The sequence below is a fragment of the Lipotes vexillifer genome, unplaced genomic scaffold (genome assembly GCF_000442215.2).
Source record: "Lipotes vexillifer unplaced genomic scaffold, Lipotes_vexillifer_v1.1 scaffold525, whole genome shotgun sequence".
NCBI classification, from domain to species: domain Eukaryota; kingdom Metazoa; phylum Chordata; class Mammalia; order Artiodactyla; family Lipotidae; genus Lipotes; species Lipotes vexillifer.
In genome coordinates this window covers 1407218-1479306 of record NW_006786891.1, presented here as the reverse complement: position 1 = coordinate 1479306, position 72089 = coordinate 1407218, and positions in this window count along the sequence as shown.

Sequence of the window (72089 nt, the reverse complement as noted above, 5' to 3'; positions counted from 1 at the left end):
GGAAGGGAGCATGGCCAGTGCTTTCCCTGCCCACTTGGGCACTGGGGAGCCTGTTGGGCTCCTGGGCCTAATCTTCAGCCTGCGGAGGCTACCTCCAGCAGCGCAGAGCCTAAGACCCGCTTCTACATGCCCACTCAGGCCCCTACCTCTACACGCGGCACTCTGAGACCCCCTCTGAGACTCCTTCAACTGCGCTGGGCCTAAATCCTGCCCACACACCCTCACCCAGAGCCTTGCCTCCAAACTCCGGAACTCCACGCTCCAAGGCTCCCCTCAGGCTGTGCTGCCTCCCCCACCCACCCCTGCCACGCAGGTACTAAACCTAGGCCCCACCCCACCCTAAATCCCACCCCTGCCTACATTCTACCCCCCACTAAGGCTCCTCCCCCACAGCCAAGGCCTTTTCTAGCTTTTTTTTCCTTTTTTCCTCTTTGTTTTTTTTTCTTCTTCTTTTAGGGTGTGGTTCTGTTTTACCTTGTTACTGCTGATTCATTTATATTTTTTTTTCTAATTAATCCTTTATTTATCTGATTTTATTTTATTCTTTATACCTTGTTATTGTTCTGCTCCTTTTGGCTTGTTCCCTTTCTCTTTTTTTTCTTTCTTTCTCTGTTGTGGTTCTGTTTTACCTTGTAGTTGTTTTAATTATATTTTTTATTTTTCCCAACATTTTTTAATCTTTCTAATTTTATTTTATTTTTTGTACTTTGTTATTGTACTGCTCTTGTTTTTTCTTTTCTTTTGCCATGCTGCGTGGCTTGCAGGATCTTGGTTCCCAGGCCGGGGTTCAGGCCTGAGCTCCTGTGGTGGGAGTGCCAAGTCCAAACGGTGGGACTAACAGAGAAACTCAGACTGCAGGGAATATTAATCAGAGTGAGTCTTACGGGGGTCCTCATCTCTGCACCAAGACCCAGCTCTACCCACTGCCTTCAAACTCCAGTGCTGGATGCCTCAGGCCAAAAAACCAGTAAGAGAGGAATACAGCCCCACCCATAAAAAAATGAGATGACAAAAAAATATGTTACAGACAAAGGAGCAAGGTAAAAACCTACAAGACCAAATAAATGAAGAGGAAATAGGCAACCTACCTGAAAGAGAATTCACAGTAATGATAGTAAAGATGATGCAAAATCTCAGAAACAGAATGGAGAAAATACAAAAGACATTTAACAAGGACCCAGAAGAACTAAAGAGCAAACAAACAGTGATATTCAACAAAATAATTGAAATTAAAAATGCTCTAGAAGGAATCAATAGCAGAATAACTGAGGCAGAAGAATGAATAAGTGAGCTGGAAGATAAAATGGTGGAAATAAATGCTGGAGAGCAGAATAAAGAAAAAAGAATGAAAAGAACTGAGGACAGTCTCAGAGACCTCTGGGACAACATTAAATGCACCAACATTCGAATTATAGTGGTCCCAGAAGAAGAAGAGAAAAAGAGAGGGACTGAGAAAATATTTGAAGAGATTATAGTTGAAAACTTCCCTAATATGGGAAAGGAAAGAGCCACCCAAGTCCAGGAAGCACAGAGTCCCGTACAGGATGAACCCTAGGAGAAACACACCAAGACACATATAAATAAAACTAACAAAAATTAAATTCAAAGAAAAAAATATTAAAAGCAGCAAGAGAAAAGCAACAAATAACATACAAGGGGATCCCCATAAGGTTATCAGCTGATTTTTCAGCAGAAACTCTGCAGGCCAGAAGGGAGTGTGAGGATATATTTAAAGTGATGAAAGGGAAGAGCCTACAACCAAGATTACTCTACCCAACAAGGATCTCATTCAGATTTGATGGAGAAATCAAAAGCTTTACAGACAAGCAAAAGCTAAGAGAATTCAGCACCACTAAACTAGCTTTACAACAAATGCTAAAGGAACTTCTCTAGGCAGGAAACACAAGAAGAGAAAAAGACCCACAAAAACAAACCCAAAACAATTAATAAAATGGTAATAGGAGCATGCATATCAATAATGACCTTGAATGTAAATGGATTAAATGTTCCAACCAAAAGATACAAACTGGCTGAATGGATACAAAAACAGGACCCATCTATATGCTGCCTATAAGAGACCCACTTCAGACCTAGGGATACATACAGACTGAAAGTGAGGGGATGGAAAAAGATATTCCATGTAAATAGAAATCACAAGAAAGCTGGAGTAGCAATAATCATATCAGATAAAATAGACTTTAAAATAAAGACTGTTACAAAAGATAAGGAAGGATACTACATAATGATCAAGGGATCAATCCAAGAAGAAAACAACAATTATAAATATTTATGCACCCAACATAGGAGCACCTCAATACATAAGGCGAATGCTAACCACCATAAAAGGGAAATCGACAGTAACACAATAATAGTGGGGGACTTTAACACCCCATTTACACTAAAAGACAGGTCACCCAGACAGAAAATAAATAAGGAAACACAAGCTTTAAATGACACAGTAGACCAGACAGACTTAATTGATATTTATAGGACATCCTACCTGAAAGCAGAAGAATACACTTTCTTCTCAAGTGCACATGGAACGTACTCTATTTTGGGTCACAAATCAAGCCTTGGAAAATTTAAGAATATTGAAATCATATCAGCCACCTTTTCCAACCATAATGCTATGAAATTAGAAATCAATTACAGGAAAAAAAACCTGTAAAAAACACAAACACATGGAGGCTAAACAGTGCTTTGCTAAATACTCAAGAGATCACAGAATATATCAAAGAAGAAATGAAAAGATACCTAGAAACAAATGACAACAAAAACATGATGAACCAAAAACCTATGGAATGCAGCAAAAGCAGTTCTAAGAGTGAAGTTTATAGCAATTCAAGCTCACCACAAGAAACAAGGAAAATCTCAAATAAAGCATCTAACCTTACACCTAAAGAAATGAGAAAAAGAAGAACAAAGAAAACCCAAAGTTAATAGAAGGAAAGAAATCATAAAGATCAGAGCAGAAATAAATGAAATTGAAACAAAGAAAACAATAGCAAAGGTCAATAAAACTAAAAGCTGGTTCTCTGAGAAAATAAACAAAATTGATAAACCTTTAGCCAGACTCATCAAGAAAAAGAGGGAGAGGATGCATATCAGTAAAATTAGAAATGAAAAAGTATATTACAACTGACACTGCAGAAAAACAAAAGATTGTAAGAGACTACTACAAGCAACTACATGCCAATAAAATGGACAACCTGGAAGAAATGAACAAATTCTTGGAAAGATACAACTTTCCAAGACTGAACCAGAAAGAATTAGAAAATATAAATAGACCAATCACAAGCAGTGAAATTGAAACTGTAATTAAAAATCTTCCAACAAACAAAAGCCCAGGACCAGATGGCTTCACAGGCAAATTCTATCAAATATTTAGAGAACAGCTAACACAAATCTTTCTTAAACTCTTCCAAAAATTGCACAGGGAGGAACACTCCTAAACTCGTTCTATGAGGCCAGCATCACCCTGATACCAAAACCAGACAGAGATATCACAAGAAAAGAAAATTACAGCCCAATATCACTGATGAACATAGATGCAAAAATCCTCAACAAAATACCAGCAAACAGAATCCAACAACACATTAAAAGGATTATACCCCATGATCAAGTGGGATTTATCCCAGTGATATAAGGATTCTTCAATATATGCAAAACAATCAATTTGATACACCATATTAACAAATTAAAGAATAAAAACCATATGACCATCTCAATAGATGCAGAAAAAGCTTTTGACAAAATTCAACACTCATTTATGATAAAAACTCTCCAGAAAATGGGCATAGAGGGAACTTACCTCAACACAATAAAGGCCCTATATGACAAACCCACAGCAAACATCATTCTCAATAGTGAAAAACCGAAAGCATTTCCTCTAAGATCAGGAACAAGACAAGGATATCCACTCTCACCACTATTACTCAGCACAGTATAGGAAGTCTTAATCATGGCAATCAGAGAAGAAAAAGAAATAAAATGGCTACAAATTGGAAAGGAAGAAGTAAAACTGTCACTGTTTACAGGTGACATAACACTATATATAGAAAATCCTAAAGATCCCACCAGAAAACTACTAGAACTAATCAATGAATTTGGTAAGGTTGTAGGATACAAAATTAATGCTCAGAATTCTCTTGCATTCCTATACACTAACAATGAAAGATCAAAAAGAGAATTTAAAGAACAATCCCATTTACCATCACAACAAAAAGAATCAAATAGCTAGGTATAAACCTACCTAAGGAGGCAAAAGACCTGTACACAGAAGAATGATAAAACACTGATGAAAGAAATCAAAGACGACACAGACAGATGAAGAGATATACCATGCTCCTGGATTGGAAGAATGAATATTGTGAAAATGACTATACTACCCAAAGCAATCTACAGGTTCAATGCAATCTCTATCAACTTACCAATGGCATTTTTCACAGAACAAGAACAAAAAAATTATACAATTCGTATGGAAACACAAAAGACCCCAAATAGTCAAAACCATCTTGAGAAAGAAAAACGGAGCTGGAGGAATCTGGCTCCCCTGATTTCAGACTATTCTTCAAAGCTACCGTAATCAAGGAAGTGTGGTACTGGCACAAAAACAGAAATATAGATCAATGGTACAGGATAGAAAGCCCAGAGATAAACCCACACACCTATGGTCACCTAATCTATGACAAAGGAGGCAAGAATATACAATGGAGAAGACAGCTCTTCAAAAAATGGTGCTGGGAAAACTGGACAACTACATGTAAAAGAATGAAATTAGAACACTACCTAATAGCATACACACAAATAAACTCAAAATGGATTAAAGACCTAAATGTAAGACCAACCAGACTGTATAAAACTCTTAGAGGAAACATAGGAAAAACACTCTTTGGCATACATCACAGAAAGATCTTTTATGACCCACCTCCTAGAGTAATGAAAATAAATGAATGGGACCTAATTAAACTTGAAAGCTCTTGCACAGCAAAGGAAACCATAAATAAGACAAAAAGATAACCCACAGAATGGGAGAAAATATTTGCTAATGAAGCAGCAGACATAGGATTAATCTCCAAAATATACAAACAGCCCATACAGCTCAATATCAAAAAAACCTGAACCCAATCAAAAAATGGGTGGAAGTCCTAAATAGACATTTCTCCAAAGAAGTCATACTGATGGCCAACAAACACATGAAAAGATGCTCAACATCACTAATTATTAGAGAAATGCAAATCAAAACTACAATGAGGTATCACCTCACACTGGTCAGAATGACCATCATCAGAAAATCTACAAGCAATAAATGCTGGAGAGGGTGTGGAGAAAAGGGAACCCTCTTGCACTGCTGGTGGGAATGTAAACTGATACAGCCACTATGGAGAACAGTATGGAGGTTCCTTAAAAAACTAAAAATAGAACTACCATATGACCCAGCAATGCCATTACTGGGTATATACCCTGAGAAAACCATAATTCAAAAGGACACATGTACCCCCATGTTCACTGCAGCACTATTTACAATAGCCAGGATATGGAAACCACCTAAATGTCCATCGACTAATGAATGGATAAAGAAGATGTGGTACATATATATAATGGAATATTACTCAGCCATGAAAAGAAATGATATGGGTCATTTGTAGAGACATGGATGGACCTAGAGTCTGTAATACAGAGTGAAGTGGGTCAGAAAGAGAAAAACAAATATTGTATATTAATGCATATATGTGGAATCTAGAAAGATGGTACAGATTAACCTATTTTCAAGGTAGGAATAGAAAGGCAGATGTAGAGAATGGACGTGTGGACACAGGTGGGAAGGGAAGGGTGGAATGAATTGAGAGATTAGGTTTGACATAAATACACTACCATGTGTAAAACAGATAACTAGTGGGAACCTGCTGTGTAGCACTGGGAGTACAGCCTGGTGTTCTGTGATGGTCTAGTTGCGTGGGATGGAGGCAGAGGGAGTTCCAAGAGGGAAGGGATGTTTGTATGCATATGGCTGATTCACTTCACTGTGCAGCAGAAACTAACACAAGATTGTAAAGCAATTATACTGCAATAAAAAAATAAATAAAAGCAATGGAAAAATTTTTTTTAAAAAATAAAGAGAAAACCTAAAAAAAAGCTAAAATAAATAAATAAATTCTGAGGCTGAAAAGCACAATAACTAAAATGAAGCATTCATTAGAGAGATTCAAAGGCAGATTTGATTGAGCAAGCAGAAAGAAAAAAAAAATCAGTGAACTTGAAGATAGGACAATAGAAATTACTGAGTTTGAGGAACAGAAAGAAAGAAAACTGAAGAACAGTAAACAGAGCCTAGTAAACAGAGCCTAAAACTGAAGAACAGTAAACAGACCTGTGAGACATCAACAAGCAAACCAACACACCCATCATGAGAGTTCCAAAAGGAGAAGAGGGGTAGAAAATGGCAGAGAGAATATTTGAAGAAATAATGGCTGAAATCCAAATTTGAGGAAAGACATGAATATAAACAGTCAAGAAGCTCAATAAACCCCAGTAAGATGAACTCAAAGAGACCACATCAAGACACATCATAATCAAACTTTCAAAAGATAGAGTGAATCTTCAAAGCAGCAAATCATAAGCAAATTATCACATACAAGGAAGACTCAATAAGATAACAAGAATATTTCTCATCAGAAACTTTGGAGACCAGAGGCAGTGAGCCAGTATATTCAAAGCACTAAAAGAAAAAAAAAAAGCCAATGAAGAACCCTACAGCTGTCAAAACTGTCCTTTAGGGCTTCCCTGGTGGCACAGTGGTTGAGAGTCTGCCTGCTGATGCAGGGGACACGGGTTCGTGCCCCGGTCTGGGAAGATCCCACATGCTGCGGAGTGGCTGGGCCCGTGAGCCATGGCCGCTGAGCCTGTGCGTCTGGAGCCTGTGCTCCGTAATGGGAGAGGCCACAACAGTGAGAGGCCCATGTACCGCAAAAAAACAAAAAAACAAAACCAAAACAAACAAACAAAAAAAACCCTGTCCTTTAAAAGTGAAGTAGAGGGACTTCCTTGGCAGTCCAGCGGTTAGGACTCCACACTTCCAATGCAGGGGGCATGGGTTCAATCCCTCGTTGGGGAACTAAGATCCCACATTCTGTGTGGCATGGCCAGGAAATTTAAAAAAAAAAAAGAATAAAATAAAAAAGAAAAGTGAAGTAGAAATCAAGACATTTCCAGATTAACCAAAGCTGAGCTAGTTCAGGATCACTAGACTTGCCAGCAAGAAATGCTCAGGGAATCCTGCAAGATGCAATGAAAGGACACTAGACAGTACCTTGAAGCTGTGAGGAGAAATAAAGATATCAATAAAAACAAATACATGGGCAATTCAAGCTAGTAATATTGTAACAATGGTCTGTAACTGCACTTTTTGTTTTCTACATAGTTTAAGAAACAAATACCTTGAAAGATAAAAAAACAATTAGTGTAAAAGCTACAATTAGTGTAAAAACACTAAAAAAAAGAACAATTAGTGTAAAAACAATTAGTGTAAAAGCTATAACTTTGGTTTGTATCTCTACATTTTGCTATCTACATAACTTAGGAGACTAATGCATTTAAAAGAATTATTAGTTTATGTTTTGGGGCACACAATGTATAAAAATGGAATTTTGTGACATTAACAACCAAAAGGAGTGGGAATGAAGATGTAAGAAAGCAGAGTTTTTGTATGTTACTGAAGTTAAGCTGCTATAAATTCAAATTAGAAGTTTATAACATTAGGATGTTAAATGTGATCTCCACAGTATCAACAAAGAAAATAGCTATAGAATATATCCAAAAGAAAATTAAGAAGTAATTTTACCATTTCACTACAAAAATCAACTAAACACTAAAAAGACAGGAATGCAGAAAATGTGGGAGATAAAAACTATAGGGCATATAGAAAACAAATAGCCCAGAGACAGAAGTAAATCCCTCCTTATTAGTAATTACTTTAAATGTAAATGGATTAAACTCTCCAATCAAAAGACAAAGAATGGTAGAATGGATTAAAAATACATGACACAACTATATGCTGTTTAAAAGAGACTCCAGATCCAAAGACACAAACAGGTTGAAAGTGAAAGTAGGGAAGAATATATTCCATGCAAATATTAACTAAAAGAGAGCAGGAGTGGCTATACTAATAACAGACAAAATCGACTTCAAATCAAAAAAGTTTATGAGACAAAAAGGAAATTATGTATTAATAAAAGGTTCAAAACAGCAAGAAAATATAACAAGTATAGACATTTATGCACCTAATGACAGGCCATCAAAATATATGAGGCAAAAACTGACAGAACTGAAGGGAGAAATATACATGTGTACAATGATAGTTGGAGACTTCAATACCTCTCTCACAATAATGGGTAGAACAACCAGACAGAATATAAATAAGGAAACAGAGGAGATAACCAACACAATAACTCAACTAGATCTAACAGATGTATATAGAACAGTTCATACATCAACAACAACATATTCAATCTTCTCAAGTGTACACAGAACATTTTTCCAGCATTGACTATATGTTAAAGCCACAAAATGAGTCTCAATAGATTTTAAAAGATAGACATCATACAAAGCATCTTCTCTGTCCAACAGCATGAAATAAAAATCAATAATATAATGAAAACTAAAAATTCACAAAATGTGGAAATCAAACAACACACTTTTAAACAACCAATGGATCAAAGAAGAAATCACAAAGGAATATGAAAATACTTAGAGACAAATGAAAACAAAACCACAACATACCAAAACATGGGATGCAGAGAAAGCAGTGCTAAGCAGGAAATTTATAGTTATAAATACTTACATTAAAAAGCAAGAAAGATCTTAAATCAACAACCTAACTTTAAAGCTTAAGGAACTAGATAAGGAACAAAAAACCCAAAAGCTAGCTGAAGGAAGGAAATAATAAAGATGAGAGCAGAGATAAACAAAATAGAGAATATAAAAACAATAGAGAAATCAACGAAACCAAAGGTTAATTCTTCAAAAAGATCAACAAAATTGACAAACCTTTAGGTAGATGAACTAAGAAAAAAGAAGACTCAAATTGCTAAAATCAGAAATAGAAGTGGGACATTATTACAGATTCTGCAGAAATAAAAATATTACAAGAGAGTACTATAAAAAATCATATGGCAAAAATTTGGATAACCTAGATTAAGTGGATGAATTTCTAGAAACACAAAACCTACCAGACTAAAACACAAAGAAACAGAAAATCTGAACAGATCTATAACTAGTAAGGAGATTGAAACCATAATCAAAAATCTCCCAACAAAGAAAAGCCCTGGACCTGATGGCTCCACTGGTGAATTCCACCAAACATTTAAAGGAGAACTAATACCAATCTTTTTGCACATCAAACCTTTTTGTACATCAAAAGACACTATCCAGGGAGTAAAAAACAACCCACAAAATGGGAGAAAATATTTGCAAATCATCTATCTGATAAACCAGCTGTCCCCAACTTTTTGGCACCAGGGACCAGTTTCATGGAAGAGAATTTTTCCATGGACCGGTGGGAGTGGGGGGGCAGTAGGGATGGTTCAGGTGGTAATGCGAGTGAGCGATGGGGAGCAATGGGGAGCAGCAGATGAAGCTTTACTCGCTCACCCGCCACTCACCTCCTGCTGTGTGGCCTGGTTCCTAACAGGGGGTTGGGGACCCCTGTGATAAAGGATTTATATCCAGATTAGAGAACTCCTTAAACTCAACAACAGAAAAACAAACAATCCAGTTCAAAAATGGGCAAAAGACTTGAATATCAACATTTCTGCAAAGAAGATATATGAATGACCAAAATGTATATGAAAAGATCTCAACATCACTGACCATTAGGGAAATGCAAATCAAAACTACACTGAGATACTACCTCACATCAGTAGGATGGCTAATTTAAAACAAAAAAACAAACAAAAAACCACCAGAAAACAAGTGCTGGCGAGGATGTGGAGAAATTGGTACCCTTGTGCACTGTTGCTGGGAATACAAAATGGCTCAGCCACTGTGGAAAACGGTATGAAGGGTCCTCAAAAAGTTAAAAATAGAATTACCATATGATTCAGCAATTCCCCTTCTGGGTATATATCCAAAGGAAATGAAAGAAGGATCTCAAAGAGATATTTGTACACCAATGTTCATGGTATCATTCTCAGTAGCTAAGATCCAGAAACAACCTAAATGTCTATCAACATATGACTGGATAAAGAAATGTGGTATATACATACAATGGAATATTTTTCAACCTTAAAAAGGAAGGAAATCCTACCATATATTACAACAAGGTTAAACCTTGGAGACATTATGCCAAATGAAATAAGCCAGTCACACACAAAAAATACTATATGATTCCACTTATATGAGGTACTTAGTCAAAATCATAAAGAAAGAAGGTGTAATAGTGGTTGGCAGGGCCTAAGGGGAGAGAATGGGAAGTTATTGTTTAATAGGTATAAAGTGTCAGTTTTACAAGATGAAAAGAGTTATGGGGATGGATGATGGTGATAGCTGCACAACAATGTTAATGTATTTAATACTACTGAACTGCACACTTAAAAACCGGTAAGATGGTAAATTTTATGTCATGTGTATTTTACAATGACAACAAAATGAGGCAAATCAGGTTACTCATCAGTTCAATATCCTTTAACAGTTTTGTCTCAGAATAAAAGTCAAAGTCCTCATTATGACCCACAAGGCCCTTCATGATCTGAACACCCTCTCTTTATCACTCCAACCTCATCTTACTACCTACCTCTCCCATACTCTGTTCCTGCCACACTGGGCTCAGGGTCACTGCACTTGATAGTCCACCTCTTGGAATGCACTTCCCATAGATATCAGCTTGACTCTTTCTCTTATCTCCTTCAGGTAAGGTCCTCCTTGGCCACCCTACCTAAAAATGAAACAAACCCTACCACATACATCCTATCTCCATTCATTACTTCACTTTTCTATTTAACACTGAACATCTAACAGGCAACATACTTTCCTGATTTACATTTATCTTGTTTATTGCCTGCATCTCCAACCAGAATGTAAACTCCATGAAGATAGGGATTTTTGTCTGATTGATCCTATGTCTCACATGAAGGAAGAGATCAATGAAATTTATTGGATTAATGAATTAAAGAACGTGAAAAAATATGAATGAAAGAAGCAGTAAAGGGCTTCCCTGGTGGCGCAGTGGTTGAGAGTCCGCCTGCCGATGCAGGGGACACAGGTTCGTGTCCCAGTCTGGGAAGATCCCACATGCCGCGGAGCAGCTAGGCCCGTGAGCCATGGCCGCTGAGCCTGCGCGTCAGGAGCCTGTGCTCCGCAACGGGAGAGGCCACAACAGTGAGAGGCCCGCGTACCGCAAAAAAAAAAAAAAGAAGCAGTAAAGAAGTAAATCTATATTTTATATATATTAAAAATGGTTCATTTATTTTCACCAGTATATATAATGTTTTTCTAACTGTTTACAGGTACTAAATGCCAGTCTGGGCTTATTAGCTATAACTTAGAACACTGCCTATTTCACTAGATGTTCTCTTCTTTTCCTCCATGCCATAAATGGGGCTAAATGAACTTGGAAGCAAAGGCCAAAAATATATAGAAGTACACAGGCATAGGCTTTGGAATCAGACAGACCTGGATTTATATCCCAGATACTCCACTTGGTAGGGTAGGGGTTTTAACCTCTATGTGCCTCCATTGCTGTAAAGACAGTGTGAAATAGTGGAAAGAGTACATTGGCTTAGGAATCTGAGAGTCTTGGATTCTCATGTATTTGTAACTTTGGGCAAGTTATTTACTATATTGCCCAGTCTCAATTTCCACATCTACAAAGTGGGGATAATATCTCTTTCATAGGGTCCTTGTAAAAATGTAAAGCACCTGACACAGAAGGTAACCAGTAAATGTTCATTTCTATTACTAATATAGGATAGTCATTAATTTTCTGCCCAAGATAACTTTGTTCATTGGTAAGAAGGCATCCACCCTAGAAGTAAGTTTTTTTTTTTCATGACTACTACTCTTGTAATGAGCTATGCTGATTGTTTTTCAATATTACTAATAACCCCTATGGCTAGACACTAAAGCCAGAAGCATATTCCAATTAGCAATACTTTACCCACAAACATACATTCCTAAGGGAATGGAGGGCAAGAGCAAGCTCTGCCAGCTTACATTTCTTTTGCATCCACTTTCTGTTTTCTATTACAGGTGGGATCTCATTTTAATGAATACCATTTTAAACATCTGTTTCTACATGGTGAGACTGTTTTTGTGTTCTAGGATAAAGGCCACAGGAACTGTGCTTTGTTGACTTGGCTAAAACAAATTCTACAAAAATAAAGAGAAAGAAAATTCTTTCTTTACAAGGACTGTCTATGCAGAAATAAGTATTTTAATAAGAGGTAAGTATCATTTGTAAGTGAAATACCTGGCTTGGCTACTTCCAAGAAAACAGAACATGAGCTGGTGGGTAGAAGGCAAAGTGCACTGGAAAGCAAAAGAAAATGGAGCAAAGCCCTCAAGTGAGATCTGTTAGAAAGTTCAAACCTTAAGCCAGAACTCCACTTGGAAACAACCCCTCCTCTTCCAGGGCATACTTCACAAGTTACTTCCTCTACAAAGCTTTTTCCAATTCCCTCTAGACACATAATTCAATTCTGTTTCCTGTATTCCCACTTGTTCTGAATCTGTGAGTAGCATTTACCAGTATTCATCTTATACCTTTAAAGATAATTGTTTTGTGCTCTGTCCCTTTCCCTCACCTAGACTGTAAGCTCAGATCTCTAAGACAAAGATTGATTCAACTTCCTAAGACCAGAACCTAGCACAGAGCTTAATACATAATACCTATTTAATAAATTCTCATTGAATTTGATACATATGAAGAAGTATTAATATGCTGAATCCAGTATTTTTACCTATCTTGGATGCTCCTAGATAGCAAAAAACATGCTTCATTTCCACAGGATTTGACAGACTGATGTTCAGTGCCAGGTGCTGGTTGAAAAAAATTACTGAAATTAATATGCCAAAGTTGGCAAAAACCAAAATCAACCTTTTGACCTTTAATTTCTTTCAGGACTTGGATGCACAAAAATCTACTACATGCTCCTGAATTAAACACTAACAGTAAGTGACTAAAATATACTGAGTGCTCTGGGAAGACCCAGCTTAAGGCTCTTCACCCTCGCTATGGGAGGGGGTGAGTGTGTTGTGGGGTGGGGTCGGTAATAGGTAGGTGTGGGGTGGCGGGGAAAGGCGAAGCTCCCAGGATAGGGACTCGGAAGGGCTGGACAGACCATTGGCACTTGGCAGGCGGCAGGGGCGAGTTACCTCAAAGGAACCAAAGGCCAGAACGTGGACTGCGAAAATGGACTCGAAGGAGCCGTCTGCGAGCACATTAGAAGGCTTGATCCCGTTCCCTCGGATAACAACAGCCCAGGTGCTGGTGCCAACTCGAGCCAACCATTCTGAATGAGCCAACCACTCCAGCTTCCAAACTCCCAGCCCCATGTTCCCCGCCATCACGGTTTGTCTTGGCCCTGCCTGCTGGGCCCAGGCTTCCGGCTGGTCGGGCTCCTATTTCCGGCTGCGAGGTTCCGGCTTCCCGCCGGCCGTGGAGACACCGCCCATTCCCCAAAAGCGGTGGCGGTTGCGGTTGTGTGTCTTACTGCTCCTCTCTTGTCCTAGAGGATCTCCTCTTTTTCTCCCTTTCTGCCGTCCCAGCAAGCTGCAAACCCTTTGAAAAAAATGCCTCTGCACCTCTAGCTCTTGCGAAGATTGGCGTCTTCAGTGGAGTCTCCTATTGCTGGTGTGAGTTAACTACCTGGCACCCATTTTCGCCCGTATTTTCTTTTGCTCCCGTTGTTTGGCAGCCACTGGGCTTTAGAATTTTGGAGTTGACTCCCCTCTCTGACCTAGAGTTCCTGAAAGAGCCTGTGCTTTAGTTGACTCCTCTGGTTTGTGATGAGGAGCCCCTTGCCATGTTTGTAAGGGAAAGGTGAGAATGTTCTTAAAATGATAAGCAAAGTGCTAACTCTGAATTTAAAGAGTTGCCCTATTCTGGCCGTTCCAGAATGGTCTTTGGAATAGTGAGATAACCCTCTTTTCCTCTTCCTTACACCTGAACACTCTCTGGAAAGAAGCTAATTTCCTACCACGTGCTAATTAAAGTGGTGGTGGAGAACCTCTCCTTCATGTGTGACCTTACTTTTGCAGGGGCTGTAATGGAAATGAAGTGTAAACTTTCAGGGTATAAAGTAATATCTATGACTGACTTACTCCGAAATTAAAGTTTGCTGACCCTTAGGACATGATACAAGGTATACCTCTGAGATATTGCAGGTTCAGTTTCAGACCAGTGCAATAAGTGAATATGGCAATAAAGTGAGTAACATGAATTTTTGGTTTCCCAGTGCATATAAAAGCTGTGTTTACACTATTCTGTATTCTGTTAAGTGTGCAATAGCATTATGTCTAAGAAAACAATGTACATAACCTAATTAAAAAATACTTTATTGCTAAAAACGCTGGACTTCCCTGGTGGTTCAGTGGTTAAGAATCCGTGCTTCCATGGCAGGGGGCACAGGTCTGATTCCTGGTTGGGGGGCTAGGATCCCAGGTGCTGTGCGGTGTGGCCAAAATAAAATAAGATAAAATAAAAATAAAACAGCTTTAAAAATGCTGACCATCACCTGACAATGCAGGGTTGCCACAAACCTTCAATTTGTAAAAAAAGTGCAGTATCTGTGAAGCACAATAAAATGGGGTATGCCTGTATAGCATAGAAAATGAAAAAAGCAACCAATTCTACTTGAATATATTATAATCCATCAAATATGTTTTTCAAAATGTAGTTCATTTTATTCACTGTCAAGAATGTGTTTTCAAGACTAGTATTCTACTCTTGAATTTTTATAGCCCCACTTTTCTCTGAGTTTATGCCACATATAAATTTAATTGTGGGCCTGACTAGCAGGAAAAAGAAAGTGCAAAACAAGTTAGGAGGTGATATAAATATTGTAGAGTGTGGGTTATATAGAGTCAGATGGACTTACACTCACTATTTATTAGCTATGTATGAATTTAACCAACTTTTTAATCTTAAATTGGGTTCTCCTACAACTAAGACCCTGAGATAAGGATCAGGGTACTAATTCCCTTCTCTCAGTGGTTGAGTGTTACTCTTGGGATTGTTAATTGTCTGGTACTTCCCTAGGCAGACTTCTTTTGAGTAGCATGTGCCTGCCTTTAGAGAAAACCGTCAGGCAGAAAGACAAATAGTAGAGATAGGAAGCCATTGGCATAGCCTTAATGGAAATTGACATATAAAGCTACAGGTAGCCTCCAGGGTGGCAAAGGGGGATATGAGCTGGGCACTGACGCTGTCTGAAACATTCATTAAGCCTTAATTTCTTTCTCTGTAATCTAGAGATAATAATTAGAGATTATAAGTAGAGTGATATTAAGACTCTAGATCATAAAAAGTACCTTAAATTTTTGAATATGTTATTATAATAATGTTGTATCATAATAATTAGGCACCTCTTTTTAAGATGTTATTATTTATTTATTTATTTATTTTATACAGCAGGTTCTTATTAATCATCCATTTTGTACACATCAGTGTATACATGTCAATTCCAATCACCCTATTCATCATACCATCACCCCCACCCCCCTGTGGCTTTCTCCCCTTGGTGTCCATATGTTTGTTCTCTACATCTGTGTCTCAATTTTGCCCTGCAAACTGGTTCATCTGTCCAATTTTTCTAGGTTGCACATATATGCGTTAATATACGATATTTGTTTTTCTCTTTCTGACTTACTTCACTCTGTATGACAGTCTAGATCCATCCACATCTCAACCAATGACCCAATTTCGTTCCTTTGAATGGCTGAGTAATATTCCATTGTATATATGTACCACATCTTCTTTATCCATTAAGCTGATGATGGACACTTGGGTTGCTTCCATGACCTGGCTATTTATAAACAGTACCGCAATGAACATTGGGGTGCCTGTGTCTTTTTGAATTTTCGTTTTCTCTGGGTATATGCCTAGTAGTGGGATTGCTGGATCATATGGTAATTCTATTTTTAGTTTTTTAAGGAACCTCCATACTGTTCTCCATAATGGCTGTATCAATTTACATTCCCACCAAGAGTGCAAGATGGTCCCCTTTTCTCCACACCCTCTCCAGCATTTGTTCTTGTAGATTTTCTGATGTTGCCCATTCTAACTGGTGTGAGGTGATACCTCATTGTAGTTTTGATTTTCATTTCTCTAATAATTAGTGATGTTGAGCAGCTTTTCATGTGCTTCTTGGCCATCTGTATGTCTTCTTTGGAGAAGTGTCTATTTAGGTCTTCTGCCCATTTTTGGATTGGGTTTTTGTTTTTTTAATATTGAGCTGCATGAGCTGTTTGTATATTTTGGAGATTAATCCTTTGTCCATTGATTCATTTGAAAATATTTTCTCCCATTTGAGGGTTGTCTTTTTGTTTTGTTTATGGTTTCATTTGCTGTGCAAAAGCTTTTAAGTTTCATTAGGTCCCATTTGATTATTTTTGTTTTTATTTCCATTACTCTAGGAGGTGGATCAAAAAAGATCTTGCTGTGATTTATGTAAAAGAGTGTTCTTCCTATGTTTTCCTCTAAGAGTTTTATAGTGTCTGGTCTTGCATTTAGGTCTCTAATCCATTTTGAGTTTATTTCTGTGTATGGTGTTAGGGAGTGTTCTAATTTCATTCTTTTACATGTAGCTGTCCAGTTTTCCCAGCACCACTTATTGAAGAGACTGTCTTTTCTCCATTGTATATCCTTGCCTCCTTTGTCATAGATTAGTTGACCATAGGTACGTGGGTATACCTCTGGGCTTTCTATCTTGTTCCAATGATCTATATTTCTGTTTTTGTGCCAGTACCATACTGTCTTGATGACTATAGCTTTGTAGTATAATCTGAAGTCTGGGAGCCTGATTCCTCCAGCTCCATGTTTCTTTCTCAAGATTGCTTTGGCTATTCTGGGTCTTTTGTGTTTCTATACAAATTGTGAAATTTTTTGTTCTGGTTCTGTGAACAACGCCATTGGTAATTTGATAAGGATTGCATTGAATCTGTAGATTGCTTTGGGTAGTAGACTCATTTTCACAATATTGATTCTTCCAATCCAAGAACATGGTATATCTCTCCAACTGTTGGTATCATCTTTAATTTCTTACAGCAGTTTGTTACAGTTTTTTGCATACAGGTCTTTTGTCTCCCTAGGTAGGTTTATTCCTAGATATTTTATTCTTTTTGTTGCAATGGTAAATGGGAGTGTTTCCTTAATTTCTCTTTCAGATTTTTCATCATTAGTGTATAGGAATGCAAGAAATTTCTGTGCATTAATTTTGTATCCTGCAACATTACCAAATTCATTGATTAGCTCTAATAGTTTTCTGGTGTCATCGTTAGGATTCTCTATGTGTAGTATCATGTCATCTGCAAACAGTGACAGTTTTACTTCTTCGTTTCCAATTTGTATTCCTTTTATTTATTTTTCTTCTCTGATTGCTGTGGCTAGGACTTCCAAAACTATGTTGAATAATAGTGGTGAGAGTGGACATCCTTGTCCTGTTCCTGATCTTTGAAGAAATACTTTCATTTTTTTGCCATTGAGAATGATGTTTGCTGTGGGTTTGTTGTATATGGCCTTTATTATGTTGAGGTAGGTTCCCTCTATGCCCACTTTCTGGAGAGTTTTTATCATAAATGGGTGTTGAATTTTGTCAAAAGCTTTTTCTGCATCTATTGAGATGATCATATGGTTTCTCTTCTTCAGTTTGTTAATATGGTGTATCACATTGATTAATTCGCTTATATTGAAGAATCCTTGCATCCCTGGGATAAATTCCACTTGATATGGTGTATGATCCTTTTATTGTCTTGTTGGATTCTGTTTGCTAGTATTTTGTTGAGGATTTTTGCATATATATTCATCAGTGATATTGGCCTGTAATTTTCTTTTTTTATAGTAACTTTGTCTGGTTTTGGTATCAGGGTGTTGGTGGCCTCATAGAATGAGTTTGGGAGTGTTCCTTCCTCTGCAGTTTTTTGTAAGAGTTTGAGAAGGATGGATGTTAGCTCTTCTCTAAATGTTTGATAGAACTCACCTGTGAAGCCATCTGGTCCTGGATTTTTGTTGGAAGATTTTTTTTTTTTTTTGTGGTATGCGGGCTTCTCACTGTTGTGGCCTCTCCCATTGCGGAGCACAGGCTCTGGACGCGCAGGCTCAGTGGCTATGGTTCACAGGCCCAGCTGCTCCGCAGCATGTGGGATCTTCCTGGACCGGGGCATGAACCCGTGTCCCCTGCATCGGCAGGCAGACTCTCAACCACTGAGCCACCCGGGAAGCTCTGTTGGGATATTTTTAATCACAGTTTCAATTTCATTACTTGTGATTGGTCTGTTCATATTTTCTGTTTCTTCCTGGTTCAGTCTTGGAAGGTTATACCTTTCTAAGAATTTGTCCATTTCTTCCAGGTTGTCCATATTATTGGCATAGAGTTGCTTGTAGTAGTCTCTTAGGATGCTTTGTATTTCTCCGGTGTCTGTTGTAACTTCTCCTTTTTCATTTCTAGTTTTATTGATTTGAGTCCTTTCCCTCTTTTTCTTGATGAGTCTGGCTAACGGTTTATTGATTTTGTTTATTTTCTCAAAGAACCAGCTTTTAGTTTTATTGATCTCTGCTATTTTCTTTGTTTCTATTTCATTTATTTCTGCTCTGATCTGTATGATTTCTTTCCTTCTGCTAACTTTGGGTTTTGTTTGTTCTTCTTTCTCAAGTTCCTTTAGGTGTAAGGTTAGATTGTTTATTTGAGATTTTTCTTGTTTCTTGTGGTAGGCTTGTATAGCTATAAACTTCCCTCTTAGAACTGCTTTTGCTGCATCCCATAGGTGTTGGCTAGTTGTGTTTTCATGGTCATTTTTCTCTAGGTATTTTTTGATTTCCTCTTTGACTTCTTCAGTGATCTCTTGGTTATTTAATAACGTATTGTTTAGCCTACATGCGTTTGTGTTTTTTACATTTTTCCCCCTGTAATTCATTTCTAATCTCATAGTGTTGTGCTCAGAAAAGATGCTTGATACGATTTCAATTTTCTTAAATTTACTGAGGCTTGATTTGTGACCCAAGATGTGATCTATCCTGGAAAATGTTCCATGCGCACTTGAGAAGAAATTGTAATCTGCTGTTTTTGGATGGAATGTCCTATAAATATCAATTAAATCTATCTGGTCTATTGTGTCATTTAAAGCTTCTGTTTCCTTATTTATTATCATTTTGGATGATACGTCCATTGGTGTAAGTGAGGTGTTAAAAGTCCCCCACTATTATTGTGTTACTTTCAATTTCCTCTATTATAGCTGTTAGCAGTTGCTTTATGTATTGAGGTGCTCTTATGTTAGGCACGTATATATATATATATATATATTTTTTAACATCTTTGTTGGAGTATAATTGCTTTACACTGGTGTGTTAGTTTCTGCTTTATAACAAAGTGAATCAGTTATACATATACATATGTTCCCATATCTCTTCCCTCTTGCATCTACCTCCCTCCCACCCTCCCTATCCCACTCCTCTAGGTGGTCACAAAGCACCGAGCTGATCTCCCTGTGCTATGTGGCTGCTTCCCACTAGCTATCTATTTTACCTTTGGTAGTGTATATATGTCCATGCCACTCTCTCACTTTGTCACAGCTTACCCTTCCCCCTCCCCATATCCTCAAGTCCATTCTCTAGTAGGTCTGTGTCTTTATTCCCATCTTACCCCTAGGTTCTTTATGACCTTTTTTTTCCCCCTTAGATTCCATATATATGTGTTAGCATATGGTATTTGTCTTTCTCTTTCTGACTTACTTCACTCTGTATGACAGACTCTAGGTCCATCCACCTCACTACAAGTAACTCAATTTCGTTTCTTTTTATGGCTGAGTAATATTCCATTGTATATATGTGCCACATCTTCTTTATCTATATACCCTGAGAAAACCATAATTCAAAAAGAATCATGTACTAAAATGTTCATTGCAGCTCTATTTACAATAGGCAGGAGATGGAAGCAACCTAAGTGTCCATCATCAGATGAATGGATAAAGGTGCATATATTTTTATAATTGTTATATCTTCTTGGATTGATCCCTTGATCATTATGTAGTGCCCTTCCTTGTCTCTTGTAACATTCTTTATTTTAAAGTCTATTTTATCTTATATGAGTATTGCTACTCCAGCTTTCTTTTGATTTCCATTTGCATGGAATGTCTTTTTGCATTCTCACTTTCAGTTTGTGTGTGTCCCTAGGTCTGAAGTGGGTCTCATGTAGACAGCATATATATGGGTCTTGTTTTTGTATCCATTCATCAAGCCTGTGTCTTTTGGTTGGAGCATTTAATCCATTCACATTTAAGGTAGTTATCGATATGTATGTTCCTATGACCATTTTCTTAATTGTTTTGGGTTTGTTTTTGTAGGTCCTTTTCTTCTCTTGTGTTTCCCACTTAGAGAAGTTCCTTTAACATTTTTTGTAGAGCTGGTTTGGTGGTGCTGAATTCTCTTAGCTTTTGCTTGTCTGTAAAGCTTTTGATTTCTCCATCAAATCTGAGTGAGATCCTTGCCAGGTAGAGTAATCTTGGCTGTAGGTTCTTCCCTTTCATCACTTGAAGTATATCATGACAATCCCTTCTGGCTTGTAGAGTTTCTGCTGAGAAATTAGCTGTTAACCTTATGTGAGTTCCCTTGTATGTTATTTGTCATTTTTCCCTTGCTGCTTTCAATAATTTTTCTTTGTCTTTAATTTTTGCCAATTTGTTTACTGTGTCTTGGCATGTTTCTCCTTGGGTTTATCCTGTATGGGACTCACTGCGCTTCCTGGACTTGGGTGGCTATTTCCTTTCCCATGTTAGGGAAGTTTTTGACTATAATCTCTTCACATATTTTCTCAGGTCCTTTCTCTCTCTCTTCTCCTTCTGGGACCCCTATAATGCGAATGGTGTTGCATTTAATGTTGTCCCAGAAGTCTCTTAGGGTGTCTTCATTTCTTTTCATTCTTTTTTCTTTATTCTGTTCTGCAGCAGTGAATTCCACCATTCTGTCTTCGAGGTCACTTATCCATTCTTCTGCCTCAGTTATTCTGCTATTGATTCCTTCTAGTGTAGTTTTCATTTCAGTTACTGTATTGTTCATCTCTGTTTGTTTTTTCTTTAATTCTTCTAGGTCCTTGTTTAACATTTCTTGCATGTTCTCAATGTTTGCCTCCATTTTTTCCCCGAGCTCCTGTATCATCTTCACTATCATTATTCTGAATTCTTTTTCTGTAAGGTTGCCTATCTCCACTTCATTTAGTTGTTTTTCTAGGGTTTTATCTTGTTCCTTCATCTGGTACATAGCCCTCTGCCTTTTCATCTTGTCTGTCTTTCTGTGAATGTGGTTTTTGTTCCACCGGCTGCAGGATTGTAGTTCTTGCTTCTGCTGTCTGCCCTCTGGTGTCCGTTTCAGATTTTAAGCACACATTAATATTTGTGGTGTCACTCTATTTGTGGAACACATTCCCATTTCTTCTAGTCTACTTCTATTCACACTTAAAAGAGTCACACATTACCTGGAAGATCTTCCTGAACCTGATTCCTTAATACCCTACTCCCCCGCTGCAGAATGATTTGTCTCCCCACTAGACCATAGTGAGAACAAAGACTGTGTAATTTATACTTCAACAAAAATGTATGAAGCATTGTGACAAACTGGAGAACATAAAGACCAAAAAGAAAGCCCTACTCTCAGGATTTTACAGTTCAGGCTGGGTATAAACAAAAACGTAAACAACTAAAGTACATCATAATACTCAGATAAAGGCAAATGCATGGTTTTAAAGAAGCAAATAGGAGGAGTTAATTCACTTTGTCTTTGAAAGTCAGAGCTTCAGAAAGAAATTACTTCAGCTTACAGTTAATGAATAAATAGAATTTAGTCTGGAAGCATACAAACCAGACTGTTAGTAACAGTTACCTGTTGAGTGGCAAGTGTGTGTGTGTGTGTGTGTGTGTGTGTGTGTGTAATTTGGAGGAGACAGGGCAAGATAAAGAAATACTTAACTTTTTAATCTGTATATTTTTGTGTTGTTTGAATCCTTTATACGGAATGTGTACTCATCATTCTCTTGTGTAATTAAAGAAGAAAACATTAGCTTGATTGAAGGGATACCAGAGAAGTGGTATACAGTGAAGGCAGAGACTTTAGCTCAGGAGACTGCATCATATTCAGGGAGGTACATGTAGCATAGTATGGCTGTTGCATAATGAGCCTAAAGGAAAGTGTCAGGAAATCAAATTAGAGAGTTAGATTTGGGCCAAACCAGATTTGTAGGCTATTGTAGCAGTCAAATGGAAAAGCATGAGAGCATAAACTAACAAAAGTGAGAGAAGGAGTGGAGGATACCAGAGATAGAGGTAAAAGCTACATAATTTGTTGCATAGATAATAGAAGGTAAATGAGCACCTATCTCAACTGAGTTCTATGAGAGAATTAAGCCCTTGTGTCCTAAGGTATCTATTTTATGCAATGAATTAATTTCCTATGCATCTGGAATAGTATTAATTATGTACTGATCCTTGGAAAAATTGAGAAAATAGTCACTTAAATAATTTTCTGTGCTCAGATAAAGAACATGGATTGAAAAAGACCTTGGTAATTGTGTGGAAGATGGCTGCTTTTTATTGGCTAAAATGTGTCCTATATGTGAAGAAGTAAATTTGAGTTCAGTTTTCAATACATTGAATTTGAGGTGTTTATGGGACATTTAGGAGGAGAGATGTGATAGTTGAGTAAAAAATTCTGGAGCTTATACTAGATATCTAAACTGGAAAGAAAGTGTAATAAGTCCTCAGCATATAAGTATTATAGTTAAAGCCATAGATTTAGTTGGATCACCCAACTAATATGAGAAAAAACACAAAGATTTAAAATAGAATCTTAGGGAACTATGACATTTGGGAGGTAGACATTAGAAGATGAGCCTGACAAGAAGACTAAAGCAAGAACTGGAAACCTGAAGAAAATTATGGCATAGAAGTCAAGGAAGAGAAGGATTACAAGAATGATGGAACAGTCAACAGTGTCATTACTGCAGAAATGTGTCCATTGGTCATGGTAATATGGAGATCAATGTTCACCTTAGTGAGAGCAGCTTTGGAAGAACTGTATGGGCAAAAGTAATATTAGAGTGAGTTGGGAAGTGAGAAAGCCAAATAGTGAGAGTGAACATCTCTTCCAAGATGCTTGGTTATGAAGAATGATAAAGGGTTTATTGGTCTTGAAGATGGAAGGGACTTGTATAGTATAGTTATATGTTAAGGGAAAAGATCAATAGAGGGGTAGCAAAGGAATAGTACAGAAGAAGAGAGAAGTGATGATTAATGATTTCTGAGCTCAGGTGGAACCTTAAGTCATAGATAGAATGGGGAGTCTCCACTGAGCCTGGAAAGAATGAGATAAAGATGAGTACTGATGCAGATTAATTTATAAGTGGTATGGAAGAAATGAAGGGAGTTTCAGCCTAATGGCTCCAATTTTCTCTATGAAATAGGAAATTAGATCATCTGCTGGGGTAGTGCGAGGAAACAATTAAATGAGAATTTGAATAAAGAGCTGAAATTTTGGAAGAGTTACTGAAAAGAATGAGGAAAAGGAACTAAGATTTATCAAAAGTCTAATATGATAGCCTGTATGGTAAATGCTTTATATACATTATTGCATTTAATTCTAACAATCATCATTATATATATCATGTCAAGAGAGACTCATTTCAACAGTGTATGTGAAAGTGCTTTGTACATTGTAAAGTCCTAGATAAATGTAAGGTATAATTGTAATAATAATAATGAATCCAAGGCACTTTTATTATAACCTTGTCAATAGTTATGGCATTTTTATCCCAAATATAGGTATATCATGCTCTGTGTAATAAAAGATTTTCTGAAAAATTTTTTAAAAAGAAAGAGGCTCATCTTTTACAGATAGTAAATAACAGTCAGAATTTGAACCCAAAGTTTTTCTGGCTTCAGATCCTGTGACAGATACACTTCTAGGGTTTAACAAAACCAAAGGGAGTGCAGTTAGACTTGTGGACTATGGGGTCTTATATTGGACAGGGAAAGAAGTAGGACTGGAAGTAAAACCAAGGAGTGGTAATAAATTTGGGGAAAATGATAAGATCAACGGTTTGGAAATATCAATGAAGTAAAATTAAAATTACGGTGGTATTAAGCAAGTAAAGGCTGAGATAGTGATCGGAGAAAAGCGTATTATGGCCAAAGAGTAGGATATAGGAGTTAAAATTTCAGAGGTGAAGCAGTTTGGGATTGAGCTGGGATGGAGGTGGAGGAGGGCATGGAGAATGATTATAGCTAGCATTTATTAAACTTTTAGAATGCTAGATACTGTACTAAGCACTTTATATGCATTATCTTATTCTCACAATCCTTAATGAGGTAAATACTATCATTATTTCCATTTGATAGATGAGGTGATTTTGATTGTTACTTTCCTAAATTAAGCTCATAGAATCAGATTTTATAAGGCAGCTTCATTTAAAAATTTTTTTATTTTATATTGGAGTATAGTTGATATACAAAGTTGTGTTAGTTTCAGGTGTACAGCAAAGTGATTCAATTATACATATGCATATATCTATTTTTAAGATTCTTTTCCCATATAGATTATTATAGAATATTAAGTAGAGTTCCCTGTGCTATACAGTAGGTCCTTGTTGATTATCTATTTTATATATAGTAGTATGTATATATTAATCCTAAACCTCTGATTTACCCTCCCCCCACACCTTTCCCCTTTGGTAACCATAAGTTTGTTTTCTATATCTGTAAGTCTGTTCATGTTTTATAAATAAGTTCATTTGTATCATTTTTTAAGATTCCACATATAAGTGATAACGTGATATTTGTCTTTCTCTATCTGACTCACTTCAGTCAGTATGATAATCTCTAGGTCTATCCATGGTGCTGCAAATGGCATACCTTTTGTGTTTACATTTTTTATGGCTGAGTAATATTCCATTGTATATATGTACCACATCTTCTTCTTCTCTTTTCATTTTAATAGGAGTATAGTTGCTTTACAATGTTGTGTTAGTTTCTGTTAGTTTCTGCTGTACATCAAAGTGAATCAGCTATACATATACATATATACTGTCTTTTTTGGATTTCCTTCCCATTTAGGTCAGAGCATTGAGTTCCCTGTGCTCTACAGTAGGTTCTCATTACTTATCTATTTGATACATAGTAGTGTATATATGTCAGTCCCAATCTCCCAATTCATCCTACCCTCCCTTCCCCACCTTGGGATCCATATGTTTGTTCTCTACATCTGTGTCTCTATTTCTGCTTTGCAAATAAGTTCAACTGTATCATTTTTCTAGATTCTGCATATAAGCGACTTATACGATATTTGTTTTTCTCTTTCTGACTGACTTCACTCTGTATGACAGTCTCTAGTCCATCCATGTTTCTGCAAATGACACAGTTTTGTTCCATTTTATGGCTGAGTAATATTCCATTGTATATATGTACCACATCTTCTTTATCCATGTTGATGGGCATTTAGGTTGTGTCCATGTCCTGGCTATTGTAGACAGTGCTGCAATGAACACTGGGTTGCATGTATCTTTTTGAATTATGGTTTTCTCTGGGTATATGCCCAGTAGTGGTATTGGTGTGTCATATGGTAGTTCTATTTTTAGTCTTTTAAGGAAACTCCATACTGTTCTACATAGTGGCTGTATCAATTTACATTCCCACCAACAGTGTAAGAGGGTTCCCTTTTCTCCACACCCTCTCCAGCATTTACTGTTTGTAGATTTTTTGATGACAGCCATTCTGATCAGTGTGAGGTGATACCTCATTGTAGTTTTGATTTGCATGTCTCTAATAATTAGTGATGTTGAGCATCTTTTCATGTGTTTGTTGGCCATCTATATGTCTTCTTTGGAAAAATTTCTATTTAGGTCTTCCACCCATTTTTTGATTGGGTTGTTTGTTTGGTTGTTTTATTTTTTTTTGATATTGAGCTGTATGGGCTGTTTGTATATTTTGGAGATTAATTATTGTTGGTTGCATCATTTGCAAATATTTTCTCCCATTCTGTGGGTTGACTTTCATTTTGTTTATGGTTTCCTTTGCTGTGCAAAAGCTTTTAAGTTTAACTAGGTCCCATTTGTTTATTTTTATTTTTGTTACTCTAAGAGATGGATCCAAAAAGATATGGCTGCGATTTATGTCAGAGAGTGTTCTGCCTATGTTTTCCTCTAAGAGTTTTATAGTATCCAGTCTTACATTTAAGACTTTAATCCATTTTGAGTTTATTTTTGTGTACGGTTTTAGAGAATGTTCTAATTTCATTCTTTTACATGTAGCTGTCCTATTTTCCAAGCACCACTGATTGAAGAGACCATCTTTTCCCCATTGTATGTTCTTGCTTCCTTTGTTATAGATTAATTGACCATAGGTGCGTGTGTTTACTTCTGGGCTTTCTATCCTGTTCCATTGATCTATAAGTCTGTCTTTGTGCCAGTACCATACTGTTTTGATTACTGTAGCTTTATATTATAGTTTGAAGTCAGGAAGCCTGATTCCTCCAGCTCTGTTTTTTTGTTCTCAAGATTGCTTTGGCTATTCAAGGTTTTTTGTGTTTCCACACAAAATTTAAGATTTTTTGTTCTAGATCTGCAAAAAATGCCATTGGTAATTTGATAGGGATTTCATTGAATCTGTAGATTGTCTTGGGTAGTATAGTTATTTCATATTACTGAGGTAGCTTCATTTTATGATTAATTTTCTTACTACATTCTTCAGCAGATTCTTTCTAATGGGATTTTTTACTAATTCTTAGAATTTTTCAAAGTAATTTTAATCATCATAATAACTGATTTAATATTGAATAACAAAGTGATTTAAAACATCTGCTTAATTATGGTTGTATTTTACTATGATTTTCAGGTCAAATAAAAGGGAATCAATATTAGTGCTGAACTAAACTACTTATATTGGACAGCTACCATCTTCAAATTCAGAGCAGGCCACACTTAAATAAATAAAGAATTTAATTTATTAAAGGGCTGGGAAGAAAAATTATTTTATGGATGTTAGAAAAGCAGAGTTTCAACAGAAAATATGAAACAAAGGCAAGAATTGGCAACAAAAACTTTTAATTGAAAATATTTTAAGAATAATTTAATATGGTAAACAAAAAGAATATCAGTGAAATTAAAATATCTATTTAAAAAAGCCAAAAAGAAAATAAGAAAGTTCTGCTTTAACAGCAAAAAAAGGTATTGTTTAGAATTATAAGAAGTTTGAAGAAATACATATAAGATATATCAGATTACATATTATGAAGGAATTTTAAATTACTTAAGTAGGCAGTTGAAAAGAATACCAATTCAACTAACTTTGATAAATATTAACTATGTGCTCTGACATATGGTTGGTAAATGCATTAAGAAAATCTTGTGGGAATAAAGCATCTCAGTATTAAATTTAACCAACTCTTTTCAGGACAATGAAAATCATTTCAAACTAAAAATGAAAAAGATATTATGTTTTTACGGAATTGCTAACATTTCTTAACTCAAAGATAATTCATCAGAAGTTTCAGATCATAGGAACCATATGATCCGTTTAAATCACTGCACTTAAAAAATGTTTTATGTGTTAAACAGGAAAATAAAGGTGAAAACCCCACAGTGTTTTATTTAAAGCATGTCATGGAGGATTATGGTTTTAAAGTAGTTTAATAAATGGTTGAAACTCTTGGCAAGTATTCTCAGAATTTACCAAATTTACCCTAAAGGGAAAGTAAAGATTCTTCATCCTTACTAACCTCTGTTAAACAAAAATCAACCTAAGTGGAAAAGAGTCACCAAGTTATAGAAAATGTAGGTTTGATTGTAATCGAACAAGCATACACAAGGTAGTTCAAGAACCTTTGTAATAAAGTGGGTAACAGATTTTCAAACACTCAGTCTATTTTAAAATGCAAAAGTAGAGCAGCAGCTTGAGAATTTGTTCAAGAAATAATTCCTATGTTCATTTAAATTGGCAAAGATTATGAGATTTAAATATAGTCATACGATAGAATCTTCAGAACATTTTGAAAGAATTTCACCCAGATCTACAAAATAATGTTTTTAAGGCCAAATGGAAAATGTCACAAAAGAATCAGAAGTTTTATATGATATATTTAAATTGATAAGTGGCAGGAATGAATCACAAAAGAGACAGGTATCTAAGGTAAAAAATATTCTTGTAAAGAAGCAACATGTAAATCTAGAAATGTGATCTAACATCAACATCACATTTCTTACTAGATCACATTCAAATAATGCAAACATATCAAACAGAGTAACCAGTACATTTATGGGAGAATTAATGACAGTCTTCTAAAAGTTGAATATATTACTTAAGGCTAGAAAATTGTAGTCTTCTCATAAATATATTATTTTCTTTTAAACTACAAAATTGCAGCTTCAGTGGGAAACACAAATTTCTTATTACACAGTTATGGTAAGTCAGAACTCTGGGCCTAGGTTAGCTAGATTCTCTGCTTAGGGTCCCACAAGTCTGAAATCAGTCTTGGATGGGGCTGTTGCCTCATTCAAGCCTTGGGGTCCTCTTCCACGTTTATTGGTTCTTGGCAGAATTCAGTCCCTTACAGTTGTAGGATTTAAATCCCTATTTTCATGCTGTCTGTCAACAAGGGCCATTCTCAACTCCAAGTGGTTGACTACTATTCCATGCTACATGGCCCTCTCTACAATATGGCAAATTGCTCCTTCAAGGCTAACAGGAGACTCTAACTTATTCCAACTGTGACCTCTAAATCCTCTTTAGAGTTCACCTGATTAGGTCGGGATCACTCAAGATAATCTCCCTTTTGATTAACTTAAAGTCAACTAATAATAAATCTTAATTATATCTGCAAAGTCTCGACCTGTACCATATAATATAAACTAAACAACCACAGAATTAGTATCCCTTCATATTTACAGGTCCCACCTGCATCCGAGGAGAGAGGATTATACAGGGCATGTACACCAGAGGAAAGGAATCTTAGGGAACGTCTCAGAATTCTAACAGAGTTAGGATGAAGATATATGAATGTTAACTTGAAGATATATGAATGTTAACTTGCAGCAGATTAATAGAATATTGAAAAGGAGTGTTCTGGGTTTTTTTTTTTTTTTCTGTTTTTTTCTGTTGATCACCAAGAAAAAAAACATTGGATTATAAATTCCTGAGTTCAAAGGATAAAACAAAAGATACAAACAAATGGGAGGGACTTCCCTAACGTTCCAGTGGGTGGGACTCCACACTCCCAGTGTGGGGGGCCCGGGTTCCATCCCTGGTCAGGGAACTACATCCTGCATGCATGACACAGCTAAGAGTTCGCATGCTGCAATTAAGAAGTCTGCGTGTGCCACAACTAAGACCCAGGGCAGCCAAAATAAATAAATATTTTTAAAAAACAAAAACAAATGGGAGCAAAAGGAGAATATAAGAACTGGCTTGTCTTAAAGCTGCTGGAGAATTTTAAAGTGGAGTGAAGAGAAAAGAAAGTTTGGAAGAAGATAAAGAGTGATACAGAGTTCCCTTTTCACCCTGCTTCAAGGAATAGTGTAAATTGTGTGCACACGTGCGTGCACACGTGTGTGTGTGAATTGAGGAATCACAAAGGAGTGCAGCTACATACTCTTGTTTTGGCTAGATTTCTAATAGGTAGTGGACTAAGAGCAGCATCCGGTATTATTTAGAAAATGACAGAATGAGGAACCAGAAAAATGGTGGAGTGGCACCTCTCAGTGGGAAAGAGGAGGGGACAGTTTGAGTCCCTGGCTTGATGAGGAGGAAATGTAAAACTCCCATATGCTAAAGAGAGGAAGGGAAATGAGAATTGAAGGAGAAAGATGGTAATGACCAAGCGATCTTAATCATGAGAGAGAGGCAAAGTGACCCTGTAGTATAGGACTTTAGGGTGGACTACTAGGTGGAGAGTAAGACTGAACCTTCAACATCAGACACTGCCTATACAGAAAGAAGATACTATAAGGACATCAGTTATTGTACCAACAGCCTAGGTGAAACCAAGATGGACCACATCCATAGTAGTGAGGACTTGGATGGCATGAGTGAATTAGACTACAACTGAGTAAATAATGCTGAATTTATTTTTAAAACATCATAGAATTGAAATAAAGTTACTAGGAAGCATCTAGGTTAAGGTTTTTTTGCCACCAGTAGTCAAACTATTAAAATAACTAAGACTTCGATTTTTGCCCCTCTGAATTTTGTGGATTATTGCATGCCTATTAAATATTATACTGTTTACATAGAAACTCATGTAACAGAGTTCTACTATAAAGAACTCTTACTGTGTAAGATAACTCATCTTTGGACAAGTGTATTATTAGTCATCACTTTCCTGAATTCTGAAGGGAAAGTAAAGCACTAGATTTCAGTAGTAAAGTTACATCCATGTTGCTTAATTCTGACCATCAAAGATTCACTTGTGCTTTGTAAATGAAGATTTAAGTGATCTGTTTATTATTAGCTTTTTAATCCTACTGGTATTAGATCCATCTTCATAGTCATTAGGCCAATTATAGCAAAGAAATCCATCATATATCAATATCTTCTTTCTTCACACTCTGTAAGAGAAAATTCTTGAGAGATTTTAATCTATAGATGGGGATCAAGTCTTTTAGGACCTTCAAGGTGGCAGAGGACTAAGACATGGAGATAACCTTCCTCCCCACAAATACATCAAAAATACATTTACATGCGGCACACCTCCTACAGAATGCTGGCAGAAGACCTCAGACTTCCCAAAAGGCAAGAAAATCCCCAAGTACCTGGGTAGGGCAAAAGAAAAAACAGAGATAAAAGAATAGGGATGGGACCTGCACCTCTGGGAGGGAGCTGTGAAGGTGGAAAAGTTTCCACACACTAGGAAGCCCCTTCACTAGCAGAGAGGGGGGGTGGGTGGGGTGGGGTAGCTTCAGAGCCACGGAAGAGAGCTCAGCAACAGGGGTGCAGAGGGCAAAATGGAGACATTCCCACACAGAGGATTGGTGCCAACCAGTACTCACCAGCCTGAGAGGCTTGTGTGCTCACCTGCCTGGGCGGTTGGGGGCTGGGAGCTGAGGCTCGGGCTTTGGAGGTCAGATCCCAGGGAGAGGACTGGGGTTGGCTGTGTGAACACAACCTGAAGGGGGCTAGTGTGCCACAGCTGGCCAGGAGGGAGTCCAGGACAAATCTGGAACTGCCTAAGAGTCAAGAGACTGTTGTTTCAGGGTGCACGAGGAGAGAGGAGTCCTTCCCTGTCTGCCCACAGAAGGCAGAGCACTGACTAAACAAGCTCCAGAGATGGGCGCGAGCCACGGCAATCAGCTCAGACACTAGAGACGGGCATGAAATGCTAACACTGCTGCTTCAGCCACCAAGAACCCTGTGTGCAAGCACAGGTCACTATCCACACACCCCTGGGAGCCTGTGCAGCATGCAGGGGCCTGTGATCCAGGGACAATTTCCCTGCGAGAACACACAGTGTGCCTCAGGCTGTTGCAACATCATGCCAGCCTCTGCCGCTGCAGGCTCACCCCACATTCCAATTATAACTACCTTACCGCTCCCTCCCCCCAGCATGAGTGAGCAAGAGCCCCCTAATGAGCTGGTGCTTTAACCACCTCCTGTCGGGGTGGGGAATAAATGCCTGAGGGTGACCTACGTGCAGAGGTGGGGCCAAAACCAAAGCTGAACCCCATGAGCTGTGCAAACAAAGAAGATAAAGAGAAATTTCTCCATGCAGCCTCAGGAGCAGTGGATTAAAAACCCCACAATCAACTTGATGTACCCTGCATCTGTGGAATACCTGAATAGACAACAAATCATCGCAAAATTGAGGTGGTGCACTTTGGGAGCAACTGTAGACTTGGGGTTTGCTGTCTGTGACTGACTTGATTCTGATTTTTGTGTTTATCTTAGTATAGTTTTTAGTGCTTGTTATCATTGGTGGATTTCTTTTTTGTTTGGTTGCTCTCTTTTTTCTTTTTTTATTATAATTTTTTATTTTCATAATTTTGAAATTTTAATTATTTTATTTTTTCTTTGTTTTTTTTCTCACTTTTCTTCTGAGCCATGTGGCTGAGAGGGTCTTTTTGCTCCAGTCTGGTGTCAGGCCTGAGCCTCTGAGGTGGGAGAACCGAGTACAGGACATTTGACCACCAGAGACCTCCCGGCCCTATGTAATATCAATTGGCGAGACCTCTCCCAGAGATCTCCATCTCAATGCTAAAACCCAGCTCCACCCAACAGCCAGCAAGCTCCAGTGCTGGACGCCCCATGCCAAACAAATAGCAAAACAGTAACACAACCCCGCCCATTAGCAGAGCAGCTGCCTAAAAATAATAAGTTCACAGACACCCCAAAACATACCACTGGACGTGGTCCTGCCCACCAGAAAGACAAGACCCACCTCATCCAGCAAACAGTCACCAGTCGCCTCCACCAGGAAGACTACACAACCCACTGAACAAAACTTACACACTGGGGACAGACGAAAAACAACAGGAAATACGAACCTGCATCCTGTGAAAAGGAGACCCCAAACACATTAAGTTAAGCAAAATGAGAAGACAGAGAAATACGCAACAGATGAAAAGCAAGGTAAAAGCCCAGCAGACCAAACAAATGAAGAGGAAATAGGCAGTCTACCTAAAAAAGAAGTCAGAGTAATGATAGTAAAGATGATTCAAAATCTTGGAAATAGAATGAAGAAAATGCAAGAAATGTTTAACAAGGAACTAGAAGAACTAAAGAGCAAACAAACAATGAGGAACAACAAAATAAATGAAATTAAAAATTCTCTAGAAGGAATCAATAGCAGAATAACTAAGGCAGAAGAACGGATAAGTGACTTGGAAGATAAAATAGTGGAAATAACTACTGTGGAGCAGAATGAAGAAAAAGGAATGAAAAGAACTGAGGGCAGTCTCAGAGACCACTGGGACAACATTAAATGCACCAATATTTGAATTAAAGGGATCCCAGAAGAAGAAGAGAAAATGATAGGGTCTGAGAAAACATTTGAAGAGATTATAGTTGAAAACTTCCCTAACATGGGAAAGGAAATAGTCAAGTCCAGGAAGCGCAGAGAGTCCCATACAGGATAAATCCAAGGTGAAACATGCAAAGACACATATTAATCAAACTATCAAAACATAAATACAAAGAAAAAATATTAAAAGTAGCAAGGGAAAAGCAAAAAATAACATACACGGGAATCCCCATAAGGTGAACAGGTGATCTTTCAGCAGAAACTCTGCAAAGCAGAAGGGAGTGGCAGGACATATTTAAAGTCCTGAAAGGGAAAATCCTAAAAGCAAGATTACTCTACCCAGCAAGGATCTCATTCAGATTTGATGGAGAAATTAAAACCTTTACAGACAAGCAAAAGTTAAGAGAATTCAGCACCACCAAGCCAGCTTTACAACAAATGCTAAAGGAACTTCTCTAAATGGGAAACACAAGAGAAGGAAAAGACTTACAAAAACAATGCAAAACAATTGAGAAAATGGTAATAGGAACATACATATTGATAATTACCTTAAATGTAAATTAATTAAATTCTCCAACCAAAAGACATAGACTGACTGAATGAATACAAAAACAAGACCCGTATATATGCTGTCTACAACAGACACACTTCAGACCCAGGGACACATACAGACTGAAAGTGAGGGGATTGAAAAAGATATTCCATGCAAATGGAAATCAAAAGAAAGCTGTAGTAGCAATACTCATATCAGATAAAATAGACTTTAAAATAAGGCTATTACAAGAGACAAAAAAGGACACTACATAATGATCAAGGGATCAATCCAAGATGATATAACAATTGTAAATATTTAGGCAGCCAACATAGGAGCACCTCAATACATAAGGCAAATGCTAACAGACATAAAAGGGGAAATCAACAGTAACACAATAGTAAGGGACTTTAACACCCCACTTTCATCAATAGACAGATCATCCAAAATGAAAATAAATAAGAAAACACAAGCTTTAAATGATACATTAATCAAGATGGACTTAACTGATATTTATAGGATATTCCATCCAAAAACAATAGAATACACTTTCTTCTCCAGTACTCATGGAACATTCTGCAGGATAGATCATATCTTGGGACAAAAATCAAGCCTTGGTAAATTTAAGAAAATTGAAATCATATCATGCATCTTTTCGACCACAACACTATGAGACTGGATATCAATTACAGGAAAAAAAACTGTTAAAAGCACAAACACGTGGAAGCTAAACAATATGCTACTAAATAACCAAGAGATCACTGAAGAAATCAGAAAGGAAACTAAAAAAAAACTAAAAAATTGACAATGAAAACATGACGACCCCAAACTTATGGGGTGGAGCAAAAGCAGTTCTAAGAGGGAAGTTTATAGCGATACAAGCCTACATCAAGAAACAAGAAAAATCTCAAATAACCTAACCTTACACCTAAAGCAATTAAAGAAAGAAGAGCAAACAAACAAAACCAAAGTTAGCAGAAGGAAAGAAATCATAAAGATCAGATCAGAAATAAATGAAACAGAAATGTAGGAAACAATAGCAAAGATCAATAAACTAAAAGCTGGTTCTTTGAGGAGATAAACAAAACTAATAACCCATTAGCCAGACTCATCAAGAAAGAAAGGGAGAAGACTAAAACAATAGAATTAGAAACGAAAAAGAAGTAACAACTGACACTGCAGAAATACAAAGTATCATGATAGGTTACTAGAAGCCATTATATGCCCATTGGAAGAAATGGACAAATTCTTAGAAAAGCACAACCTTCCAAGACTGAACCCAGCAAGAAATAGAATATATAAACAGACCAATCAAAAACACTGAAATTGAAACTGTGATTAAAAATCTTCCAACAAACAAAAGCTCAGGACAAGATGGCTTCACAGGCGAATTCTATCAAACATTTAGAGATGAGTTAGCACCTATCCTTCTCAAACTCTTCCAAAATACAGCAGCGGGAGGAATACTCCCAGTCATTCTACAAGGCCACCATCACCCTGATACCAAAACCAGACAATGATGTCACAAAAAAAGAAAACTAGTGGCCAATATCACTGATGAACATAGATGCAAAAATCCTCAACAAAATACTAGCAAACAGAATCCAACAGCACATGAAAAGGATCATACACCATGATCAAGTGGGGTTTATCCCAGGAATGCAAGGATTCTTCAATACACGCAAATCAATCAATGTGATACACCATATTAACATATTGAAGGATAAAATCCATATGATAATCACAATAGATGCAGAAAAAGCTTTTGACAAAATTCAACACCCATTTATGATAAAAACTCTCCAGAAAGTAGGCATAGAGGGAACGTACCTCAACATAAAAAGCCCATATGTGACAAAGCCACATCCAACATCGTTCTCAATGGTAAAAAACAGATAATTTCCTCTAAGATCAGGAATAAGACAACGTTTCCCACTCTCACCACTATTATTCAACATAGTGTTCAAAGTTTTAGCCACAGCAATCAGAAGAAATACAAGGAATCCAAATCGGAAAAGAAGAAGTAAAGCTGTCACTGTTTGCAGATGACATGATACTATACATAGAGAATCCTAAAGATGCCACTAGAAAACTACTATAACCAATCAATGAATTTGGTAAAGTAGCAGGATACAAAATTAATGCATAGAAATCTCTTGCATTTCTATACACGAATGATGAAAAATCTGAAAGAGAAATGAAGGAAACACTGCCGTTTACCATTGCAACAAAAAGAATAAAATACCTAGGAATAAACCTGCCTAAGGAGACAAAAGACTTGTATGCAGAAAACTATAAAGCACTGATGAAAAAAATTAAAGATACAAAGAGAGGGAGAGATATATCATGTTCTTGGGTTGGAAAAATCAACATTGTGAAACTGACTATACCATACAAAGCAATCTACAGAATCAATGCAATCTGTATCAAACTACCAATGGCATTTTTCACAGAGTTAGAACAAAAAATTTCACAATTTGTATGGAAACACAAAAGACCCTGCATAGCCTAAGCAATCTTGTGAAAGAAAAATGGAGCTGGAGGAATCAGTCTCCCTGACTTCAGACTATACTACAAAGCTACAGTAATCAAGACAGTTTGGTACTGGCACAAAAACAGAAATAGATGAATGGATCAGTATAGAAAGCCCAGAGATAAGCCCACGCACATATGGTCACTTTGTCTATGATAAAGGAGACAAGAATATACAATGGAGAAAAAAACAGCCTCTTCAATAAGTGGTGCTGGGAAAACTGGAGAGCTACACATAAAAGAATGAAATCAGAACAATCCCTAACACCATACACAAAAATAAACTCAAAATGGATTAAAGACCTAAATGTAAAGCCAGACACTATAAAACTCTTAGAGCAAAACAGAGGAAGAACAGTCTTTGACATATATCACAGCAAGATCCTTTTGACCCACCTCCTAGGAAATGTAAATAAAAACAAAAATAAACAAATGGGGCCTAATGAAACTTAAAAGCTTTTGCACAGCAAAGGAAACCATAAACAAGACCAAAAGACAACCCTCAAAATTGGAAAAGATATTTGCAACAAAGCAGCTGACAAAGTATTAATCTCCAAAATATACAAGCAACTCATGCAGCTCAATATCAATAAAACTAACAACCCAATCATAAAATGGGCAGAAGACCTAAATAGACATTTCTCCAAAGAAGACATACAGATGGCCAAGAGGCACATGAAAGGATGCTCAACGTCACTAATTATTAGAGAAATACAAATCAAAACTACAGTGAGGTACCATGTCACACTGGTCAGAGTGGCTATCATCAGAACATCTACAAACAATAAATGCTGGAGAGGGTGTGGAGAAAAGGGAACCCTCTTGCACTGTTGGTGGGAATGTAAATTGATACAGCCACTTTGGAGAACAGTATGGAGGTTCCTTATAACACGAAAAATAGAACTACCACTTGACCCAGCAGTACCACTACTGGACATATACTCTGAGAAAACCATAATTCAAAGAGAGACATGTACCACAATGTTCATTGCAGCACTATTTACAGTAGCGAGGACATGGAAGCAACCTAAGTGTCCATCAAGAGATGAATGGGTAAAGAAGCTGTGATGCATATATACAATGGAATATTACTAAGCCATAAAAAGAAATGAAATTGAATTATTTTTAGTGAGGTGGATGGACCTAGAGTCTGTCATACAGAGTGAAGTAAGTCAGAAAGAGAAAAACAAATACCTTATGCTAACACATATTTAGGGACCTAGATGAACAGGACAGGAATAAGGAAGCAGCTGTAGAGAATGGAGTTGAGGATACGTGGAGGGGAAGGGTAAGCTGGGACAAAGTGAAAGAAGTAGAATTGACATATATACACTACCAAATGTAAAATAGATGGCGAGTGGGAAGCAGCTGCATAGGCACAGGGAGATCAACTCAGTGCTTTGTGATCACCTAGAGGGGTGGGATAGGGAGGGTTGGAGGGAGATGCCAGAAGGAGGGGATATGGGGATATATGTATACATATAGATGATTTACTTTGTTATACAGCAGAAAGTAACACAACATTGTAAAGCAATACCCCAATAAAGATGTTAAATTTTTAAAAATGTCTTTTATATTTGGTTTATTGAGATACATTTGACATATAATATGTAAACTTAAGGTATACAAACATGATGACTGATACATGTATGTATTGTGAAATGACTACCACAGTACAGTTAGTCAACACTTCTGTCACCTCACATAATATACTTTTTGGTGTGTGGTCAGAATATTTACAATCTATTTTGTTAGCAACCTTCAAATATTTAACACTATTGTTAACTCTGATCACCGTGTTGTATGTTAGATCCCCGGACTTATTCATCTTATAACTGAAAATTTGTACCCTTGACCAGCATATCCCCATCTCCTCCAGCCACCAGCCCCTGTCAACCACTATTCTACTCTGTTTCTATGAGACTAGCATTTCTAGATTCCACATATAAGTGAAATCATACAGTATTTTCTTTCCCTGACTGACTTACTTCCCATAGCATAATGCCTTCAAGATCTATCTATTTTGTCGCAAATGTCAAGATTTCCTTTTTTTTATAGCTGAATAATACTCCATTGTGTATATATAAAACATTTCCTTTATCCATTATTCCATTGATGAGTGCTTCAGTTATTTCCACTTCGTGGATATTGTAAATAATGCTGCGATGAACATGGGGGATGCAGATATTTCTTCAGGATAGTGATTTCATTTCCTTCAGTTAAATACCAAGAAGTGGGATTGCTGGATCATATGATAGATCTCTTTTTAATTTTTTAAGGAACTTCTATACTGTTTTCCAGTGGATGTACCAATTTACATTCCCACTAAGAATGCACAAGGGTCAGCTTTTCTCTACATCCTCACCAACACTTGTTATTTCTTGTCTTTTTGGTAATACCCATTCTGCAGGTGTATTGTGGTTTTAATTTTCCTTTCCCTTATGATTAGTGATTTTGAGCATCTTTTCATGTACTTGTTGACCATTTGTATACCTTCTCTGGCAAAATGTCTATTCAGATCCTCTGCCCACTTTAAAAATCAGATTATTTGTTTTATGCTATTGAGTTCTGTGGGTTCCTTTTATATTTTGGATATTAATCTCATATCATGTAAGTGGTAAGAAAATATTTTCTCTCATTGTAGGTTGTCTTTTCATTTTGTTCACTGTTTCTCTTGCTATGCAGAAGGTTTTTTAGTATGATGTGGTCCCACTTGTTTATTTTTGCTTTTGATAATGATCAAGGTCAATTTCAGGGAGGTTTTTCCCTGTTTTCTTCTAGTAATTTTATGGCTTCAGGTCTTACATTTAAGTTTTTAATCCATTTCAAGTTAATTTTTGTAAGAGGTATAAGATAGGGATCCAATTTCTTTCCTTTCCATGTGAATATCCAGCTTTCCAACACTATTTATTGAAGAGACTGTCTTTTCCTCTTTGAGTATTTTTGGCTCACTTGTCAAATATTTGTTCACCATATATGCATGGATTTATTTCTGGGCTCTCAATTCCATTCCATTGGTCTATGTGTCTGTTTTTATGCCAGTACTATGCTGTTTTTTTAATTTGAAGTATAGTTGACTTACAATATTATATTAGTTTCAGATGTACAACAGTAATTCAATATTTTTGTAGATTATACTCCATTTAAAGTTATTACAAAATAAGGGCTATATTTCCCTGTGCTGTACAATATATCCTTGTTGCTTATCTATTTTATACATAATAGTTTGTACCTCTTAATCTCATACCCCTATCTTTCCCCTCCCCTCTTCCCTGTCCCTACTGGTAACTTGTAGTTTGTCTCTGTATCTGTGAGTCTGTTTCTGTTTTGTTATATACTTTTATTTGTTTTATTATTTGGATTCCATATATAACTGATAACATAAAGTATTTGTCTCATCTGACTTATTTCACTAAGCATAATACTCTCTAGGTCCATCCCCATTGTTTCAAATGGATGGATTTCATTCTTTCTTATGGCTGAATATTATTCCATTGTATGACTATATCACATCTTCTTTTTGCATTCCCCTGTTGATGGACACTTATGTTGCATCCATACCTCAGTTATTGTAAATAATACGGAATATAAGGGTGCATATATTTTTTTGAATTGTTGTTTTTGTTTTCTTTGGATATATACTCAGGGTTGGAATTTCTGGATCATATGGTAGTTCTAGTTTTAGTTTTTTTGAGGAACCTGCGTAATGTCTTCCATAGTAGCTGCACCAATTTACATTTTACCAACAGTGTATAAGGGTTGCCTTTTCTCAAAATCCTCACCAGCATTTGTTATTTGTTGTCTTTAATGATAGCCATTTGGATAGGTGTGAGATGATATCTCACTCTGGTTTTGGTTTGCATTTCACTATCAATTAGCAATGTTGAGCAACTGTTCATGTGCTTATTGGCCATTTGTATGTCTTCATTGGAAAAAATCTCTATTCAGGTCTTCTGCCCATTTTTTAATTGGGTTTTTTTTATATTGAGTTGTCTGAGCTGTTTATATATTTTGGATATTAATCTCTTATCAGTCATATCATTTGCAAATATTTTCTCCATTCTGTAGGTTGTTGTTTCATTCATTGATGGTTTCCTTTGCTGTGCAAAAGCTTTGGAGTTTAATTAGGTCCCATTTGTTTTTTTGCTTTTATTTCTTTTGCCTTAGGAGACAGGTCCTAAAAAATACTGTTACAATTTATATTAAAGAGTGTTCTGTGTTCTCTTCTAGGAGTTTTATGGTTTCAGGTCTTATGTTTAGGTCTTAATCCATTTTGAGTTTATTTTTCTATATGGTATGAGAAAATGTCTAATCTCATTCTTTAACATGTAGCTGTCCAATTTTCCCAGCACCACTTATTGAAGAGGCTGTCTTTTGTCCATTGTATATCCTTGCCTCCTTTGTCATAGATTAATTGACCATAGGTGTGTGTGTTTATTTCTGGGCTCTCTATTCTGTTCCATTCATCTATATGTCTGTTATTGTGCCAGTATCATGCTGGCACAATAGCATGATATTTTGATGACTGTAGCTTTGCAGTGCCTGAAGTATGAAGTCTGGGAGCATGATACCTACATCTTTGTTCTTTCCTCTCAAGATTGTTTTGGTAATTTGAGTCTTTTGTGGTTCAATATAAATTTTAGGATTATTTGTTCTAGTTCTGTGAAAAATGTCATGGGTATTTTGATAGGGATTGCCTTAAACCTGCAGATTGCTTTGGGCAATATGGCCATTTTAACAATATTAATTCTTCCAGTCCATGAACACGGGATATCTTTACATTTCTTTGTATCATCTTCAGTTTCCTTCATCAGTGTTTTATAGTTTTTAAAGTATAGGTTTTTCACATTTTTGGCTAAGTTTATTCCTAGATATTTTATTCTTTTGTTGAGATTTTTAAAAGGTTTTTTTCTTGCTTTCTCTTTCTGATAGTTCATTATTAGTGCATAGAAAAGCAAAAGATTTATGATATTAATCTTGTATCCTGCCACTTTACTGAATTCGTTTACTAGTTCAAGTAGATTCTGTGTGGAGACTTTAGGGTTGTGTATATATAGCATCTTGTCATCTGCAAATAGTGACAGTTTTACTTCTTCCCTTATAACTTGAATGCCTTTTATTTCTTTTTCTTGTCTTATTGCTGTGGCTAGAACTTCTAATACTATGTTAAATAGAAGTGGTGAGAGTGGGCATCCTTGTCTTCTTCTGGATTTTGAAGGAAAGACTCAGCTTTTCACCACTGAATATGATGTTAGCTGTGGCTTTGTCATAAATGGCCTTTATTACGTTGACATATATTTCCTCTGTACCAACTTCAATGAGAATTTTTATCATGAATGGATGTTGAATTTTGTCAGATGCTTTGTCTGTGTCTATTGAGATGATCATGTGATTTTTATTTTTTCTTTCATTGGTGTGGTGTATCTCGATTGATTTGCAAATATAGAACCATCCTTGCATCTCTGGAATAAATCCCACTTCATCATGGTGTATGATCCTTTTTATATATTGTTGAATTCAGTTTGTTAATATTTTGTTGAGGATTTTTGCATCTATATTCATCAGAGATATTGGCTTATAATTTTCTTTTTTCTTTTTTTTTCTAATGTCTTTGTCTGACTTCGGTATCAGGGTGATAGTGGTCTCATAGAATGAACTTGGGAGCATTCCCTCTACTTCAATATTGTGGAATAGCTTGAGAAGGATAGGTATTAGTTTTTCTTTATATGTTTGGTAGAACCCCACTGTGAAGCTGTCTGGTTCTGGATTTTTATTTGCTGGGAGTCTTGTTTTTTTTAAAATACATATTCAATTTCACTACTAGTGATTGATCTCTTCAGATCATCTATTTCTTCTTTTTCTTTTTTTTTTTTACATCTTTATTGGAGTATAATTACTTTACAAAGGTGTGTTAGTTTCTGCTTTATAACAAAGTGAATCAGTTATACATATACCTATGTTCCCATATCTCCTCCCTCTTGCGTCTCCCTCCCTCCCACCATCCCTATCCGACCCATCCAGGTAGTCACAAAGCATCGAGCTGATCTCCCTGTGCTATGTGGCTGCTTCCCACTAGCTATCTATTTTACGTTTGGTAGTAGTGTATATATGTCCATGGCACTCTATCACATTGTCAAAGCTTACCTTTCCCCCTCCCCATATCCTCAAGTCCATTCTCTAGTAGGTCTGTGTCTTTATTCCCGTCTTACCCCTAGGTTCTTCATGACATATTTTTTCTTAGATTCCATATATATGTGTTAGCATATGGTATTTGTCTTTCTCTTTCTGACTTACTTCACTCTGTATGACAGACTCTAGGTCCATCCACCTCATTACAAATAGCTCAATTTCATTTATTTTTATGGCTGAGTAATATTCCATTGTATATATGTGCCACATCTTCTTTATCCACTCATCTGTCGATGGAACTTAGGTTGTTTCCATCTCCTGGCTATTGTAAATAGAGCTGCAATGAACATTTTGGTACATGACTCTTTTTGAATTATGATTTTCTCAGGGTATATGCCCAGTAATGGGATTGCTGGGTCATATGGTAGTTCTATTTGTAGTTTTTTAAGGAACCTCCATACTGTTCTCCATAGTGGCTGTACCAATTCACATTCCCACCAGCAATGCAAGAGTGTTCCCTTTTCTCCACACCCTCTCCAGCATTTATTGTTTCTAGATTTTTTAGTGATGGCCATTCTGACCAATGTGAGATGATATCTCATTGTAGTTTTGATTTGCACTTCTCTAATGATTAATGATGTTGAGCATTCTTTCATGTGTTTGTTGGCAATCTGTATATCTTCTTTGGAGAAATGTCTATTTAAGTCTTCTGCCCATTTTTGGATTGGGTTGTTTGTTTTTTTGTTATTGAGCTGCACGAGCTGCTTGTAAATTTTGGAGATTAATCCTTTGTCAGTTGCTTCGTTTGCAAATATTTTCTCCCATTCTGAGGGTTGTCTTTTGGTCCTGTTTATGGTTTCCTTTGCTGTGCAAAAGCTTTGAAGTTTCATTAGGTCCCATTTGTTTATTTTTGTTTTTATCTCCATTACTCTAGGAGATGGGTCAAGAAGGATCTTGCTGTGATTTATGTCATAGAGTGTTCTGCCTATGTTTTCCTCTAAGAGTTTGATAGTTTCTGGCCTTACATTTAGGTCTTTAATCCATTTTGAGCTTACTTTTGTGTATGGTGTTAAGGATTTTTCTAATCTCATACTCTTACAGGTACCTGTCCAGTTTTCCCAACACCACTTATTGAAGAGGCTGTCCTTTCTCCACTGTACATTCCTGCCTCCTTTATCAAAGATAAGATGACCATATGTGCGTGGGTTTATCTCTGTGCTTTCTATCCTGTTGCATTGATCTATAGTTCTGTTTTTGTGCCAGTACCATACTGTCTTGATTATTGTAGCTTTGTAGTATAGTCTGAAGTCAGGGAGCCTGATTCCTCCAGCTCCGTTTTTCATTCTCAAGATTGCTTTGGCTATGTGGGGTCTTTTGTGTTTCCATACAAATTGTGAAATTTTTTTTCTAGTTCTGTGAAAAATGCCAGTGGTAGTTTGATAGGGATTGCATTGAATCTGTAGATTGCTTTGGGTAGTAGAGTCATTTTCACAATGTTGATTCTTCCAATCCAAGAACATGGTATGTCTCTCCATCTATTTATATCATCTTTAATTTCTTTCATCAGTGTCTTATAATTTTCTGCATACAGGTCTTTTGTCTCCTTAGGTAGGTTTATTCCTAGATATGTTATTCTTTTTGTTGCAATGGTAAATGGGAGTGTTTTCTTAATTTCACTTGCAGATTTTTCATCATTAGTGTATAGGAATGCTAGAGATTTCTGTGCATTAATTTTGAATCGTGCTACTTTACCAAATTCATTGATTAGTGCTAGTCGTTTTCTGGTAGCATCTTTAGGACTCTCTATGTATAGTATCATGTTATCTGCAAACAGTGACAGTTTTACTTCTTCTTTTCTGATTTGGATTCCTTGTATTTCTTTTTCTTCCCTGATTGCTGTGGTTAAAACTTTGAAAACTATGTTGAATAATAGTGGTGAGAGTGGGCAACCTTGTCTTCTTCCTGATCTTAGTGGAAATGTTTTCAGTATTTCACCATTGAGAATGATATTGGCTGTGGGTTTGTCATATATGGCTTTTATGATGTTGAGGAAAGTTCCCTCTATGCCTACTTTCTGCAGGGCTTTTATCATAAATGGGTGTTGAATTTTGTGGAAAGCTTTCTCTGCATTGATTGAGATGATCATATGGTTTTTCTCCTTTACTTTGTTAATATGGTGTATCACATTGATTGATTTGCATATATTGAAGAATCCTTGCATTCCTGGGATAAAACCCACTTGATAATGGTGCATGATCCTTTAAATGTGCTGTTGGATTCTGTTTGCTAGTATTTTGTTGAGGATTTTTGCATCTATGTTCATCAGTGATGTTGGCCTCTAGTTTTCTTTCTTTGTGACATCTTTGTCTGGTTTTGGCATCAGGGTTGTGGTGGCCTCATAGAATGAGTTTGGGAGTGTTCCTCTGCCTTTTTTTGGAAACGTTTGAGAAGGATAGGTGTTAGCTCTTCTCTAAATGTTTGATAGAATTCGCCCGTGAAACCATCTGGTCCTGGGCTTTTCTTTGTTGGAAGATTTTTATTCACAGTTTCAATTTCAGTGCTTGTGATTGGTCTGTTCATATTTTCTATTTCTTCCTGGTTCAGTCTCAGAAGGTTGTGCATTTGTAAGAATTTGTCCATTTCTTCCAGGTTGTCCATTTTATTGGCATAGAGTTGCTTGTAGTAATCTCTCATGACCCTTTGTATTTCTGCAGTGTCAGTTGTTACTTTTCCTTTTTCATTTCTAATTCTCTTGATTTGAGTCTTCCCCTTTTTTTCTTGATGAGTCTGGTAATGCTTTATCAATTTTTTTATCTTCTCAAAGAACCAGCTTTTAGTTTTATTGATCTTTGCTATGGTTTCCTTCATTTCTTTTTCATTTATTTCTGATCTGATCTTTATGATTTCTTTCATTCTGCTAACTATGGGGTTTTTTTTGTTCTTTCTCTAATTGATTTAGGTGTAAGGTTAGGTTGTTTATTCGAGATGCTTCTTGTTTCTTAAGGTAGGATTGTATTGCTATAAACATCCCTCTTAGAACTGCTTTTGCTGCATCTCATAGGTTTTGGGTCGTTGTGTTTTCATTGTCATTTGTTTGTCGGTACTTTTTGTTTTCCTCTTTGATTTCTTCAGTGATCTCATGGTTATTAAGTAGTGTATTGTTTAGCCTCCATGTGCTTGTATTTTTTACAGATTTTTTCCTGTAATTGATATCTAGTCTCATAGCATTGCGGTCGGAAAAGATACTTGATACAATTTCAATTTTCTTAAATTTACCAAGGCTCGTTTTGTGACCCAAGATATAATCTATCCTGCAGAATGTTCCGTGAGCACTTGAGAAGAATGTGTATTCTGTTGTTTTTGGATGGAATGTCCTATAAATACCAATTAAGTCCGTCTTGTTTAATGTATTATTTAAAGCTTGTGTTTCCTTATTTATTTTCATTTTGGAAGTTCTGTCCATTGGTGAAAGTGGGGTGTTACAGGCCCCTACTATGTTTGTGTTACTGTCGATTTCCCCTTTTATGGCTGTTAGTATTTGCCTTATGTATTGAGGTGCTCCATTGTTGGGTGCATAAATATTTACAATTGTTATATCTTCTTCTTGGATCAATCCCTTGATCATTATGTAGTGTCCTTTATTTTAAAGTCTATTTTGTCTGATATGAGAATTGCTACTACAGCTTTCTTTTGGTTTCCATTTGCATGGAGTATCTTTTTCCATCCCCTCACTTTCAGTCTGTACGTGTCCCTAGGTCTGAAGTGGGTCTCTTGTAGACAGCATATATACAGGTCTTGTTTTTGTATCCATTCAGCCAGACTATGTCTTTTGGTTGGACCATTTAATCCATTTACATTTAAGGTAATTATCAATATGTATGTTCCTATTCCCATTTTCTTAATTCTTTTGGGTTTGTTATTGTAGGTGTTTTCCTCCTCTTGTGTTTCCTGCCTAGAGAAGTCCCTTTAGCATTTGTTGTAAAGCTGGTTTGGTGGTGCTGAATTCTGTTAGCTTTTGCTTGTCTGTCAAGGTTCTAATTTCTCCATCAAATCTGAATGAGATCCTTGCTGCATAGAGTAATCTTGGTTGTAGGCTTTTCTCCTTCATCACTTTAAACATGTCCTGCCACTCCCTTCTGCGTTGCAGAGTTTCTGCTGAAAGGTCACCTGTTAACCTTATGGGGATTCCCTTGTGTGTTATTTGTTGTTTTTTCCCTTGCTGCTTTCAATATTTTTATTTTGTATTTAATTTTTTGTAGTTTAATTAATATGTGTCTTGGCATGTTTCTGCTTGGATTTATGGGACTCTGTGCTTCCTGGACTTGATTAACTATTTCCTTTCCCATATTAGGGAAATTTTCAACTCTAATGTCTTCCAATATTTTCTCAGTCCCTTTCTTTTTCTCTTCTTCTTCTGGGACCCCTATAATTCGAATGTTAATGCGTTTAATGTTCTCCCAGAGTCTCTGAGACTGTCCTCAGTTCTTTTCATTCTAATTTCTTTATTTTGCTCTGCAGTAGTTATTTCCACTATTTTATCTTCCAGGTCACTTATCCGTTCTCCTGCCTCAGTTATTATGCTATTGATCCCTTCTAGAGAATTTTTAATTTCGTTTATTGTGTTGTTCATCATTGTTTGTTTGCTCTTTAGTTCGTTTAGGTCCTTGTTAAGCGTTTTTGTATTTTCTCTATTCTATTTCCAAGATTTTGGATCATCTTTACTATCATTATTCTGAATTCTTTTTCAGGTAGACTGCCTATTTCCTCTTCATCTTTTAAGTCTGGTGGGTTTTTACCTTGCTTCTTCATCTGCTGTGTTTTTCTGTCATCTCATTTTGCTTAAGTTACTGTGTTTGGGGTCTCCTTTTCACAGGCTGCAGGTGCGTTGTTCCCGTTGTTTTTGCTGTCTGTCCCCAGTGTGTAAGTTTTGTTCGGTGGGTTGTGTAGTCTTCCTGGTGGAGGGGACTAGTGCCTGTGTTCTGGTGGATGAGGCTGAATCTTGTCCTTCTGGTGGGCAGGTCCACTTATGGTGGTGTGTTTTGGGGGTCTGTGGCCTTATTATGATTTTAGGCAGCCTCTCTGCTAATGGGTAGGGTTGTTTTCCTGTCTTGCTAGTTGTTTGGCATAGGGTGTCCAGCACTGTAGCTTGCTGGTCGTTGAGTGAAGCTGGGTCTTGGTATTGAGATGGAGATGTCTGGGAGATTTTCGCCATTTGATATTATGTGGAGCTGGGAGGTCTCTTGTGGACCAGTGTCCTAAAGTTTGCTCTCCCACATCAGAGGCACAGCCCTGACGCCTGGCTGGAGCACCAAGAGCCTTTCATCCACATGGCCAGACCAAGTTCAACCAAAGTTGTTGTACTTATTTCCCTTGTAAGCGTCCACATGATATTACGAGGCACCATGGGAAGAGTATAGTAGTAGCTACCATGTCTTGGGTCCTGTGGATTACATTGCTAAGTGAAAGAATCCAGTCTTAAGTGCTACACACTGTATGACCTCATTTATATGACATTCTTTTCCATCAGCCATACCACCTCCCAGCAGATCCTGAGGAGACAGGGCTCCCGTCAGCATGAACTGGACTCCACAACATCCCAAAGCTGAAGCCTCAGCAACTCCTGAGGAGACTTGGCTCCCATTAGCATGGACTTGACCCTGTGTTGTCCTAAAGCCCCTATGCTGTCAGCATGGTCTCAGCCCCATGTGTTCCAGAAGCCAAAGCCCCAGTGGGTCCTGAGGAGACCAGCTTCGCGTCAGCTGCCTGGGGAAGCCAGGTCTGCGGGCACATCCTGCCATACTGTTTTTATTACTATAGTTTTGTAGTATAGTTTGACATCAGGATGTGTGATGCTTCCAGGTTTGTCCTCTTTTTCAGGATAACTTAGATTATTCAGGGTCCTTTTGGTTCCACACAAATTTTAGGATTTTTTTTCTATTTCTGTAAAAAATTCCTCTGTAATCTTGATAGGTATTACATTAATTTTGTGGAGTATGAACAGTTTAACACTAATTTTTCTAATTTACACAGACTATCTTTCCGTTTATTTATGTCTTATCCAGTTTCTTTCATCAGTGTTTTGCATTTTTCAGTGTACAGATCTTTCACCTCCTTGGTTAAATTTATTCATAAGTATTTTATTGTTTTTGATGCTATTGTAAATGGGGTTATTATCTTTATTTCTTTTTTCAGGAAGTTTGTTGTTAGTGTATCAAATTCAAATGTTTTGTATCCTGAAACTTTACTGAATTTTTGTGTTATTTCTAATGGGGTTTTTTTGTGTTTTTTTTTTTTGGCATGGAATCTTCAGCACTTTCTAACAAATAAGATAATATTTTCACACAGAGACTACTTTACTTTTTCCTTTCAGATTTGGATGTGTTTTATTTCTTTTTCTTCCGTAATTACTCTTGCTACAACTTCCAGTACTATGTTAAATAGGGGTGAAGAGAGTGGGCACCCTTGTCTTGTTTCTTGTCTTAGAGGAAGAGCTTTCAACCTTACACCACTGAGTAAGATGTTAGCTGTGGGCTAGTCATATATAATCTTTATTATGTTGAGGTTCATTTCTTCTATAACCAGTCTGTTGAGAGTTATTATCATGAAAAGACACTGAGTTTGTCAAATGCTTTTTCTGCATCTATGGAGATGATCATATTTTTTTTTAGGTGAAATTAATTCTGTTACTTAAATAAACAGGTAATATGTTTTATTTAAACCAATGTATCCAAAGTATGTAATCAATCTAAAAATTAATAAGAAATTCTACTTTTTTGACAGTATTCTTTTCTTTATTGAAGTATAGTTGATTTACAATATTATATTAGTTTCAGGTGTATAGCTTAGTGCTTTAATATTTTTATACATTATACTCCATTTAATGTTACTACAAAATAATGGCTGTAATTCCCTGTGCTGTATAATATATCCTTGTTGTTTATCTATTTTATACATAGTAGTCGGTTTCTCTTAATCTCCTACTCCTATCTTGCCCCTTCCCTCTTTTTTTCTCTCCACTGGTAACCACTAGTTTGTTCTCTATATCTGTAAGTCTGTTTCTGTTTTGTTATGTTCATTCATTTATTTTTTAGATTCTGTATATAAGTTAGAGAATAGAGTATTTGTCATTCTCTGTTTCATTAAGCATAATACCCTCTAAGTCCATCCATGCTGTTGTAAATGGCAGGAGAGAAATTCTGCTTTTTTTAACCTTTGGACCTCCTTCACCCAGCATATGATTTTTATCTTTCATTCTATTAATGTGGTGTATCACATTTATTGACTTGTGTATTTTGAGCCACCTTGCACCCCAGGGGTAAATCTCACTTGATTATGGTTTATGATCCTTTTAACATGCTGAATTCATTTTTCTGAATTCAGTATTTCATTGAAAATTTTAAAATCATTCATCTGATATATTGGCCTGTAATTTTCTTTTCTTGTAGTGTCCTTATCTGGATTTGGTATCAGGGTAATAATGCTGGTCTCATAAAGAGAGTTTGGGAGTGTTTCCTTCTCTTTTGGGTGTTTTTTTGAGTTTGAGAAGGACTGGCATTAATTCTTCAGTAAATCTTTGTTGGAACTCACTAGGGAAATTATCTGGTCCTTGGGCTTTTCTTTGTTGGGAGAGTTTTGATTACTGATTCAACTCCTTACTCATTCTTGGTCTGTTCAGATTTTCTGTTTCTTCATGTTTCAGTCTTGGTAGGTTGTATGTGTCTAGGAACTTATCCATTTCTTCTTGTCTATCTAATTTCTTGATGTATAATTGTTCATAGTAGTCTCTTATGATCCTTAGTATTTCTGTGTCTTGTTTTTCATTTCTGATTTTATTTGAGTACTCTCTCTCTTTTTTTTCCTTAGTCTACCTAAAAGTTTGTTAATTTTATTTATCCTAAAATAATCCAGTTCTTAGTTTTTTGGGTCTTTTCCATTGTGTTTCTCATCTTTATTTCATTTATTTCTGCTCTGATCTTTGTTATCTCCTCCCTTCTGCTAACTTTGGCTCTAGTTTTTCCTTCTTTTTCTTGTTCCATTAATTATAAACTTAGGCTGTTTATTTGAGGTCTTTCTTTTTTTTCTTAATGTAGTCATTTATCACTATAAACTTCCCTCTTAGAATTGCTTTTGCTGCATTCCATAAGTTTTGATATGTTATGTTTCCATTTCATTTGTTTCAAGATATTTTTTATTTCCCCTTTTTATTTCTTCTTTGACCCATTTGTTGTTCAGGTTTGTGCTATTTAATTTCCATGTATTTGTGAATTTTCCAGTTTTCTTCCTCTTACTGATTTCTAGTTTCATGCTCTTATAGTTGGATAAGATACTTGGTATGATTTTAATATTAAATTCATTAAGATCTGTTTGTGACCTAATATATATATATATTTTTTTCTTGCGTTATGCGGGCCTCTCACTGTCGTGGCCTCTCCCATTTGCGGAGCACAGGCTCCGGACGCGCAGGCTCAGTGGCCATGGCTCACGGGCCCAGCCGCTCCGTGGCATGTGGGATACTCCCGAAACAGGGCACGAACCCGCGTCTCCTGCATCGGCAGGCGGACTCTCAAGCACTGCGCCACCAGGGAAGCCTGTGTGACCTAATATATTTTTTATCCTGGAGAATGTTCCATGTGCTATTTGGGAAAAATATGTCTTTTGCTGTAGTTGGATGAAATGTTATTTCTATGTCTGTCAGGTTTATTTGGTCTAATGTACAGTTCACGTTCCACGTTTTTGAAATTGTTTTTTAGTTTGGATGATCTATCCATTGTTGGAAATGGGGTTTTGATGTCCCTTAACTATTATTGTATTGTTGTCTATTTCTCCCTTAGTATTTGCTTAATATATTTAGGTGTTGCCATGTTGAGTGCATGCATGTATACAGTTGTTATATCCTCTTGATGAATTGATCATTTTATCATTATATAATGACTTATTTTGTCTCTTGTTACAGTTTTTAACTTAGTCTATTTTGTCTGATGTAAGTATAGCTTGCAAAAGAGAGCAAGGGTTATCTCTTTTGGTTTCCATTTGCTTGGAATATATTTTTCTATCCCTTCACTTTGATGAATGTCCTTGAAGTTGAAGTGTTTCTTTTTCCTTATTATTATTTTTTTTGGCTGCACCATGTGGCATGCAGGATTCTAGTTCCCTGACCGGGGATCAAACCTGTGCCCCCTGCACTGGAAGTGCGGAGTCCCAACCACTGGACCGCCAGGGAAGTCCTGAAGTGTTTCTTTTAGGTAGCATATAATTGGGTCTTTTTTTTTTTTTTTTAATCCATTGAGTCATGCTTTGCCTTTGGAATGGGGAAATTAATCCATTTACTTTAAAGTAATTACTGATTTGTATGGATTTACAAATGTCATCTTATTGTTTTCTGGCTATTTTTTAGTTCCCTTCTTCCTTTCTTCTTCTCTTGCTACTACTGTAGGTTTTTCCTTTGTGGTTACCATGCGACTTACATAAAACATGTTAAAGATATAACAATTTATTTTAAGTTGATATGAACTTAACTTCAGTTGTGTACAACAACTCTACACTTTTTCTCCCCCTCCCACATTTTATGTTCTTGTTGTCTTTTTATGTTGTGTATTCATTAAGCATTATTAATTATTTTTAGTACTCTTGTTTTAATCTTTATGCTAGAGTTGAATGATTAACACACCACTATATTACAGTATTGGAATATTCTGATTGTGACTATATACTTACATTTACCATTGTGTTTTATATATTCATATGTTTTCATGTTATTCTATAGTGTCCTTTCATTTCAGCTTGAACTCCTTTCAGCATTACTTGTAAGTCAGGTCTAGTGGTGATGAATTCCCTCAGCTTTTGTTTGTCTGAGAAAGTTTTTATTTGTTCTTTATTTCTGAAAGACAATTTTGTCAAGTAAATTATTCTTGGTAGGTAGTTTTTTTCTTTCAGTACTTTGAATATATCATCCCACTCTCTCCTAGCCTGCAAAGTTTCTGCTGGGAAATTCACTGATAGCTTTATGAGCCCTTGTAGGTGAGAAATTTTTTCTCTTGCTGCTTCTGAAATTCTCTCACATATTTTTGATTGCAGACAGTTTAATTATAATGTGACTTGGAGAAAATATTTTTGAGTTGAGTTGATTTCAGTTTGGGACCTATAAGCTTCATGAACTTGGATATCTGAGTCTCTCCCCAGATATGGGAAGTTCTCATCCATTATTTCTTTAAATAAGCTTCCTACCCCTTTCTCCCTATCTTCTCTTTCTGAGAATCCAGTAATTCATAGATTGTTTCTCTTAATGGTATCTCAAGTTCATGTAGGCTATCTTCACTCCTTTTCATTTTTTTTCTTTGTTCTTTTCTGACTGGATAATTTCAAATGACCTGTCTTCTACTTCATATATTCTTTCTTCTGCTTGATCAAGTATGCCCTTAATGTTCTCTAGTGCATTTTGCATTTCACTCATTGTGTTCTTCAACTCCAGAGTTCTTGGTTTTGTTTTATGATTTCTATCTCTCTGTTAAACTTCCCATTTTGTTTATGTATTGTTTTCCGGATTTCATTGAATTGTCTTTCTGTGTTTTTTGTAACTCATTGAACTTCCTTAAAACAACATTTTGAATTCTTTATAATGCAAATCACATAGCTCCATTTCTTTGGGGGTGGTTACTAGAAATTATTGTGTTCTTTTGATGGTGTCATGTTTTCTTTATTCTTTCATGTTCCTTGAAGTTTTGTGTTGCTGTTTTTGCATTTTAAGAAACAATTGCCTCTTCTAGTTTTTTTATTATTATTATTGAAGTATAATTGCTTTACAATATTCTGTTAGTTTCTGCTGTACAATGAAGTGAATCAGCTATATGTATACCAGTATCCCCGCCTCTTGGATCTCCCTCCCATGACCCCCATCCCACCTGTCTAGGTTGTCACAGAGCATGGAGCTGAGCTTCCTGTGCTTTATAGCATGTTCCCACTAGCTATCTATTTTATGCATGGTAGTGTATATATTTCCACCCTAATCTTCCAATTCATTCCATCCTCCCCTTCCCCCCTGGTGTCAACATGTCCATTCTCTATGTCTGCATCTGTATTTCTGCCTTGCAAATAGGTTCATTTGTACCATTTCTCTAGATTCCACATATATGTGTTATAATACAATATTTGTTTTTCTCCTTCTGGCTTACTTCACTCTGTATGACAGACTCTAGGTCCATCCACATCTCTACAAATGACCCAATTTTGTTCCTTTTTATGGCTGAGTAATATTCCACTGTATATATGTACCACATCTTTTTTATTACATCTTTTTTAGAGTATAATTGCTTTACAATGTTGTGTTAGTTTATGCTGTACAACAAACTGAATCAGCTATATGTATACATATATCCCCATATCCCCTCCCTTTGAGCCTCCCTCCCATCCTTCCTATCCCACCCTTCTAGGTCATCACAAAGCATTGAGCTGATGCCCCTGTGCTATGCAGCATCTTCCTACTAGCTATCTATTTTACATTTGTTAGTGCATATATGTCAACGCTAATCTCTCACTTGGTTCTAGCTTCCCCCTTCCCCACACACAGACTGTGTATCCTCAAGTCTGTTCTTTACATCTGCATCTTTATTCCTGCCCTGCCACTAGGTTCATCAGTACCGTTTTTTTTTTTTTTTTTAGATTCCATATATATGCATTAGCATACAGTATTCGTTTTTCTTTTTCTGACTTACTTCACACTGTATGACAGTCCATCCACCTCACTACAAATAACTCAATTTCATTCATTTTTATGGCTGAGTGATATTCCGTTGTATATATGTGCCACATCTTCTTTATCCATTCATCTGTCAATGGACATTTAGGCTGCTTCCATGTCCTGCTATTGTAAATAGTGCTGCAGTGAATATTGGGGTACATGTAAATTTTTGAATTATGGTTTTCTCAGGATATATGCCCAGTAGTGGGATTGCTAGGTCATGTGGTAGTTCTATTTTTAGTTTTTTAAGAAACCTCCATACTGTTCTCCATAGTGGCTGTATCAGTTTACTTTTCCACCAGCAGTGCAAGAGGGGTCCCTTTTCTCCACACCCTCTCCCGCATTTATTGTTTGTAGATTTTTTGATGGTGGCCATTCTGACTGGTGTGAGGTGATACCTCATTGTAGTTTTGATTTGCATTTCTCTAATAATTAGTGATGTTGAGCATCTTTCTATTTGCCTCTTGGCTATCTGTATGTCTTCTCTGGAGAAATGTCTGTTTAGGTCTTCTGCCCATTTTTTGATTGGGTTGTTTGTTTTTTTGATATTGAGCTACATGAGCTGTTTGTATATTTTGGAGATTAATCCTTTGTCCATTGCTTTGTTTGCAAATATTTTCTCCCATTCTGTGGGTTGTCTTTTCATTTTGTTTACAGTTTTCTTTGCTGTGCAAAAGCTATTAAGTTTAATGAGGTCCCATTTGTATTTTTGTTTTTATTTCCATTACTCTAGGAGACAGATCAAAAAAAATATTGTTGCAATTTATGTCAAAGAGTGTTCTCCCTGTGTTTTCCTCTAAGAGTTTTATAGAGTCTGGTTGGTCTTACATTTAGGTCTTTAATCCATTTTGAGTTTATTGCTTTGTATGGTGTTAGGTAGTGTTCTAATTTCATTTTTTTACGTGTAGCCATCCTGTTTTCCCAGCACCACTTATTGAAGAGGCTGTCATTTCACCATTGTATATTCATATCTCCTTTGTCATAGATTAGGTGACCATAGGTGTGTGGGTTTATCTCTGTGGTTTCTATCCTGTACTATTGATCTATATTTATGTTTTTGTGCCAGTACTATACTGTCTTGATTACTAAAGCTTTGTAGTACAGTCTGAAGTCAGGGAGTCTGATTCCTCCAGCTCCGTTTTTCTTTCTCAAAATTGCTTTGGCTATGCAGGGTCTTTTGTGTTTCCATACAAATTGTAATATTTTTTGTCCTAATTCTGTGAAGATCGCCATTGATAATTAGATAAGGATTGCACTGAATCTATAGATGGCTTTGGGTAGTCATTTTCAAAATATTGATTCTTCCAATCGAAGAACATGGTATATTTCTCCACCCGCTTGTGTCATCTTTGATTTCTTTCATCAGTGTTTTATAGTTTTCTGCATACAGGTCTTTTGACTCCTTAAGTAGGTTTATTCCTAGGTATTTTATTCTTTTTGTTGCAGTGGTAAATAGGATTGCTTCCTTAAATTCTCCTTGTGATCTTTCATTGTTAGTGTATAGGAATGCAAGAAATTTTGCATTAATTTTGTATCTTGCAACCTTACCAAATTCCTTGATTAGTTCTAGCACTTTTCTGGTGGCATCTTTAGGATTTTCTATGTATAATATTGTCATCTGCAAACAGTGACAGTTTTACTTCTTCTTTTCCAATTTGTAGTCCTTTTATTTCTTTTCTTCTCTGATTGCCATGGCTAAAACTTCCAAAACTATGTTGCATAAGAGTGGTGAGAGTGGACATCCTTGTCTTGTTCCTGATCTTAGAGGAAATGCTTTCAGTTTTTCACCATTGAGAATGATGTTTGCTGTAAGTTTATCATATACAGCCTTTATTATGTTGATGTAGGTTCCCTCTATGCCCATTTTCTGGAGAGTTTTTATCATAAATTGGTGTTGAATTTTGTAAAAAGCTTTTTCTGCATCTATTGAGATGATGATATGGTTTTTATTCTTTAATTTGTTAAGTGGTGTATCACATTGATTGATTTGCATATATTGAAGAATCCTTGCACCCCTGGGATAAATCCCACTTGAACATGGTGTATGATCCTTTGAATGTGTTGTTGGATTCTGTTTGCTAGTAATTTGTTGAGGATTTTTACATCTATGTTCATCAGTGATATTGATCTATAATTTTCTTTTTTTTTAATATCTTTGGTTTTGGTATCAGGGTGATGGTGGCCTCATAGAATGAATTTGGGAGTGTTCCTCCCTCTGCAGGTTTTTGGAAGAGCCTGAGAAGGATGGGTGTTAGCTGTTCTGTAAATGTTTGATAGAATTCACCTGTGAAGCCATCTGGTCCTGGACATTTGTTTGTTGGAAGATTTTAAATTACAGTTTCAATTTCATTACTTGTGATTGCTCTGTTTATGTTTTCTAATTCTTCCTGGTTCAGTTTTGGAAAATTGTACCATTCCAAGAACTTGTCCATTTTTTGCTGGTTGTCCATTTTATTGGCATATAGTTGTTTGTAGTAGTCTCTTATAATCCTTTGTATTTCTGTGGTGTCAGTTGTGATTTCTCCTTTTTCTTTTCTAATTTTATTGATTTGTGTCCTCTCCCTTTTTTTCTTGATGAGTCTGGCTAAACTTTTTTCAATTTTTTAAATTTTCTTGAAGAAATAACTTTTAATTTTATTGATCTTCACTATTGTTTTCTTCATTTCTATTTCATTTATTTCTTATCTGATCTTTATGATATCTTTCCTTCTACTGACTTTGGGTTTTCTTAGTTCTTTCTCTTGTTGCTTTAGGTGTAAGTTTAGATTGTTTATCTGAGATTTTTCTTGTTTCTTGAGGTGAGATTGAATTGCTTAAACTTCCCTCTTGCAACTGCTTTTGTTGCATCCCATAGGTTTGGGGTCATTGTGTTTTCATTGTCATTTGTTTCTGTGTATTTTTTGAGTTCCTTGAGTTTGATTTTTTCAGTGATCTCTTGGTTATTTAGTAGCGCACTGTTTAGCCTCCATGTGTTTGTGTTTTTACAGTTTGTTTCCTGCGTTTGATTTTTAATCTCATAGCATTGTGGTCAGAAAAGATGCTTGGTACAATTTTAATTTTCTTAAATTTTCCGAGGCTTGATTTGTGACCCAAGATGTGATGTATCCTGGAGAATATGCCACGTGCACTTGAGAAGAAAGTGTATTCTGCCACTTTTGGATGGAACGTCCTATAAATATCAATGAAAATATCTTATCTATTGTGTCATTTAAAGCTTGTATTTCCTTATTTATTTTCTGTCTGTGTGGTCTGTCCATTGGTGTAAGTGGGTGTTAGAATTTTGGATCCTTTCTCATGCAAATTGCATAGCTCCATTTCTTTGGGTTGGTTACTAGAAATTATTGCATTCTTTTGATGGTGTCACGTTTTCTTCATTTTTTCTTGTTCCTGGAAGTTTTGTGTTGCTGTCTTAACATTTGAAGAAACAATTGCCTTTTCTAGTCTTAACTGACTGGCCTCAAGAGATAAATACCTTCTGTCTGACCTATTAGGGATTCTGAGGCTTTCTCCGTCCTTCTCTATGTTCCACACTTCTTTTCCCCTTCTAGTGGGGAATTCTTAAGTCTGTGTGTCTTTTCTTAAATCTGCAAAGTCAGGTCGGGTACTGACAACTTTCCATTTTCTTTCCTTAGGGCAATGTTGAATGCTTATTTGTGTGCTTTCTTTCAATCCTCCAGAGTCAGGCCAGCATTCTGCATGTGCTCACTAGCCATCTGCAAAGACCTGCTCTCACGTCTGAGGGCATGCACAGGGAACCGGCTTTGGGGTGTCAGGGTGTGGATGTGGCCTGCAGAGTGTTTGGGCTGTCCATGGGCCAGCTGTTGTATCCTCAGAAATGGCATCACCAGTGGATTGTGTGCGGGCTTCCTGATGGAGTTCATGAAGTGGTTAGTAAGATCTGTGTCCCTTTGTTATGTCGTATTCTGAGCCCTGGGTGCCATTCTTTCAGCCCCTCTCTGACCCTCTATTGTACAGTTCATGACAGTATTCAAGGGAGAAATGGGCCTCTTTGGCAGCATCCTGAACAATTAGGGAAATCTGGGTGCTTACTCACATACTCTCACTTTTTCCCATGGGAGAAATCATGGACCAAGAAGATCTCTCTTGGCACTGAACTGTGCCGCCTTGGGGGTAAAGTAAAACTGTTCCTTTTACCTTCTTCAATGCATCCAATCTCAGATTTTCTTTTTTCCCTCCAACGACGTGCTGGAACTTCTCAACTGGACTTCCAGACTTCCACAAAGGCATTCTCATCCATGGGTGGTTGTCAAAATTGGTGTTCTTTGAGGGGAAGATGGTAGAAAACTCTTATTTCACCATTTTTTTGGCATCACCCCCCAGCCAATAAAGTCCTTTATTTTAACTTCAAGGTAGGAATGTAATCAGAATGTAATCTAATCTTCTAATCAGTTAGAAGATGAGTAAAAGTATATTTAATAAGATGAAAGTCATTCACAATTATACATAGTGTAAGCTGTGAGAGTCATGATTAAATTTATGAAATAGCAGTTTTGTGATGTAGTACAAGAAGTAGGAAACTTCTTAAACCATTTAATTATCTTTAGCAGTTTTTAGTTGATGATCTGTGGACATTATTGGTCGTTATTTTTAACCCACCCAGATCTGGGCAGGACAACTAAGAATTTTAGTGGAATTTATAACTAAAGTATAAAAAACTAGAAAACTGGGAGATTTAACATTTTGACTGAATGTTAAGTCCTTCAAATTAACACAATTTTAAAAATTTAGTGTTACTAAGAATTTTTGCTATCTATAATTTCTATCTTTTCTCAGACAAGGTAGACATCTATTTTTTTTAATATTGGCTTTAGTTTATAATGTTTAAGAAACAACATTTAATTTCTATATCTGGAAAACTTCAAAAATGAAAGAGATTAATAAGGTGACAAAAACTAACAGTCAGAATGCAATGAGTGACGCTGGGGGCTTTGGAGTATAGATCAAAGTCAATGAAAAAAATTATCTATGCCTAAAAAACTGGTGAAGGGAGGGGAAAAAAAGAAGTATGTGCAGCAAGCAGAAGCTTTGTCTTGTTTTCTCTAAAACTATTTATTTAAAAAATTAATTTTTATTGGAGTGTAGTTGCTTTACAGTTTTGTTTAGTTTCTGCTGTACAGCAAAGTGAATCAGTCATACACATGCATATATCCCCCTTTTTTTAGATTTCCTTCCCATTTAAGTCACCACAGAGCACTGAATAGAGTTCCCTGTGCTATACAGTAGGTTCTCATTAGTTATCTATTTTATACATAGTTGTGTATATATGTAAATCCCAGTATCCCAATTCATTCCACCACCCTGCCCCCCTTGGTGTCCATAAGTTTGTTCTCTACATCTGTGTCTCTATTCTGCTTTGCAAATAAGTTCATTTTCTAGATTCCACATATAAGTGACATTATATGATATTTATTTTTCTCTTTCTGACTTACTTCACTCTGTATGACAGTCTCTAAGTCTATCCACGTCTCTGCAAATGGCACTATTTTGCTCCTTTTTTATGGCTAATATTCATTGTATATATGTACCACATCTTCTTTATCCATTCCTCTGTTGATGGACATAAAACTATTTTATGATGGAAACTTAGTCTGGTTGTAGACACTTACAACTCTGAGTAGGAAGTAAACCACAACTTGCTGTCAATCTTTGATTTACTTTAAATCTAGATAAGGTAGAATGGCACTGGAATATTATTAATAGGAACACTAAAAAGATAATGGCTAAAGTCTCTTCCCTTTCAAATTGTAATTATTTTAGAGATCTTTTTTGGGGATGAGATGAAGAACATCAACAAAGCAAAGTGAAATACATTAAGTGAGTGTGTGACCAACCCTACTTAGTATTTCCCAGACTGTTTTTGTTATTCTACACCTAGATTTACTTCTAGTACAAGTAATAGTATACTTGTGAAAATAGCATATTTAAAAAGTAACTTCAGCTCTAGCAGCCCAGCTCATTAGCTATTACATCTCCTGATGGGGATCACAGGATAACTGGAAAAAAAAAAAGATCAAGTATTATAACTATGCTGGCGGTTCAATTTACTAAATTGTTTAATTTAACATTTCCTGGCTTGATGTATGCAATGTTTCAAGTTTTCTTGCATATAGGTCAATTTCTGCATAATGTCCATACAGTCATCTCTCAATACCAAAAGATTTTGTTCCAGTGCAAGGGATGGTAGGAAGTTTTTCTTCATTTGTGCTTACTTTTATATTAGATTTCAGTTAGTCCTTCTACCTTGTTGCCTTGCTTATCCAACATGGTTATTTCTTTGTAACAATTTCTTCAAAAGATAGTTTAAATTGTTTGAAAGATTTTTCTTTGTTTATTAATATTGTCATTTTAAAAATCAACCTTAAGAATAGAATTCTTGATAATAAAAGATCAAATGGTAAAGTTTCAGGTTCTGCATTATTAGGTTAATACATGCATCAGTGGAACTGTGCTAAAATAAAACGGTAGTTACTGAGGTAACATACAGTCACTTTCACTGATTTGTGGCAGCTCCCAAGTAACAGGACATAGTTGTCTATGATAGAGCTATAGACCCTATTGACAACTATTACTGACACTTGTTTTTTGTTTGTTTGGCCACGCCGTGCAGCCGGCTTGTGGAATCTTAGTTCCCTGACCAGGGGTTGAACCCAGGCCCAGCAGTGAAAGTGCTAAGTCCTAGCCACTGGACCGCCAGGGAATTCCCTATTGACACTTGTTTTATCCATATTACCTTGAATGAGGTATGTGAGGCCAGATTCAGATCAAAAGAAAGAAACCAGAAAGACTTTTACAGTTTATTATACTCACAGCTCCCTAGAAAGAAGCAGTATGCCACACAGGCCCACTCAGGGGAAGTACCAGGGTAGATCACAAGGCAGAGGGAGAGTCGGGGACAGTAGGCAAGTGCCTCTGTTTTGATTTCTGTGAGAAGGAATAGGGTGAGACAGGGTAAAGAGGCTTAAGGTGGACTGGTTTGAATAATTTCATAGGCTTTGGAACATAGGGGCTGTTCTTGGTTGTCTGTTACCTGGCCCTGGAGCAGTTAGGGTGAGTGTACAGTGATTTGAAGTGTGAGAGCTCTGTAACGGAGGTTGTTGGGGGTATGAATTTCATTGGCTCCTCAAGAAAGGGAACTGACCAGCCTCTAGCCAGGGCTGCAAAACTGAGTTAAAATAGTCTTTATAAAAACTGTATTACAACAGTGACTATAAGGAAATCTTTCACATATGTACTTTCATGAATGGAATTATATAAAACATATTTAATATAAACAGTTATATATATAAGGTTGCTTGCAATAAGATTTGCTGATTGTATTGACCTGATTCTCTAAGGCTTGGAAGTTTCTGTTGTAGAAAAGATTAGTCTACTTTACTTTTTCCTTTTTATTCTTTTGCAGTTTTGAGGAGGTTAAATTAATTTATAGTCATATATTTGATCATTTCATAATGTATAATGAGCTTAACATATATGCTTATTTTATTTCAGAGTTTCTTATCAGGATTAGAAAGGAATGGGGAAAAAAAGTAGTGGTACTTTCAGTGATAAAATATCATGGAGTTATGAAAGTGGAGTTCAGTCAGTTCAGTAACAGTTTAGAATAGAAACTTCAGGAAAGTAAACAGTCACATTTTAGGTGGCAATCAGAGCACCAATCTTAGATAAAGTGTCAGCTTAGGATAGCAGAGATTTATAAACTTGAAAATGCCAAACACTAGCAGCCATTCTAGAGATCTTAAAAGTAACATAATAATGCCCTGGTTAAGAAAATGAAAACCTAATTCAAAAAATATATGTACTCCTATATTCATTGCAGCATTATTTATAATAGCCAAGATATGGAAGCAACCTAAGAGCCCATTAATAAATGAATGGATAAGATGTGGTGTGTGTGTGTGTGTGTGTGTGTGTGTGTGTGTGTGTGTGTGTGTGTATGTGTATGTATAATACATTATATATAATATATATTATATATGTAAAGTGGAATATATATATAAAGTGGAATATTACTCAACCATAAAAAAGAGTGAAATCTTGTCATTTGCAACAACATGGATGGATCTAGAGGGTATTATGCTAAGTGATATATATAAGTCAAATAAAAAGACAAATACCATATGATTTCACTTATATGTGGAATCTGAAAAAGAAAAGAAATGGACACACAAAACAAGACAGAAACAGACTTATAAATACAGAGAACAAATTGGTGGTCCCCAGAGGGGATTGGGGGGAGGTGGTTGGATGAAATAGGTGAAGGGGATTAAGAGGTACAAACTTCTGGGCTTCCCTGGTGGCGCAGTGGTTGAGAGTCTGCCTGCTGATGCAGGGGACACGGGTTTGTGCCCCAGTCCAGGAAGATCCCACATGCCAAGGAGCGACTAGGCCCATGAGCCATGGCCGCTGAGCCTGCGCGTCCGGAGCCTGTGCTCCGCAACGGGAGAGGCCACAACAGTGAGAGGCCCGCGTACTGCAAAAAAAAAAGGTACAAACTTCTAGTTATAAAATAAGTCACAGAGATGTAATGTACAGTATAGGGAATATAGTTAATAATATTGCAATAACTTTGTATGGTGACAGATGGATACTAGAGTTATCGTGGTGATAAATTCATACTGTATAAATGTTGAATCACTCTGTTGTATACCTGAGACTAACATGATATTCTATGTCAACTATACTTCAGTTAAAGAAATAAAAATGCCCTAGTGACTCTTCTAGGCTGGCTAACTACTTATACTCGTGGTTTTGTTCTCTGTGCCCAGACAGCAGCTGTAATTGTGCCTCTGGTTAGAATTTGGCAACTCTTAGAGTACCCCTCTTGATTCATAAGCATTTGAGTCCCTCTTTCTTTTATACTTACTCTTAGCTTATGCATCCATTAAGTTCTGACTTAAGTCCCACCTTCTCTTCAGTTATTTGTTATAATAAGCATTTATGATGTGTTAGCCATGCATAATTTACTCTCCTAGCATTCTATCCCTATCTCTGATATTGGAATCTCAGGACTCTGGGATGGGTTTCCAACTAATCCCACTATCATGACTTTGTCTTTGTTCTCTTGAGACCCTTTTCCTTATTACAGGTTCTCCTTGGAAAGCAGCAACATCTATAACTAGAAGGAAATAGATTATAGAAATGAAAAAGCACTAATCTCCAACTTTTCTTATATGTTCTATTATAGATTATTAGTACCTATTTATGAGATTGAGTTGTAAATCATCCTATAAAAACTAAGAATCTTTGCTATTTGTTTTATAAATTATGCTCTTTTATTTCATTGATTTTGTATTACTCATTAGAAACAAATAAATTTTTGTCCCATTGGATAAAAAATTATATTAAATAACTTATTTTACCTTTTTCAGTTGCGCTTTTTAGTTTTTCTGAATAGCTAATAAATGTACCATGGGATAGAAGTCAAAATATGTAAAAGGATAGGGCACAATTAGAGAATTTAAATCTCATGATAAATTTTTGTTTTCCCCTCAAAATTCAACTGAAGGTTTTCCAGAATAATGTATTACCATTTATCTGTAGTAGTGTCATTATTATTTGTACTTACGTAATTGCATATCTCTCAGATGCTTGTTTAAATTTGATGCTAAGCACTAACATAATACTTTGTGAAGTTAGTAACTTAGTGAAAATAATGAAGCATTATAATATTTTATTTCTGTGCTAAATGTCATAAAAGCTGTTTCTCAAAATCTGTAAAAGCTTTTCTCAAAAGCTATTAAATAAAATAATGCCCACCAGAGGATGCTGCAATTGCATGAAGAAGAAAAAACAATGGCCTCAATGATATTACACCTATCTAATTCACATCAGGGAAACTAAAACTTAAGTACTTATCCTAGCTGGTGTTACATGTTTATCTTTTGGCTTATGATCCACTCATCTTTTGGAAGAAAGGTTACAGTGAAGAGAACCTAGGAAAATGCAGAGGAAACTTAAGAGATAAAAATAGAAGACCACCTTAGTGAAAATCAACAGACTATTCTGTTGTTTGTATAATGAGCTTAAATAACATAATTGCTTGTGTTATTTTGATGCTCTAATGATACAATGTTCAACATCTTCTACTTCTAAATCCTTAAATGAGACTCCTTAGCATTGTTTTAAAAAAAGTGCCCCCAAAGATTGAACTGGTGACATAGGCAATATCCCTTTCAAATTGACAATTCAGATCTTTCCATGGATGGTAGTATGAAAATACACATTATCTTGAGGTATCCTTTCCAACTTCCACCAGGTTCTCAGGTGATTTCTTCAAGACCTTTATTACTCTCTGAAAGTATCTTATTTGCTTATGTGTTTATTATTTGTCCTCTCCTACTAAAATATGAGTCCCAGGACCCTCATCTTGTTCATCACAGTATCATTGGCTTCAAAATGGTGTCTGGCACATGATAGGTGCTCAGTAAATAATTATGGAATTAATGAATTCCATTCCCATTGTGTAGCAATTCTTCAAATGAAAATATGAGCCATTCATAGTTCAATCTCTATTGTGTACTATGCTGCAAGCAAATTTAAGGATAAATTTTAAAGTGCCCAGGGACACAAAAGTGAATAATATGGAGCCCTTTTCTTTGAAGTACTAACAAAGTTCCAACAAATTTAAGAAATGTATAACTTTCTTACTTTCAGAAAGGATTTAAAGTAGCTTTCAGTAAAAGTTATATAGTAGAACTGATTAAGATATAAAAGTTAAAAATGGAAGGAGAAATAGAAGAGTCATAATTTTAAAATTTTAGTTAACATAATTCCCATAATCAAGCATAAATTTTAGTTTGAACTTTCTTGTATTCAAGGCAAGGAAACACTGGTTATATAATTCTTATATCTGACAAATGAACACATTGTCAGTTGGTCTAAAAAGACTGTTTCTTGATTTTGAATTCTAAAAGAAGTAAAGAGAAGAAGAGAGAGGACCCAAATAAACAAAATAAGAAATGAAAGAGAAGAAATAACAACCAATACCACAGAAATACAAAAAATCATAAGAGAGTACTATGAACAGTTATATGCCAAAAAATTGGGCAACCTAGAAAAAATGGACAAATTTCTAGAAACATACAACCTGCCAAAATTCAGTCAATAAGAAGCACTAGAAGTGAAATAGAATCTGTAAAAAAACAAAAACTCCCTGAAAACAAAGTCCAGGACTGGATGGCTTCACTGGGGAATTCTACCAAACATAAAAAGAATTTATACCTGACCTTCTCAAACTATTCCAAAAGACTGAAGAGGAGGGAACACTCCCAAATTCATTCTATGAAGCCACAACCACCCTGATAACAAAACCATACAAAGACACTACAAAAAAGGAAATTACAAGGCAATATCTCTGATGAATATAGATGCAAAAGTTTTCAAAAAAATGTTAGCAAACTGAATCCAGTGATACACAAAAAGGATCATACACCATGATCAAGTTGGATTCATTCCAGGGTCTCAAGGATGGTTCAACATAACACAAATCAATCAGTATGATACACCACATTAACAAAAGGAAAGACAAAAACCATTAGATCATCTCAATAGACAAAAAACGTGACAAAATTCAACATCCATTCATGATAAAAACTTTTACCAAGGGACTTCCCTGGTGGCGCAGTTGTTAAGAATTCACCTACCAATGCAGGGGACACCAGGTTCGATCCCTGGTCCAGGAAGATGCCACAGAGCAACTAAGCCCATGCACCACAACTACTGAGCCCACGTGCCACAACTACTGAAGCCGGTGTGCCTAGAGCCTGTGCTCCACAACAAGAGAAGACATTGCAATGAGAAGCCCATGCACCACAACAAATATTAGCCCCTACTCACTGCAACTAGAGAAAGCCTGCATGCAACAATGAAGACTCAATGCAGCCAAATAAATACATAATAAAAACCCTTCCTCCGAAAGCCATGAGGTAGTTTGGGTCTTTACAAAAAAACAAACAAACAAACAAAAACTCTTACCAAAGTGGGTATAAGGGAACATATCTCAACACATTAAAAGCCATTTATGACAAACCCACAGGCAACATAATACTCAACAGCAAAAAGCTGAAAGCCTTTCCTTTAAAATCAGGAACAAGACAAGGATGCCCAGTCTTATGTATTCTATTCAACATAGTATTGGAAGTCCTAGCCACAGCAATCAGACAAGAAAAAGAAATAAAAGGTATCCAAATTGGAAGGGAAGAGGTAAAACTGTCACTCTTTGCAGATGACATGATACTCTATAGAGAGAACCCTAAATTCTCCCCACAAAAACTATTACAACTAATGAATTAATTGAGCAAGGTAGCAGGCTACAATAATAATATACAGAAATCTGTGGCATTTCTTTACACTAACAATGAAATATCAGAAGGAGAAAGCAAAAAATCAACCCCACTTAAAATTGCATCAAAGGGCTTCCCTGGTAGTGCAGTGGTTAACAGTCTGCCTGCCAATGCAGGGGACTCGAGTTCGAGCCCTAGTCTGGGACGATCCCACATGCCGTGGAGCAACTAAGCCTGTGAGCCACAACTGCTGAGCCTGCGCTCTAGAGCCCGTAAGCCATAACTACTGAAACCTGTGTGCCACAACTACTGAAGCCTGCGTGCCTAGAGCCTGTGCTCTGCAACAAGAGAAGCCACCACAATAAGAAGCCCTCGCACTTCAACGAAGAGTAGTCCTTGCTCACTGCAACGAGAGAAATCCCGTGCACAGCAACAGAAGACCCAATGCAGCCAAAAAAAAAAAGAAGCATCAATAAAATAAAATACCTAGGAAGAAAGTTAATCAAGGAGGTGAAAGATCTATATGCTGAAAACTATAAAAATATGATAAGGAAATTGAAGGTGATTAAAAGAAATCAAAAGATATCCCATGCTTATGGATTAGAAAATCAACGCTGTTAAAATGGCAAGACTTCCCAAAGCAATCTACAGATTTAACATGATCTCTATCAAAATACCTATGACATTTTTTCACAGAACTAGAGCAAATAATCCTAAAATTTATATGGAACCACAAAAGACCCAGAATTGCCAAAGCAATCCTGGGGGAAAAAAGACAAAGCTGGAGGCATAACCCTTCCACACTTAATACTACAAAGTTGCATAATCAAAACAGCTTGTTATTGGCACAAAAACAGACATACAGCTCAATGGAACAGAATAGAAAGCCCCAAAATAAACCCACATACCTAAGGTCAATCAGTCTATGACAAAGGAGGCAAAAATATACAATGGAGAAAAGACAGTCTCTTCAGCAAGTGGTGTTGGGAAAGCTGGACAGCCACATATAAATCAATGAAGTTAAAACACTCCCTCACACCATACACAAAAATAAACTCAAAGTGGTTTAAAGACTTAAATATAAGACATGACACCATTAAACTTCTAGAAGATAACATGGGCAAAACATTCTCTGACATAAATCATAGCAATATTTTCTTACATCAGCATCCCAAGGCAAAAGAAATAAAAACAAAAATAAACAAATGGGACCTAATGAAACTTAAAACCCTTTGCACAGCAAAGGAAACTATCAACAAAACAAAGACAACCTATGGAATGGGAAAAAATCAATTGCAAATGATGTGACAGACAGGGGGTTAATATCCAAAATATACAAACAGCTAATTCAACTCAATAAACTATCCAAGTAAAAAACAGGTAGAAGACCTAAATAGACATCTCTCCAAAGAAGACATACGGATGGCCAACGGCACATGAAAAAATGCTCAACATCACTGATTATTAGAGAGATGAAAATCAAAACCACAATGAGATATCACCTCCCATCTGTCAGAATGGCTATCATCAAAAAGTCTACAAATGATATAAGCTGGAGAGGGTATGGATAAAAGGGAACCCTCCTATACTGTTGATGGGAATGTAGATTGGTGCAACCACTGTGGAAAACAGTATGGAGTTTCCTTAAAAAAACTAAGGTAGGGCTTCCCCGGTGGCGCAGTGGTTGAGAGTCCGCCTGCCGATGCAGGGGACGTGGGTTCGTGCCCCAGTCTGGGAAGATCCCACATGCCGCGGAGCGGCTGGGCCCATGAGCCATGGCTGCTGAGCCTGCGCGTCCAGAGCCTGTGCTCTGCAACAGGAGAGGCCACAACAGTGAGAGGCCCGCATACCGCAAAAACAAAAAAAACAAAACAAAACAAAACAAAAAAACTAAGGTAGACCCAGCAATCTCACTCCTGGGCAGAGCGAGAAGATGAAAACTCTAGTTTGAAAAGATACATGCATTCGAAGGCTCATAACAGCACTATATTCGATAGCCAAGACATGGAAACAACCCAAGTGCCCATCAGCAGATGATTGGTTTAAGTAGAAATTGTATATATATATACATAATGGAATAGTACTTGGACATAAAAAAGAATATCGCCACTTGCAACAACATGGATGGACCTAGAGAATATCATACTGAAGTGAAGTAAGTCCGAAAATAAGTTTTTAATTTTATTAGCTAATTTAATCTTTCCAACTGTTCCCCCAACCCCACCCAAAGTAGACATCAAGAAGCAGAAGCAGAATTTAGCTCAGAATTTCTGCTTTGAAATCTGGTACTTTTCCCCCTAGGGCTAGCCCATCTTCAAAAACAGATAAGTCCCAAGACTGTCTACAATTATGACTACACTTTCTTTATTTAAGTATCAAGAAGTTTTTATTTGTATTTTTTGTTTGCTTGTTGCTGTTGTTTTGTTATTGAACATGGAATAGATTGTTTTGGGCTGAACTCTTTTCTGAAAGAATTGTTATAATTGGCATCAGTCATTAAAGACTTGCTTATAATTTCTGCCCATCTGATTTTTAATATTATGTCCAGATAAACCTTCAGGATGAGCTAGCTGTAAAACTTACCCACCCAATGCAAAAGTTACAGATCTAATGAATAAAATTAGTTACTATTATCCATTGGAAAGTGGAAAGCATTTTCCCTAAGTAGAAATATTGATTTTGGCATATTTGATATTAAACTGTTCTTCCTGGTTTGTGATGGTAAGGCTAGGGCATTAGCTTTAAGTCATGTACTGGCCTTTTTATTTCTCTTAATTTTTAAATTTTATTTATTTATTTTTGGCTGCACTGGGTCTTTGTTGCTGCTCGTGGGCCTTCTCTAGTTGTGGTGAGTGGGGGCTACTCTTTGTTGAGGTGTCAGGCTTCTCATTGCGGTGGCTTCTCTTGTTGCAGATCACAGGCTCTAGGCGCTCGGGCTTCAGTTGTTGTGGCTCACAGGCTCTAGAACACAGGCTTAGTAGTTGTGGCACATGGGTTTAGTTGTTCCACGGCATGTGGGATCTTCCTGGACCAGGGCTCGAACCAGTGTCTCCTGTGGTGACAGGTGGATTCTTAACCACTGTGCCACCAGGGAAGCCCAAAGTCATGTACTGGTCTTTTATGTCAAGAATGCAACACAACTTACCACAAGGTCTTATAGCAAGAACACATTCAATAACATAATAGAAATAAGGAGTAAAAATTCAGAATTGGCAAAACATTTTTTTGAAATAGAAAGTCTTCATATTAACTATATTTAACCTAAAATTTAACTCTGAGCTTCCTAGAAGGCAAAATGTAAAAGGAAACATGGTCAACTACATTATTCTCCTTGACAAAAAGAAAAATAATTTTTTTTAGGCACAGATTTTTTTCTTATGATGAGAACTTTTTAAGATTTACTCTCTTAGTAACTTTCAAATATACAAGACAGTATAATTAACTATAGTTACCATGCTATATATTACATCCCCAGGACTTATTTATTTTATAACTGGAAGTTTGTACCTTATGACCACCTTCATCCATTTCACCCACCCTCCACCCCACCCCCCACCTCTGGCAATCACCAATCTGTTCTCTGTATCTATGAGTTCTGGCTTTTGCTTTTGTTTGTTTTGTTTAGATTTTACATGTAAGTGATATTATATGGTATTTGTCTTTGACTTATCTCACTTCACATAATACCCTCAACCCTCAAGTCCTGTCCATGTTGTCACAAATGGAAAGATTTCCTTCTTTTTATGGCTGAATAATATTCCACTGTGTGTGTGCGCGTGTGTGTGTGTGTGTGTGTGTGCATGTGTGTGTGTGTGTGTGTGTGTATCTATATATATGCAGTATTTTCTTTATCCATTTATTCATTAATGGATACTTAGGTTACTTCCATGTCTTGGCTATTGTAAATAATGCTGCAATGAGCAGAGAGGTGCGTATATGTTTTTGAGTTACTGTTTTTGTTTCCTTTGGATAATACCAAGAAGTGGAATAGCTGGATCGTATGACAGTTCTATTTTTAATTTTTTGAGGAAACTCCATACTGTTTTTCATACTGGCTGCACCAATTTACACTCCCCAAAACTGTGCACAAGGGTTCCCTTTTCTCCACATCCTCACCAACACTTGTTATTTCTTGTCTTTTTGATAATAGCCATTCTGACAGGTGTGAGGTGATATCCCCATTGTGGTTTTGATTTGCATTTCCTTCATGATTAGTGATGTTGAACACTTTTTCACGTGGCCATCATTCAGATCATCTGCCCATTATTTGATCAAATTGTGGCTTTTTGCTGTTGAGTTGTATGAGTTCTTTATATATTTTGGATATTAACCCCTTATTGTATTTGCAAATATTTTCTCCCAATTTTTACAAGCCTTTTCATTTTGTTGATAGTTTCCTTTGCTGTGCAGAAGCTTTTTGGTTTGATGTAGTCCCACTTGTTTATTTTTGCTTTTGTTGCCTTTGAAAATCCTATTTCTCACATAGGATTTTTATTAAGAGTCTATTTGGTGATATGGCTAAATGCATCCCCAATAAAAATTTTATAGCAAATACAATAACGTTTCTTGTCAATTCATGTAAAAACTGAATCAAGTTATTTAAAAGTAAATTTAAGAAGGAAAGTTGGAATATCATCTTGTTTTATATAAGGAAGGAGTTTTATGCAATTCCTCTAACTATAAGGTTTATAACTTTTTTATGTTTAAAAAAGATTTTCTCTTTTTTTTTTTTACATCTTTGTTGGAGTATAATTGCTTTATAATGGTGTGTTAGTTTCTGCTTTATAACAAAGTGAATCAGTTATATATATACATATGTTCCCATATCTCTTCCCTCTTGCATCTCCCTCCCTCCCACCCTCCCTATCCCACCACTCTAGGTGGTCACAAAGCACTGAGCTGATCTCCCTGTGCTATGCGGCTGCTTCCCACTAGCTATCTATTTTACGTTTGAGAGTGTATATATGTCCATGCCACTCTCTCACTTTGTCACAGCTTACCCTTCCCCCTCCCCATATCCTCAAGTTCATTCTCTAGTAGGTCTGTGTCTTTATTCCTGTCTTACCCTTAGGTTCTTCATGAACTTTTTTTTTTTCTTAAATTCCATATATGTGTGTTAGCATATGGTATTTGTCTTTCTCTTTCTGACTTACTTCACTCTGTATGACAGACTCTAGGTCCATCCACCTCATTACAAATAGCTCAATTTCATTTCTTTTTATGGCTGAGTAATATTCCATTGTATATATGTGCCAAATCTTCTTTATCCATTCATCTGATGATGGACATTTAGGTTGTTTCCATCTCCTGGCTATTGTAAATAGAGCTGCAATGAACATTTTGGTACATGACTCTTTTTGAATTATGGTTTTCTCAGGGTATATGCCCGGTAGTGGGATTGTTGGGTCTTAGGTAGTTCTATTTTTAGTTTTTTAAGGAACCTCCATACTGTTCTCCATAGTGACTGTACCAATTTACATTCCCACCAACAGTGCTAGAGGGTTCCCTTTTCTCCACACCCTCTCCTGCATTTATTGTTTGTATTTTCTGATATGATGGCCATTCTGACTGGTGTGAGATGATATCTCATTGTAGTTTTGATTTGCATTTCTCTAATGATTAATGATGTTGAGCATTCTTTCATGTGTTTGTTGGCAGTCTGTA